The sequence below is a fragment of the Pleuronectes platessa genome, chromosome 14 (genome assembly GCF_947347685.1).
Source record: "Pleuronectes platessa chromosome 14, fPlePla1.1, whole genome shotgun sequence".
Taxonomy (NCBI): domain Eukaryota; kingdom Metazoa; phylum Chordata; class Actinopteri; order Pleuronectiformes; family Pleuronectidae; genus Pleuronectes; species Pleuronectes platessa.
This window is the reverse complement of record NC_070639.1, coordinates 1,136,165-1,197,112: the sequence shown is the minus strand read 5'-3', so window position 1 is coordinate 1,197,112 and position 60,948 is coordinate 1,136,165. Positions and strand designations below refer to the sequence as shown.

The following is a 60,948-nucleotide window of genomic DNA, read 5'->3' as shown; positions in this document are numbered from 1 at the left end:
CGCTAGCCCCGTTATGAAAGTTTGTTATAACCGTATGTGATCATACACACATGGCGTAAGTGCTCTAACCAGCCACCGTCAGCCGGACAACGCCGCTGGCTTAACACACTTGTCACATTAATCATAGGGTCGTAGTTGTGATTTAGGTTTATTGTGATTTAGGGAATGAAACAGGAAGTTTGAGGTCCGAAATGCGTTAGCGGACCAATCACAGCCAAGGGCTATCCGTGGGATCTCCGCCATGCCGACGTGTAGTTAGAAAAATCAGAGCTGCACGAAAAGCTCTCCGAGGAGCCCCGGAGAGGCCCGGAGAGGGCGTTCCACGGCAAAGAAGGCGGTCCTATCTGTCCATGTCCGTCAAAACGGAGAAGCATAAATTGGCCTTCACCTCTGAACGGAACCAGTTGCTTGTCCACGGTGACTTCGGACGCTGGGTTATAGAGGCACGGCAGCCGAGCCACCCAAGCGTCCCAGACCTCTCACACGGCCGCCAATTTGTCCGTGGCTCGTCTCATCTCGCGGTCATCAAAGCGCAGCAGTCTGGAGAACGTGTGGAAGAGTTTTAGTGGCATCACGGCACGAAATATCGCCCGGCCGCTCTCAGCGTCCCACAGGCTGGCGGTGGCCTCGCCCCGGGACCTGTACACGCCCGCTAAGATCAGCAGCCCTACGTAGGCGTGCAGGTCGGTCTCTTCCATTCCTTTCCATTTGTCGCGGTATTCCGATTCGTCATCTCCAGGATGATGTTCTCTCCCGTCGGCGTGATGAACAGGCAGAACATAGAGGCTAGGTCACTGGTGCAGGAAGTTGCGTGCATCCTGGGTACAGCCGCAGCATACGAGGAGGCAGAAGAGGAGGAGGAGGAGCAGCGACCATGTTATTTCGTCATTTCTTGAAGGGAAGGTCTCTTTTTCCACGAGTCCGGTGGTGGCTGTGGTGTCGCCGTCTTGTCCTTCTTCTTCCGAGGTTGACGAATCTGCAGAAGCATCACCAACTGGGTTGTAGTGTTCATCGCCGTCGCTTCTGTCTGCTTCTCCATCTACTTGTCCGTGCGCTTCTGTCTGGCTCTTTCGCGTCCTCTTCGGGTTCAGAGGATCGTTGCTGGGAGAATAGCTGTTGGAAAACCTGTTCTCTGGTGAAACGCTCCTGATGTGACATTGTGCCATGGTCAGGGAGGGTGGCAAACGGAAAATGGCACACCGGCTTCTCTGTGGGTCTTATGTACCCCTCTAGATTACAATTGGAATCAGTTGTGGGTCTTAATGACTGGTACGTCCGAAAACTCTGGCAGCTGACAGTATGAGACCCAACTAATTAAGAAGATACTTAGAAACATTACACCCCAGTCACATGCATATGTTATTTTTGTTTGAGCTTTATCATCTTTGTAACAAAGTGATTATAATTTAATATTTTTTCTCTATTTTTTAAAAAGTACAGACTGATGGAGGAATGTAGTGATAAATATCACCAAAAGTACTTCAATTTAGTTGAATTTTAGCAAAGTTATTGCACTAATCTTTGAAGAAAGTGGCAAATGTCACAAAAGTGAAACACATCAGAAATTCCTGAAAGTAATGTGAATTTAATGTTCATGTGTATTTTATGTAACTACACATCTGAAACTTGGCCCATTTTGTCATAATTCTGTTGGGGCACGGGAGCGGGTGGGGCATGAAAAATATTCTAGCTCCAAAGGGGGGCATGACAGAAAAAGTTTGAGAACCACTGAATTAACCCATGTATGATCACAAATTATGTTCGTGTTTAGCAGGATGAGGCTTAGTTTAAGTCCCAATAAATTGGGGTCCCGACCCCCAGGGGGGCGCCAGGAAACGGAAAAGGTGGTACAATGTAACAATAAAAATTAAATTATTAAATTAAATATGTATTTTAGATGTTATTAATCACTGCATATAGAAAGCTATGTGTCCTTGGATCTCAATCTTTTTTTTCTTTAAATGCCGATCTTTTAATAAAAAAACAAAACACACACCGCTCAAACCTTTTCTACATTGAAGGTATTGAAAACAAAGCACAGAGCATGTCTGCAAGTGGAGAATGACATTCGTCTTGCACTGACAGCCATAAAACCTTGGATAGATAAACTGTGTAGGAGCCACCAAGCCCACACAGAGAGAAACATACTTAAATGACGAGCACGGTTTATTTATTTACATGTTTACGGTTAATATTACTGTACAGAAATGACAAGGAATGTTTGTACAGATATAAGATAAGATAGATTATTAGTTATTCAAAAAAAGAAGGGAAATATATTAACAAGCTGTATTTTAGATATTTGCCATTCTATTGCACAAAAAGGTTTGCAGCTGGAAAAGTTTGGGAACGCATGCACTAAGCAACATATATGTGCATCTTAATGTCTTCTTACTCTAATCTTTTCTGCTTCTTTAATTACTCATATTTAACGACTGCTGCCACCTAGTGGATATAACATGCAGTAGCATCTGATCACAAATGTAATGAATTAGATGGATAATGTAAGTTTTTCAAGATTTTATCCAATGCAGTTATCCAAATTGAGCAATTAACTGGTCGATCCCTCTGTTAGACGGGATCGACCAGTTTTAGAACAAACACATGATTACAGTAAAAAGTCAAGTACCATTTGTGACAATGGGTAGTTAAACTTATCTGCAGTAAACACACAATTAGTTTGAATACAAATGTACAAAACAAGAGAAACCACTGCTTTTTATTAATAATAAGTAGGACACTTTTGAGGTACTCTCTAAAGTATATAGAACAGATTCACAAACAATACCAGTAATAACAGCTGAAATGAGCTACAGTCTCCAATTTATAATTTCTCAGTAAAAAATGCAACTGTGTGAGAACCATTTTCAAAAAGATTATACTCTAACTGATAAAAGACAACGTTAATATAAATTTATTTGAAAAAGATGTTTCAGAATCACAGTGTTCAACAGCTGCTCTGTAAAGTGTCAGCAATACCACAGTAAAATAAATTAAAAGCTTTTTTAATTAATTCAAGAAATTTGAAAGAAATCAATATTTGCATTAACAACACTTCCAAAACACTCTACTTCAGTGTAAGATATTGGACACATTAACACAACATGAGCTAATGACCAAATCTTCCCCATATTATATCCGTCTCAAAATAACACTGTTTTGATCTTGACAGTGGGCTCTGATAAGGCTACAACCAGACAAAAATTAAACAAGAAAGGGAGAAGTGTGTAAATGTGAGTGAGTGACAGAGGCATTCCTATGCAATGTCCATTGAATAGAAGTTGGTGGACAGTAAAGCCTCTATTTCAGATCGAAGCTCAGGATAGCTGTTGTGAGTTGACGGCAGCTCCAAAGTTAGACCACAAGTATGTGCAATTGGCCGCTGGGCCAGCCCTTCCGACGAGGTGGATATGATTCTCAGAATTCTGAGATTAAAGTCAGAATTCTGAGAAAAAAGTCAGAATTCTGAGTTTAAAGTCAGAATTCTGAGTTTAATGTCAGTATTCTGAGATTAAAGTCAGAATTATGAGATTAAAGTCAGAATTCTGAGTTTAAAGTCAGAATTCTGAGAAAAAAGTCAGAACTCACTTGTTTTTTCCACAGTGGCCCTAATCCTCTTCCGTATAAAGGCATCGCCGTTCTGTCAGGAGCTGTGATCTTTTATCTACAATGACATATAAACATAACTGGGAAAGTAACACTGCTAAAATTATCCTGTGTCTGGAACTCGCGCATGTGTGCGTCACGGTGGCTCTGCAGAGGCAATCCAAAGAGCGCTCGGTTATCGAGTCTTCGAGTCTTCATTCCTGAACATTCTCGACTAGTTTGGCCTTATGACATACCCGGAAATCAGCCTTAAAAGACATGCTATACACAACCTTGCACGTAACTGTTAAAATTGCATTAAAAGCACGGTCGCGTGGTGTTATGCAGCAGGACATGGCAAATGAAGCCGTGGTCACAGTTCGTCTGGTCAGGTCATTCGAGCACAGAAACTTCAAACCAGTTGTTTTTCAAGGTGTCAGCTTGGACCAGACGGTGCAGGACTTCATACAGCTGGTCAGAGACGGTGAGTTAAATGGAGCAGGATGCATCGTATCATAACATACAATATTTACGTAATATTACATCCCAAACCTCTTCCAGATATTTTGACAAGACCAGGAATTCCTCCGCCTTTCCGGAGCTATGCCTATGGTATGTGACTTTATCTAATAATATTCCATATTTTCTCTGAACTTGTTATGCAGTTTTTAAGACCGTTTGTCGAAGCAACATATTGTGAGGTCTGCTTAGAGTGACTGAGGTCAACTGAAAATCAGGGGGGCCTGTCAGTTGCAGGCTGTCCTTGTTATTCTGAGAGGTAGATGTTGTAGCAATCAAAGTAAAAAAAAAATGCTTATCACAAGAAATAATTAAACTTGAATTAATAAATTGTTTCCTTGATTTACATTAACTAACAACCAAAAGGTATTGGGGTGATCAGAGGCAAATAATAAAAGGACACGTTGTGTACCAGAGATAATTGTTTTTTATCCTAGTCTAAATCTGATAGAGCTGTAATTTTATATTTTTACTTTATTGCATTGTGCTTTTCATTTGATTTATCTTTTACTGTATTTTCAGACACGATGAAGATAATCCACCAAGCCCATGGAGCAAAGGTATCTATCCATCACTCCATTGGACCTCAATAAGGGCCACTACGTTAACACTGCAAGCCTTGGTTCTCACTTCAGATTTTTTTTCTAGATCCAATTCTTTTATGTAGCTGTTCACACTATCTTTGAAATGTGGCCAGGATCAGACTCAAATGGGAACTGGTGATGACAGTGATGTGACTCTCATGCGCAGAAGTCCAACTAGACCTCACACGCAGCATGCTATTTAGGGAGGTAACCAAGGAGAAGAAGTTGGTAATAGACAGAGGGCACAGATGTGAGCGTTTACGGTTACATTTTTATCTTGATCTGCTTTCAAACACAGACCAGTTACGATACAACCCTTCAAGTCCTGCTTGAACAGACTTTTTCAAGGAGGAGGTCAGTTTAAACCGCACTGTCCTTCGACTGACTACCTCCTTCGCAGCTGTCTTCCATGTTTGTTTACGCCGGGCAACTCCTGCCAGCCCCTTCACCTGCACAAAATGATATGTTGAGTAACTTACAGGTCCAGTGTGTAAGGCTTAGGTGAAAGGGATCTATTGAGATACATGTTCACGTGTGCTTCATCTAAACTATACAAATTGTGGTTTTATTTACCCTAGAATGGGCCCTTTTATATATTGCTATACTTTATATTTACTTCGGGGGGGGTCCTCTCTATGGAGGCCGTCATGTTTCTTGTAGAAGCCCAGACTGGACAAACTAAACACCATTTGAGTTTGTATGAAAACTGAAGACTACCAAAGGTTCTCTTCCATGTTTGGAAGGGAGAATGATGTAAGGTTTTGACAGTGTTGGAAGATAATTACTAGTTTTCAGTAATAGTCCAACAGTCATATAGTGCTCCAGAGTATGACCATATAAAATCTACGACTAAAAAATGTCTTTGATCTGACCTTGCACCAAACATTTAGCTAGTGTGTGTCTGTATTTCATTGACTCATGTCGCTTCCTCTTCTCATCTCTGCGGAGTTTACACACACGGATCAGAGCTTAATCCGCAGTTGGTTTGTACCATGTCAGAATCTCTGTCTGAGTTTTCTCCATCCACACTCCTGCTGACCTGGCCTCACTTTACACTTAAACCATAAACATCAACACTCATCACAAGCTATCAGGATCTGAACAGTACTGACTACTTGTGATTATTTGATTCACTCCGGAGTTTATGACACACGCATTTGAAAAAATAGTCGAACACTTTGTTGCGCACGCTCTGCTACTTACAACACAAGAAGCGTACATCTGGAACATCAGGGTTTAAGTGACTGGAACGATCCAGATTCATAATGCAACACCATAGATTAATAACAAAATATATATCATTGTCGCTCTTCACTCATGACCTGACAGAGACGGGCAGACAGGCACACATACAATCCAAGGTAAAAGGCTGGAATACTAACCTAATTCAATACAAAGTTAACTGCTCATCTTAATCATGACAATCCTCTTCACTGAGCTGGGAACATGTATCCTGTGCCAAGTGTTGTATATTTATTTTTGAGTTTTTTTGTTAACATAGCCAGATAGTCAATTTCATTTACTGCTTGATGTATGTGGTTTATTTTATAAATGTTTTATTTAATTTGGAATTTGTATTTGTTATTCAAATGTCAGACTGAATATTATTTTACAAGTTCATCGCTCTTTGACAGGTTGAACTTGCATGATTACGCTCTTATATCAGTTGTTTAAAATGGTTTGAAAATGATCACAGTAATATCATTTATTGCTATAATTTCAAAAGGCGCAGTGAACATTTTTGGGTGCACCTAAATTATGCACTGGTTCACCTTAATTAAAAAGTTAGTCTGGAGCCCTGCGTAAAGAAAAGATTCTGCAAATCCATTTAGTGAGTTTCTTAACAGAAAATTGTATAATATCTAAAACCAAAGATTAACAAGATTTTTTCCGTTTCTTACTTACCAGCCAATAATACATAAGCCATCTATATTATGCATGTATCCCGAGCTCATACATACTGTTGATGGAGCTGCTGTCACAAGTTTAGTGATTGGGCAAGCCAAATGTCTAAAAATAGAGAATTCCAAAGTTGCCATTAAAGTGGAAATAAAATGTTGTCTTCTTTTGGCAGACTAATGAACTGGTGATGAGTTTAGATGACGATGAAAATCTCATTCTGCATGATGGCCAATCCCTTAGAACTGCTGATGTTGGTAAGATTTTGCTATTTTCATTGAGAAGATTATATAGTTTAATTCAATTTTATAAAATTAAGGATTGTACTTGTTCCATTTGTCATTTCAGCAAATGAAACAGAAGTGGCCTTTTTCAGGAAAGAAGACTACGATCTCTATAAAACAAATCCCCAAATTGCTTGGTGAACGCAGTATTTTACTGATTCGTTGAGGACATTCTTTGAAGACAGAAGTCAAAAGGTCGAGCATGCCAGGGCCAAAAGGAGAACAAAATAATGCCATCCTGTTAATTCTTTGAGAGGTTTACCTTGTGGAGTTGTTTTTAACATTGAAGCTTACATACCACACTGGCATAACTTTTTATTTCTACTCATTCTCTTATTGTAATTGTTACCACAAAAAGTATTTTTTGCTTTTATGCTGAATAAAGTTTTCTGATAGCTACAGTTATTTAAATGTTGCTTTATAATGGTGTGTGTGTGCGCAAGATACAGTCCTAAAACTTTACAAAACTTAACTTTTATCTCTCTCGTTTAGTTGAGGTTAAAGCAAAGGCAGCTGCAGTTTTCATTGTACCAAGCTGGAGTTTCTGTTTCCTCCTCCACTCTGACCTGCTCTCATTTTAACTAATAAACACTTGCTCACTAGTAATCAGGACCTAATCAGCACATACAGTAATTTAGTGTTTGTTTGATTCGCTCCAGAGTTTGAGACTGCATTTAAACGAAAAATTACTCGTCAACATTTTGTGCTCAGTACAACGAGACATGATGCTCACAGTCAAGACTTGTCACCTAAACCATCCCAGTAAATAATAATTAAAAATTAACTCTGAATGTGAACTAGTTCATTTTCATCTGCTGAACAGAACTTTGAACTAGTTATTTTAAAGTGTGAACTGGCACAACACTGCAAATAGCTACTGGAAAACAGTCAACATTGAAAAGCCCATGCTAATGTCAGGACCGCCTTTTCATTAGCATACGTTCACAGAATACATAAACAAATAAATGTGGAAATAAAATTCAAGACATTTAATAATTTAGTTCGGTATTTATTTATGCATCTATTTATTTAGGTATTTATATTTAAATCATGTTTCGTCTTCCATAGCTCCGACCTCGATCAGCCTGGTTTTCCTGAGACGCTTTAAGATTATTGATCCAATTCATAATTTACATTAAAACCAACAGCTTGGTTTTTCTCGCGTGACATATCTGCCCCCCCACAAACCTTTTAATTTAAATATATAAAAAAACAACTTGCAGCAAATTAGGTTTAGATTCCATTTAACAGTGGAGTTAAGGAGCCGAGTCATTATTAGGTTTTAATAATATCTTCTAACACTGTGTGTGTATGATCAAATCACTGCAATGAACGTGACTGTGCCATCAGACGCAGAGTGCGCACAGGAGATCACTCACAAGAAATGAACAAACTTTCCAAATAATATCCCAGAGTGGAGGAAAGGATCCACTGATGTGACAACCCCGGGGTGAATTCCTGTTTTACTTTCTGCTTCACCCCCATCTAATCCCGATGATATCACATACTGCCAAAGAACATCAAATTCACATTGGCATGTAAATATGGGAATGGGGTGAAAAAGGATGACTGTATGGGTACCAGGAAGCTTACTGTAAATGTTGTTGCCTTAACGTTAACACAGTTTGTGTAACTTTTAATATTTCAATTTTTTTCCTAAGCAACCATTTATTTGTAACAAAAAAAGCATTAGGTTTTGTACAAAAAAAAAACAACCTCTTAACAAGATTTACTATGATCCTGGTCAGCCTCCTGGTTTAAGCCCTGGTGATGCAGCTCCTTCGCAGAGTCGGGGAAAACAGTCAGCAGGGACCTAGGCAGTAACTACAAACTACCAGGCTGTTGCAAATGACACTGCCCATAAAAAAAACACCCATAAGTCTCTAGCAACTGTAAGGGATTTTATTTTTTTTTTACCACAATATGATCATGTTAATTTCCCCTTTGATTGATCATGATTGAATCTCATACAATGTAACCTTCATCATGCTGTATCCTGTACAACTCATCAGAAGATCCTGACCTTTGACTTTGTAACAACCCCAACCAGAGTGGGAGGAGTGAGCCAAATGTATAAAGACGAAGAACTGCTTCCCATCAGTGTGCTTATTACAAACTAACTTTTGTTGTTTATCAGAAATAATATTATTCAATCCACCTAATGCCTCATCAATCACATTCAACATAAATTTAAAAAGTAGGACAGTCCTGCTTCCTTCAAATCCGAACCATCTACAAAATAAATTGCTTTAGATCCTCAGGTGGAGCCCTGCTTGCTGTTTCAAAGTCAAGGTTGAAAACTAAAGGTGAACGTGCTTTTACCATCAGGGGCCCTCGGCTCTGGAACGGCCTACTTGAAGGAGATAAGGTTTGCAGAGTGACTTTTTTTACATCACTTCTTAAAACCCATTTTTATAGACCTGCTTTCATGTGATGTTGTTTTTTTACTATGTTTTTATTATTTTAATTTCACCTTTTATTTGACTTGTTTCTTTACATATTACTGCTTTTATGTGTATTATTTACATTTCTTGATTTGTTGTCGAAGCACTTATTTACTTTTGCCTAGAGAAATAAATTTGGCACACGTGTATCATGCCAAGACACACAAAATATCCTCTTTTCAATATTCGCCACATCCAACAAGAGGTTGACCATTTTGGATTGAACATTCAAATTTGGCATGATTTCTGGCTCTTTTCACACGTGCTTTACGTTTCTTCCTCTTCTTCTTCAGGATGATTTGGTATATATGAGCAAATATGTGTCTGAAAACGATAATTTGAGATACCGAATATTGATGTGTTGATTCTAAATATGCATGTATCAGGTGTCCAAACTGACACAGGCACAGAGTTGTATAATAAAGTTTATTATAGTTTAAGCAAATAATGGATCAGTGTATAATTAAGCATTTTTCAACATCAAATGAGACAAAGATTTTGGCTACCTGGCCACACAACATTTTCTCTCCAAGTTAATCATTAATGACATAGAGATCTCTATGAAATTATATATAATAAAATTAGAATCAGCATAAAACATTTTCATACGGGAAAGTAATGGTCAAACCACACCTCAGACCAGCCAGGTATAATTTCTAAATCGGAAAACCATCATCCTGTACACACAGGATGATGGTAGAGGCATAAAATCAAGCATTGGGTGAATTACCGTGGTTTATTGGATCAAATGCATAATATTGTTATGGGCTGAGGGATATATAAGTTTATTGAGGATGGCTTGGCCGATGTTGAAAAGAGGTTTCCGTTTAGAAAAGCTGAATTTGAGGACAGCTGCCACAAACATTGTGAGGGATGTGTCTGAAAACTGGAGGCAAACAAACTGACGTTCTTTCTGTAACAAGGTAAATCTGTAAACTAATTTTCCCCTATTCCAAATAACAGTTTAGTTTCGTAGGATCAAAGCAAGTATAAACTATCAACAGTCATCCTGCTGTTAATACACTAAGTACACAAATAAGAGTAACTCCCACAAGTAAAGAAATGTAGAGCAATGCAGACAGTCTGTGTTTCTGTGAGCACATTGCTACTACGTTTCAGGTTGGTTATGATATGTCTTTCATAAAGACACTTATCAGATTAGGCAAAAGATTTGTTTCGGTCACTGAGGAACCTTGTCCTCCTCAAATAGTTCAATGGGATCCTTTTTTTTTCTTCTTTTTTTTCTCTCCACAGAATCATCTAAGAATGGTGCTGTCATGTTTCAAATAATTGATTGATCATTGATGCTTTTCTACGGCATGATCTCTTATTTCCAATTAACTTATTATGGAGCAGGTTAGTGGTTCAGGATAAGTAACCATTGGGATTTACGAAGTAAATGGGGCTCGTAGAATTGAAAACCCTGAGCGAAACCTGTTACCCGGATAACTGTGAATCCTGCTTAGTCAAATGTACTTAGCTGGAAAGCTAAACTTTTACTTTTAAAATACTTATATTACTGCTATAATATCAAGGTTCAATTTCCCTAAACTTTCTGAGTCTGTCACATAAACCCCATTATTTAAACAGTAATTACATTTGTTTAAAGACCTTTAAAAAAAAAAAGAGAGACATTTTCTGTAGGTACAAAATAATTTACCAAGGACCACCTTGAGTCACCTCTAACTGATCCAAATGTTCTCTTAAAAATGTTTCTTGTTGTTTTGCAGATGGTAAATGGTTTTGTATTCATATAGCGCTTTTCTAGTCTTGATGACCACTCAAAGCTGTTTATAGTTCAATTTTACATTCACCCATTCACACACACATTCATACAGTGCATCTATTAGCAACACTTTGTTGTTCTATGAGGGGCAATTCGGGGTTCAGCATCTTGCCCAAGGACACTTCGGCATGCAGATGGGGAAGACTGGGGATCGAACTGCCGACCTTCAGGTTAGAGGATGACCACTCTAGCCCTCAGACACAACCACCCACTCAGGTGCTGTGATGAAGCTCCACGAGAAGGCAACTGGCCAGACCATGAATTTACAGTTAGCAGAACTGAGGTTCCAACATAAGAGAAAAAAGACATAGGCCTGCCTCATCCTGGTTTATTGCATGTGTTTTCTTGTCTTCCCGTGAGATGTCAACAGTCTCCCATCATGTAAGGCAAATCATTGTACCATTAGTATGTCTGCCCTATAACTACTGAATGGATTGTTGATGGTGGTTAATAAGTCGGTGAATGGTGTCCTGGGGGATTTCCTCCCAGACCTGGATCAGGGAATCAGTTAGTCCCTGAAAAGTCTGTGGTCTGCTAGTATCTCCCCCATGCTTCTGAGACTCTGCAGAGAGACTTGACATAACTTCTCGCGACTGCACGTATGGAGATGCCATCTTGGAGGTTTAGGTCTGTTATTAGTGAAGTCATTTAGTAGAAACCTTTTATGAGGGGCTGTGGCCTGGACTCAGGATGGGGGTAGGGTTTAAGCGAGATGTTTTTTATTTTTTATTTTTACAAAAAAATATATATTTGTTTGTATTGTTTTTAGTTTTTGTGGTTGTGAGCACCAATTTAAGTGTAATGACTGTGATGCCAATAGAGGTGAACTCAACATGTGTATTTTACAGTATACCTGAGGCAGAAACCGTTCCTCAGCATAACTTATGCAACTTTATCTTTGCTGACCCCTGCAAAGTGATCTGTGTGATGGATGAAAAGGTGATGGCATGCATGAAGCTTAGGGTAAGAGATGTGAAGTGAAGGAAGACAGGTACTGATTGAAAACATACCAAAAAAAGGCAGACAACAGAGCAGAGATTATTATTTATTTGCTCAATCTCATGTTGACAGTACACTGTAATTGAATCAAATAGTGTAATAAAGAGAAACGTAGCATGAGCTGTATAGACACACATATATATCCTGTACTGTCTACATGAATATGTACTGTATCATTCTAGAGGCAGTGCACACCAGCATCTTCGTTGTGTTGGCAGTTGTTAACACCAATTCCATTGTGTGGGCAGTCAAAGATATCAGACTCTGTTCCTAGGCATCGTAGCTCGTCCAACCAGATCTTACCGGACCCTACAGAATGAGAGCAATAAACAATTCTAATGATTATTTTTGTGTGCAATAATAACGCTTGGGACAATCAAGGAACTAAGCTCTACTACATGTCTTTATTAAACTTGTGTAAAAAGGTGAAGCTTGCCAACTGCCTATCCCATTAATAGAATATAAAGGGGACAATTATTTTTGGAAATATGGTTCTACATGGTTTTCATTGTCTCAACAATTGGTTGCTGGAGATCAAGGTGTTTTGTTTCAAATATGAGCCACTACTCCAACACTAAGCTATGAGCACTCAGATCATGGGGACGAGGGACCAGAAGACAATGAGACACTCACTACAACCAGGAATTTTAATACGGTTTCAGATTTGTTATCCCTGTTCATGCGATTACAAATCAACTCTAGTGGTCTACCTGTGAAGTTAACAAACACTTTAATTTTGTCAGAGAACCTGAAAACACAGTTCAGTCAGGTGGTATGGAATCTGTTCTTGGCTCTCATAAGGGAACAGAACAGAGTGGGCATCAATGTCAGAAATCACACTGGGGTTAAATAAGGCGCCTTGTTTGAGGTTTGCCAATAAACAAGTGGACGGAAATAAGCTGAGCCATCGGCTCATGTGGGCTGGCTTTGAAATCAGCTGCTGGAGCAGTCAGGGGAGCGGAGCTTGACTTTGTCGCCTGCCTGAACTAACACTATGCTCATCTTTATCCATCCATCCAGTACTTTGTGCAGTGTTTGCAAATACATTGATAAACATTGTCAGATACAGCAAATGAGCACAGAAGGCTCATTAGGCTTAAGTGTCTATAAAGGCACAATGGTACCAAACCTTTTTTTCCACTTCCTGCGCAGTCATGGGTGGCAGTTAAGTATTCTGCCTTTATTGTCCCAGCGATAGTTGTAAGTTACGTTTGATCTGCCAGCATTGTGAGGTGGTTTCACACGTTTTTATTTTTAAGTTGATGTTTTCATCGCTCTTGGAGTAATACTATAGTACCATCATACTGGACTCTATTGTGAGGGTAGCCAGCGTTCAGTCAGTACAGGAGTTGCAGCCAAAGTGGAAAGAACTATTTATGTGAACAACAGGTGGCGCAATGCTATACACACCACAGTCCAAGAACTTGAATGCAGCCCAGACATTGAACTGATAGCGCTGAGTCTGTGTCCGTATTAGTTGCCCAGGGAGTTTTTTCAGGCCACCGTTATTGCTGTTTATATCCCTCCTACACCTGATCAAATTGGGCCTCTGACATTATCAACTCAGTGACCACGAGACTCCAGACCCCGCACCCTTAAAATCTGGGGATTTAAACCATGTTACCCTGACAACATCTCTGCCCACTTTCAAGCAGATGGTGGACTTTAAGACCAGGGGAAACAAAACATACTGTGTGCAGATGTCAAGGAAGCATACAGCTCCAGTCTACCTCAAGCACCTCCACATACCTGCACTCCAGCTGCAAACAATGATCACCAGAACTGTGCGGAGGTGGTCTCAGGAAGCTTAACAAACTGTACACTGCTGTTTTGAGATGACAGACTGGGATGCTTTATGTAATAAACATGGGCAGGACATAGACAGACTCACAGACAGTTTTACAGATTATCTTAATTTTTGATTGGATACTTTAAAGGGCCCATATTGTGAAAAATACATATTGACTTGAAGGGGGTCAGTAGGTTCAGTCACGCCACAGACTTTTTCACTCAATCCCTTCTAAGAAATATGTTCTCGAAACGTCTCGTACTTCCTCCCCCTTATGAGTAATATGAGGGATCACCCTTGTCTCTCAACCCCACCCAGCCAGTACTGTTCGAGACCAGCAGTTACGCTTTATTTCTTCTGACATGCCGTGTAAAGTCTACGTTACTCCGTAGTGAAACTCCATTTTGAAACTCCCTACTGTAACTTAGGACATTACTCCTACATTGGCCGACTGTCCCGCTAAAACTTGAACAAACATCAGGACGTTGTAACTTACTGCTCAGAAATGTTCTATTGTAACCAACTGTAAATATGTGGCTGTTCTTCTATAGCTGCAAACATACGACGTGTCTTTCAGCTGGGAAAACAGCCTGTTCTGTCTGCAGCTCCAGAGAGCGGTAGAAGAGAGGACATGGAGATAAACATTGCAGCAGTTTTTTCTACTTTAAACCACTGATATATCATCTTAGGACTACCAATATCCGAAATTAAATCCTAGAAAGGTGTACAAAATGGGCCATTTAATACTCTGTATGTTATTCCCTCACAATAGACGCTGGGTGAGTAAAAAAGATGACTTGGGCTTAGAAGGAGACCTGCACCTCACCAATGAGTGAAATGTTTGTCGATATGACTTCGCCCTCCCTCCAGACCTTTTTATGAATCACCCCCCTCAGTGACCTCTACTCAAACATCTATATCCATTCCCTGCTCCCCACAACCCTACCCCAACCCTCCTCACATCTCTCCCGCTCAACACCATTTACATCAAAACAGGAGATGATCCGCTCAGAGGTCAAGCCATCACTGGACACGCTGCAGTTCACCTACCAGCCCCATATTGGAGTGAAAGACGCCATCATATCTCTGCTTCACTGAGCTTATGCTCATCTGGAAAGTGCTGGGAGCACTGGGAGTCTTTTAAAAAAAACTTTTCTGGCTCTATTCGGACTGCTTTTCTCAGCCACAAGCTACTGGGTGTGCAGGTGGATGCTTCATTAATGGCCTCAGGGGCCCTTTCTCCCAGGGAACGGGAGGCTGAGTTTGGTGTACAGGTTTTTTGAGTGGTTTGGATGAAACCCCACAAATACAAACAATAAGGATATGGTGGTGGACTTTAGGAAGTGAAGGACCTATCTGAGCCTTGTTATCGTTGAGGAGTACCTGGTGTCCGCATAGACAATAAGCTGGACTAATCTAGAAACAAAGACACGCTGTTCAACCATAAATATTTCAGGCCCATAACTCCTCAGGCTCTTTACATTTTCTGCATGTGGATAAACAAGCCGCCAGTCTTCATGGATAGGTGTTTGTCCGCTGTTCGCAATACATGTTTTCTGTAAAGATTAATTTTCAAATTTGACTGAAGATATTTTGACACTTCAGTATTTGTGTTTTTACAAGCCAAGTAGGTATTTTTCCAAGTAATAGAGGTTTCAGTAGCAAATACCTTTCATTACCATGTCTTAGTTCAGGCACATCATGTCAACAGCAAATTCAACAGAACAAAAGGGAGAAATAGTAGTTACTATGACACACAAAGACATAGAACCACATGTATGCAGACAAATTTATGGTTGGTCTTTTAGATAAGTTTATACATCTGTTCCTCTTATATGGAACAGAGGACATACCGCCTTTGTAGCAGCAGACCTTACCTGGGCTGGCAGTGTAGGTGGAAATGGCAGATTGGAAGCCCAGCATCTTACAGATCACCTTGCCATCCACCGCGTCAAAGCTGTCGTCACACACGGTTCCCCAGAGCCCATTGTACCTCACCTCCACTCGCCCTCGGTACCTCCCGGGAACAAGACGCACATTCACTGCAACAGCAAAAAGCTCCAGATGTTAAGGATTTAATAGTGCGATGGGGTCAATTTGCTTTTGCAATTTCTTCTTTGGAGCATATTTGGCTTTTTCTTTCATTTCCAATATTATGAGACATATTACGCCCCTCTCCACAATTTGTTTTAAAGGTATGAAAAACTCTAATATCATGTGGTCAAAATATTAAAAATACGAAGAAGATGAAGCTCCACAATCCCCTTTTTGACCCTGTGTGAAGAGCCCTGTGAAGAGCTTAGGAGCCACTGCCCCCACATCACCTCTCTTCCATTTGGAGAGTGGAAGGTTGTTTTTGATATATGTGCATCAGCGAAGGCTGCAGCAGGATTAAAATCCCCATCTGTCTGTGTATTTGTACAAAATTTGTCAAAACACGGTGGACAATATTACTGTGGAGAATATCTCTAGATGCCCATGTGATATTTTCATGGACAGACATTTAACAATAACTCATGATGTAAAACAAAATTCCGTGAGACCTTCCATCTATCACCATCAGACACACATTTAGAGACATTGGAGACTTATTTAAGATACCTTCAAAGGTATATTCAGTGAGTTTAGTTATTAGTTGTATTGATATCTATGCTGATTGCTGCTCCTGTCGTCCCCATGCCAGTACTGTGCAGACTTACACTCTGGTGGGTTTCCTTGATCTCCCTGGTCTCCTTTGGTCCCTGGTGGTCCGGAAGGACCTGTAAAGGAAAATGCACTTGATAGTGATTGTGTGTCATACTGTTTGCATATTTTTGTAGAACTCTTGAAAATACCCCTGTGCTATTTTTTATTTCATTATTATTTTTAACTTTACCTCTTTTAACCCTAACTGTCTATCATTTTTCAGAACTTTAACTTTCCTTGAGCTCCATTTAGACCACTAGCTCCTCTACTAGGAATGAAATGCTGGACATCATTGATGTGAGCTGCTAAACCTTGCATGTCCAATAGATAATCGTGAATTGAATAAATCTACAGTTTGAAAACACAGTATTATTAATTGTATTATTATTATTTATATTGGTCTTATCATTATCATAAATCTCTACATGGAACTTGTGATGTGTTCTCTTTCCTCCTGCTTGTTACTGTAATTTGATTTCAGTGGATTTAAAGTTAATTTTAATTTCCTTTAAGTTCCTTGTTCTGTCAGACTTGAAAAACATCCACTCTGCTTTACAATTATAGGTTCCAATCAGGATTTTAAAGACCACAAGATTATTAAAACAAAGAAATGTACCTTAATCTTATTATAATGTGGGTATTCAAATAAGATTATTAATAAAAGTATGACAGATAAAAACACTTATTACTGAACAAATAATTGATAACATATAAAAAAAGAAGCCTGGATTCAAAAATAATTTATGCCATTTAAAATGACATGACTAGTTAACATATTTTATGATGGCTTAATGAACTGTAATAGTCTGTATAAGCATTATAGATTTTACACACTATGCACCTGACCTTGAGGTCCCGGTGGACCAACAAGTCCAAGATCTCCTTTTTCTCCTTTGTACCCAGGAACACCAGAAACTCCCGAAGATCCTGTAGGTACAAAAAAAAATCCGCATAAATGATTTTGGTATCTCACACAAAGGATATTATTATTTGTGCCCATAGAAGTATCTATGGGCACAAATAAACACACATTTGGGTGTACACTATGGGCGTGTAACAAACGATAGAAAACAGCCCTCCCTCAAATTTCTGTTTGTAGTTTCTTCCTGTTAAGAGTATTTCCACTCCACAATAACCAAGTGTTTGTTTATCGAAGGAGGTGTTGAATTACCCCGATTTCCAATCTTCTTTTAACTAAATTGATTTTAATTCAATTTAACTTTATTGAAAAAAAAAATTGTACCTTTTTGGCCAGAGTTCCCTGTTTCACCACGACTGCCTGAAATAGTATGAGAGGACAACAGTTACTAAAGTATATGTGACAGATATCATAATACAATTAGAAATTACTACTACTTCCTAAGATAGAAAGGTCTCTAAAATAGAAAATCCACAAAATACTAAAAGGTTACATTTTCTTTCAATAACAGAAACTCTTGGTACTCTATGAATGGAGACCCCACACTTTTTTCACTGACAAGGAAACAAATTAATAGGCTATGAGAAATTAAAACTGTTTCTTAAGAATTTCTTTGTTGTCAGGTCCGCAACTTATATCTAATCCCTTACCTGGGGACCCAGGTTCTCCCTTTTCTCCCTTTGCACCTGGACCTTGATTTCCTGGGGCCCCTTGGAGCCCAGGTTTTTACACACACACACACACACACACACACACAAACACAAACAGAGAGAAAGAGTGAGTGATGATTATGAACAATACTAGCTGTGCAAAGGATGTTTTTCAGATGAAATAGCAGTGTATATGCAATATAATATTAGTGATGAGCATCATGAGGAAAATGAGGAAGAGACACTGAACTGTTTCACAAGTTAAATCTGCTGATCCATTTTTTCCTTCCAGGAAGCGTTATATTGCTTTATGTTCCACTTTCAACAAGCCTGCAACATGATGTGAAACCAGGGAAGGTCATGGTCCGCTCACAGTAAAGAACATTTGGTATTACTGTAGTGTGTTTGTTATGTGTATATAAATCATTTGTGTTTACACAGCGAATGGAATGTGGTGACATGAGTGATCAGCGGTCAAGCCACATTGAGGATGCATTTCGGTGCGTTCAGACCTGTACTTACTATGCTTATAATAAATCTTACATAAACAAAACAATGGATTAATGGCAGCAGCTGTGCTGTATATTGACACACTGAAAGGAATGGAATTCATAACATTTGATACTTATAGATACATTTTTATTTGACAGCTTTGAAATATAATAATAATCATAATAATAATAATGATAATAATAATGCTCATTTAATTTTGTAGTACTTATTTAAACAAGGTTACAAAGTGCCTCGCACAAAGGTCCATGGCAAAATTAAGATTCGATTGGAATAAAAGATATTCCGTTCGGTCTAATTTAAGAGCCAAATCATAACATAATAAGGTTGAAACCTTAAGTCTATAGAGAAACCCAACAGTTTCAACAATGAGCAAGCACTTTGGAGACTGTGGAGAGAAAAAACTTCCTTAGTAACCTGGAGAAACCTCTGGCAGAACCAGATTCAAGCAATCGAGTAAATTTGGATCAGATGACTCACAAGGGTTATGGTCAAGAAGACCTGTGGAAAGATTTTATTAGAATTTTGAGGCACTATGTTCATTTAAAATACGTGAGCTTTTAGTGGTTTAGATGTTTTTTAGGGCAACGTGGAACAGGGAAATTTTTAACACAGTGGCCTCAAAACTAGTTAATTTCCCTGCGGTAATGGGATACTGAAGCCCCCCCTACCCCCCCACAAATAATCTTGGTATGACACACTTATTAACAAGAAAATTAAACAGAAGGGGAAGCTTACCAGTGGGTCCAGGAGGTCCAGTGAGTCCAACTGGCCCTGAAACAGTGAAGTGATTTTGAGTTGGAGCTTAGAGATTTGAATACAAAGCTGCCATTCTTTTCCCAAAGAAGACAGATATTTATAGGGCTCCTACATCCGTGAGTCCAACTTTGATGTCAAACTTGGTCTGCCATTTATCTTTGTCAGCTCTGGTAAGCACTAAAGTCCCCATCAGCATCTTGATTGGTGGGAAGTGGGCACTTTTTATGCTGAAGCAACATTTTGATTCAACCTCCTTTTTTTGTGAATCATACTTTGTACAGCTCTAAGAATAACAAACACACATTATTACACAAATGGTCCTCATAAAACCCACCAGTTTGCCCAGCGACTCCTGTCTCTCCAGGTTGTCCAATAGGTCCCCTGACACCTTTTGGTCCTGGAGGGCCAGCAACACCAATGTCACCTGGACAGAATCATTCAGTTATGTAAGTTATTGATGGACTCCAGCTTCTGCTACTCAGTACTATCAGTGAAGTATGAAGACTTATGCACACTGGCAGGAGTAATGTATGCTCTATACCAGTAAGAAGTCAGCCTACATACAAGTCCACAGACTAAGTAAGTTGATTTGAGGACGCATGTGAATAATACTTATATTTCAATCGCTGTCAATCAAGTATAGTGGGTCCTCATAAACAAAACATGGAATTTAGCAAGCATACAAAATAACACATACAAATTTAAATAAAAAAAATATAATATAATATAAACCAGGTGAACAAACTAAAATGTCAGAAATACCAAATCTACTTCTAAGCTAAAACAGAATGTAAGTATAATCAAAAACAAGAACAAAGTAGTGTTGGACAGTGTTTTTGTAAAACCAAAGGCCTTCCCTTCGGCCTATATGTGTAGTCAAAAGCTTGAAACCACATGTTCCATCGTTCTGGAAAAAGCCAGAACACAGGGAACTCAGTCTCCCAGGATTCCTCAACTTCACACAGAGGTGTGTAAAGCCACACGGGTCACTCCTATTGGTCACTCTGGACCCCATGACCTGTGAGGTCCCGGGGAAATATAAGGCCCCCTCCTCTTTCTCTTTCTTCAATCCGTCTGAGGGCGGAAGGCTGCCAGCCTCTCTTCCTGCATTGCAGAGAGGAGAAGCATGATTTTTCGCATCTTCTCTTCGCATCCAACTCTACGAGAGGAGCGCAAAGGTGCAGCTTCCAGCTCATCTCATCAAGGAAACCTCCTCGCAAATCAAGCTCTAAAAATTCTAGTAGCGACTCAATGTCCTGCAGGAAAACTTCAACCAGCATCTGAGCTGCACAGTTCCACAGAACCGCGAAGGCAGAAACCATACGGCCAGCCAGAATACTTCACAGAACTGCGAACTGAACTGCAACTTCCTTTTTCCCTTTTCCTCGGATGGATTATACAACTGGGTTTAACAATTATACTAGAATAAGCAAGACTCTTTATTCGATTCTGTGTGGTGTTTATAAATTTGATTTGTGTTGTGATACTTTGGCTGTAAGTTAATCGAAAGTAATTGCTAGGCTCCTCAGAGTCTTTCCTTGCATTTCATTCTACACCCTTTGTCTAACTTAGCACCAACACAGACACACGCATATCTCTTCACTTAGTAACCTCCTCCCTCGATACCTGTCGGTAAACCACTTCAGCTTTCTTAATTGATAACTTTATCGTTTAAATTAATAATTGTATTATTTTCGATATAATTTTTTTATTATTTTAATAATCATATTTTATGATTATTAATAATTAGCCAAGCTCAAGTCTACCTATTATTGCACAACAGTAGATTTAAGGTCAACAAGCAAAGATGTCCACGAATGTTCTACACATGCCAGTAAAGACAGATAGACAGACAGACATACAGAGATGTCTAAAATAATAGTCAGATGAAAAGCTATTAGCAATATCTTTGCTATCCGACCTTTCACGATAGGTGAATAATAGATGTGTATTATACATTTAAGAATCACTGCTCCTTTGATGTGCTCACAAGCGATTAGTTAGTCCTCCTTCACTAGGCCTAAAATATACTGTTACTTTTAAAGTGGTGCTGGGCATTGTGTGCAGTCTATGGTGCAGACGAGTGAAGTAAGAAAACTTTGTGTTCATCCTACCTGGTTTTTCTTTCAATGATGTTAAACTGTTTGAATGATTTTCTGAGCTGATGTTGTGTTTTCATCCTTTCAATTTCAGAGGTCTGTTAAGCAATTGCAACAACCTCATAGAAAAACCCCAAAGTACAGGCTATGCGGTGATGCCCCTGAAACATTCCAGCACATAGTAGCAGAGTGTAAGCTAGATACTGGGACAGCACACACTGAGAGGCATTACCAAGTGGCTTGGATAGTGTAGAGTGATATCTGTGTGACCAAAGGACAGTAAAAACCTATTACATTAAAGTTCAAGTATACATCAAACATACATTAAAGTACAAGTAATACAAAGAAAATACAATTATTAATGTAAAATAAAAATATATAAAAATAATAAAACAAAACAAAATATAAGAAATACGATAAGAAAAAGAAAATCAGCTGCGACAAAACACACTCAACTCGAGGAGAAAGCCTGTGAGAAGTGTATTTTTAATAGTGATTTAAATTGTGTTAGAGACGGGGCAGATCTAATGGGAAGTTGTAGGTTGTTCCACAGGTTTGGGGCTGCCACTGCGAATGCGCGATCTCCTCTTGTTACTAGCAGTGGTGTATAAAGTATTTGAAAACCATACTTGAGTAAAAGTACAGATATCTTACCTGTGAAAGTGACTTCGGTAATAGTAAAAGTCACCCGTAAGAAAATGACTTGAGTAAAAGTCTTAAAGTAGCTCATATTAAATGCACTTAAGTATCAAAAGTATCTGGTGTTGAAATGTACTTAAGTATCAAAAGTAAAAGTACAAGTACCAAACTTAAACATGCTAAGTGTTTTTTATGGTAGCCCTATACAGACACAAGCAACCCAAAATTATTCTCATCAGGATTTATTTCAACTAACTGAAAAATTATAACAAAAATATACATATAAGGTATATTTGTAAACATTCAAACCCCAGATGCTGAGGTTCAAATAGTATTGGACTAGTGCATCTGATCTTCTAGGGACAATAAAGAACCAACACAACAGAATAAACAAGGGCCTCTTAAGTCTTCCTAAGATCAATAATAGACCACAGTATAACCACTAAAAAATTGTTAACTGTAAATATCACTAAACTTGGACCTTTCACTTTCTAATCAGCAGCATGAATGATACACAATGCCCCTTATGATAGCTCAGCAAAAGGAAACAAGTTCTAGGCAAACAAAATAAGATAGTTTCTCTTTCGTTAACTAACTGCAGAGTGCTAGTACAGAGAAGAACAGGCCAAATTTCAGACCGAATAATAAAGACTGAACTGAAACGAGCTCCTGCATGAGCACCTGGATAATTCTAAAGCAGGGGTCTCAAACTTGCGGCCCGCGGGCCAATTGCGGCCCTCGAGACGATATTTTGTGGCCCCCGCCTTAATATGAAAGTTTGATGTTAGTGTGGCCCGCGAGTTTTATATTGTTAGCTTCTGTGTGGGACAATGTTATGATGCTCTGGTTTCCTACAGTGTGCCTGTCCAGTGAATGCACCATGCATGTGATTGACATGGGGGGCGGGGTCGTGTGTGTGTGTGTGTGTGTGTGAGAGTGAGTGCGAGAGAGAGCCGGGAGAGAAAAGAGCGGCTTTGGATGTGCGGAGAGCAGGAGGGTGAAATTCATAGTTTTCCTCTTTCGCGCAGGTCATGATGTATCCAGTGCTTCATTTGGAGAATGGAGAAAACGAACGGAACACACACACACACAATTTGTTAAATTGGCTCCTTTACGCACACGCTGCGCTGTGAGGTTTTGGGAGCTTCTTTACGCAGACGGATTATTCTAATCCGCAGCAGTTTATAACATGGCATTGAGCTAATATCTACATTTTACAGTCTGGGCTGCTTTACATTATTATAAACACCCGATATGTGTGGATGAATTTTAATGATCTAAATTCCCACATCCTCTGGTGGTGACAATTACGCACTGAGCCACAGACTGTATATGACGATGTGCATAATTATTTTGGTTCATCTTAGAAGTCTGCATTTGTTATTATTTTATGAAATTGTGATGCTGTTGTTAAGAAAGCTTTATAAATAACTTATTAGATTATCTTGTTTTTGCGTGGCCACAAATTAGTAATTCATCCACCGATGTCAACAGGGGCTCCGTAATTTTCTAGTGATTACATTGTATTGTTATATTTTATTTTAATCATTTCTTAAAAAACCTTTTTAATATTCATATTTTTTTCGATACGAGAGGTACCGGATCTGCTCAAATAAGTCCCGGAACGCAGGTAAGCCGGCATAAAGTAAGCACAAAAATGTATAGAAAAAGGTGATGATGTGACTGAAGGCAGCGAAAGACCGACAGTGGCCGGCAGCATTTGAACCCCGTGGTCACACTATGACGCTGCCTCATATAGTCCTCTCCTCTCCCTCTTTCGGCTCTCCACTGTGCGCGCACCGGAGCGCGTCAAAGCGCAGATCCACAGCTCATCCCGGATCCCCGTGCTTTGAACAGAGAAGCGTGTACAGTAGCAGCCGCTACAGCTGTGTCTGCCTGTGACTGGGGTGTGGGGACGAAGTCTGATGGGAACGCATTACCCCCCCACCCCACCCCATAATCTACACACCTGTTGTTACCGGAAAAAGCGGAAATGACGTGCATTTGCGGAAATGACGTCTCTGTGCGTCGTTGGCTAAACACTTGACTGAAACTTTAGTGCGTGAGCGACAGCAAGTTGAATGAATATATATCTTGTCACACAGCCCCAATCATGTCTTTTTCAAAGCCTGCAGTGAAGAGAAAGGTTGGTGAAGAGCACAGACAATTTCAGGAAAAGTGGGAGATGCAATATTTCTTTGTTGAGCACATGAGCACCCCGACGTGTCTTATTTGTACAGAAAAAGTTGCGGTGCACAAGGAATACAACCTCAAACGTCATTACTCAACTAGACATGCTGAGGAGTATGGAAAATACCAGGGAGATGAGAGAGCCAACCGGGTGGCCAATCTTAAAACATGTCTACTGAGGCAACAAAATCTCTTCAAGAAATCAACCAAAGAGAATAATGCAGCAGTCGAAGTAAGCTACGTGGTTAGTGAGATGATCGCTAAGGCAGGAAAGCCATTCACAGAAGGCGAGTTTATCAAAAAGTGCATCTTACAGGCTGCAAGTATAGTCTGTCCGGAAAATAAATGTCAGTTTAGCAACATCAGCCTTTCTGCTAACACTGTGGCAGAGCGCATTTCTGACCTGTCAAGTGACATTTATGATCAACTGCGCGAGAAAGCCAAATTTTTCAATGCATACTCAGTCGCTCTTGACGAGAGTACAGACATCACTGACACTGCCCAGCTTGCAATATATGTCTGTGGTGTTGATGACAATTTTGAAGTGATGGAGGAGTTGCTCACAGTAATTCCAATGCATGGCGACACCACCGCTAAGGAGATATTTTGCCAGCTGTGTAATGCCATTGTGAATGCCGGTTTGCCATGGAAGAAGTTTGTTGGAATAACAACCGACGGAGCGCCATCAATGACAGGGAAGAAAAATGGACTGGTGGCACTTGTTCAAAGAAAACTAGAAGAGGAGGGTGTGGAGGAGGCCATTGCTTTGCACTGCATCATCCATCAGCAGGCCCTTTGCAGCAAATACCTGAAGTTTGACAATGTGATGTCTGTTGTTGTGAAATGCATCAACCAAATCAGATCCAGGGGCTTAAAGCACCGGATGTTCCGTACTTTTTTAGAGGAAATGGAGTCAGAATATGAGGATGTGCTCTACTTCACCGCGGTACGTTGGCTCAGCAGGGGAAACGTCTTGAAGAGACTTTTTGAGTTGAAAGCAGAAGTGAAAGCCTTCATGGAGAATGATGGGGTGGCTGTTCCTGTGCTAAGTGATCCCAAATGGCTCATGGACTTAGCTTTTCTTGTTGACATCACGCATGAGCTGAATGTACTGAACAAGAAGTTACAAGGCCAGGGGAAGCTCGTCAGTGCTGCCTATGACAACGTGAGGGCATTCTCCACAAAACTTGTGTTATGGAAAGCCCAGCTCTCTCAGACAAACCTTTGCCATTTCCCAGCATGCAAGGCACTCCTGAATGCAGGCACACCATTCAGTGGTGAGAAGTACGTTGATGCCATTTTGAGGCTACAGGAGGAATTTGATCACAGATTTGCAGACTTCAAGATGCACAGAGCCACTTTTCAAATTTTTGCGGATCCCTTCTCCTTTGATGTGCAAGATGCCCCTCCTGTGCTTCAAATGGAGCTCATTGACCTGCAGTGCAACTCTGACCTCAGAGCCAAGTTCAGGGAGGTGAGTGGAAAAGAAGACAAGCTTGGGCAATTTTTGCGAGAATTGAACCCCAGCTTCCCTGAGCTTTCCCGAATGTTCAAGCGGACCATGTGCCTTTTTGGGAGCACATATTTGTGTGAAAAGCTCTTCTCCACCTTGAATTTCAATAAGTCCAAGTACAGATCCAGACTTACTGATGATCATCTTCAAGCCATACTGAGGGTCTCAACTGCTTCCTCCCTCAAGCCAAATGTGCCTCAGCTATGTGAGAGGAAGCGCTGCCAGGTCTCTGGCAGCAAGAAATAGGCAAGAGAAGCCATGTTCAGAAGAACCGTTCATGTTCTTCAATATTCTATTCATGTTCAGAAGAACCCATTGAAGTTAAGTAACTGTTAGTAATGACATTTGAGAAGTTTGGATTTTTTTAGCAAAGTTTTTTTTTGCGGAATACCTGATGCGGTCCAGCCTCACCCAGATACTGCCTCCAGCGGCCCCCAGGTAATTTGAGTTTGAGACCCCTGTTCTAAAGGGAATAAATGGATGGGGAATGTGCTCGCATTGATCACATCCCTGCCCATTGTACACACATCGCTACTCCCCATTGGATGGTTTAGTGAGGTCCTCAGAATGGCCCCTCCAGAGTCGGTCATGACCATGGCGGAATGCCAAGAAGACGATCAAACTGGCCACTAGAGGAAGTACAACTTGTAACAAGGTTTCCTCCGGACGATTAGGGTCTTGCGCTGGACTACCCCCCCCCCCCCCCCCCCCCCGGTAGTCCGGTTGACGGCTTATCTCCCGTCCCGCCCTCAGATAATCCATCGCGAGGCACCGTCAGTTCTCGCGCAAACATGCACAGTCCAATCCAATATCATGATGAGAGATTGACAATTATATTCAGATTTTAATTTGTAAAGAGTAACGAGGTGTTCAATGTCAATGTAACGGAGTAAAAGTAAATCTTTTTTCTTTTAAATGTAGTGGAGTAAAAGTAGAAGTCCTGATGAATAAAAATACTCGAGGAAAGTATAGATCCTCAAAAAAACTACTTAAGTACTGTAACGAAGTACTTTTACTCTGTTACTTTACACCACTGGTTACTAGTATTGTCTGAGGTTTGTCAAGGTGCAGATGAGTGGCTGATCTCAGTTCCCTAACTGGAATTGTGCATAATGAGAAGTTCTGGTAAATAAGACGGTGCCAGTCTGTTAAGAGACTTAAAAGTTAAAGTAAGATTTTAAAAACGATCCTGTGACAGACAGGAAGCCAGTGTAGGAGGCGCAACATGGGTGTAATATGGTCTCCCTTTTTTGTCCTAGTCAGCAGGCGGTGAAGCAGCATTTTGGACTAGCTGCAGGCGTTTAATGGATGATTTGTCTAAGCCTACATACAGGGAAATACAGTAATACAGACGGGAGGTTATGAACGCATGTATAATTCTCTCTAGGTACTTTTGTGGTAGGTAGGCCTTTACCTTTGCAATTTGTGGAAGTTGAAAAAAGCTAGCTCTGACTACTGAGGAGATTTGTTTATCAAAATTAAAAGCCCTGTCAAAAAGAACAGCAAGGTTCTTTACAGTTGAGCGAGTATAAGAAGCCAACGGCCCAAGATTCAGTATATTATATATGTGAATGTCGTCAGCAAAGCAGTGAAAGGAGACATAATGTTTTTCAAAGATTGATGCTAGGGGCAGCATATATAGAGAGAAAAGAGCAGGGCCTAGAATGGATCCTTGAGGTACCCAACATGTAAGTGGGGACTTCCCAGAGGAGTATTCACCCAGGTGGACAGAGAAACTCCTATCTGTTAGGTAAGACTCAAACCACCTGAGTGCTGTACCTTTAATCCCTAAAAAGTCTTTCCAGGCTTGACATTAGGATTGTGTGATCAACCGTGTCAAAAGCGGCCGTCAGGTCTAGGAGCACTAGGATAACAGAATCTCCTGAATAAACAGTTAAAATCAAATCGTTAAAAACTCTTAAAGAGCTGTTTCGGTACTGTGATGCGGTTTAAAACCTGACTGGAATTTTTCATACACATTATTGTTGATGAGAAATGCCTGCAACTTGGTAAGAACTACCTTCTCTAGGATTTTGGATAGGTTTGGCAGCTTAGAAATGGGCCTGAAATTAGAGAGAACAGAGGGATCAAGTTTGTCTTTCTTTAACAAGTGCTGTACAACAGCATGTTTAAAGGAAGCTGGGACAGTACCAGAGAGAAGACAGGTGTTAATGACCTAATACACGGACCAACAGTGGGGGATGCTGTCGGAAGGGCAATTTGTGGGTCGCAGATGGTGAACCACCTCGGATAGAAAGGGTATTGATATGGGCTTGAATTTACCAAAGACAGCTGGGGGCATGGTAGGTGGTTGATGGTCAGTTGACATAGTTGAGGATCATGTAAGAAGCGAACATTTTTCCACAAAAAATTTAAGAAAGGAATCACAGAGGACAGGTGTAGGCAGAATAGGAGTACGATTACCGGGGTTTATGATATTATTAAAAATAACCTGAGGACTGTGAAAGTTATTGGAGACCATGTTAGATATAAACTTAGTTTTTGCTGATTTTACCGCTTGCTGGTAATCAGATAGATGGCTCTGTCAGATTTCATATGATACTCTAAGTTTGTCCTTTTTCCACCTTCGCTCTGCTTGCTGACATGCTCGTCTGAAACCGCCGGTTAAGTCGTTCAGCCATGGCTCTGAAATAATTTTTGTGCGTTTCGTCCTCAAAGGAGCAACAGAGTCCAGAGTGCTTGTGCAGGTTGAATTAAAAAGACAGATACGCTCATCAGAACTGAGAACACCACTACAACCCAAGTTGGAGAGCACAGAGTCTTTAAAAGTAGCAGAGAAGTGCATGGGAAATTTACTATTAATTATATGGCGGCAGTGTGCATGAGTAGCTGGCTTGGCTATAGAGCAGGGGGCAGTAATCGTAAATAAAACGGCAGATGTTCAGATATACAAGTATCACAGATTTCCTTCACATGAACATGTAGGCCATAAGACAACACAAGGTCTAATGTTTTTTCATTTGTGGGTCCAGACAATGACTGTGTGTGATTAAAGCAATTTATAAGATTTAAGAATTCTTTAGCCATAGGTTTAGTTTCACAGCATATATATACATTAAAATCTCCACAAATTAAAAAGTGGTGATAATCCATCGTAATACACTGAAAGATGGATTGAAATACAGTAGCTACCCCTCCGTCTTTACCAGTGGTCCTGGGAGAGCTGAAAAATAATACAGGTACCCAAGTCCTGATGGGACATACCACTTAAGGTGGTTTTGGACAACAAAATCAGTTGTAAGTTTGTACAAAGATAATTTTAGTCTAATGTTGTTTTCAGATCAAAGATTGGAACAAGCCATAACAGATATCTTAAATGGATCAATAATAGGGTGCATTTGAGAGAAACATAGCCACATCTATAACTTTACTCTCACAGGGTGTTCCTTTTAATTCATCAGTGTTCTCCCAGTTACTCAGTGATAACAGCACCAGGCACAACCAGCTTCTAATTTTTTTCTAATTTTATCTCAAGCTTTTACTTTAGCTATGGAGTTCCATAAGGTGGACTCACCTTTGAGGCCCATTTCTCCAGGTCCCCCTGGATTTCCTGGCAGTCCATCTGTTCCTGGAGAACCTGGAGGTCCTGAGGATAACAAAAAATATATTGTTAGGGTTGATTCAAACATGAAAGTATTTCCTATTTGTAACCAATCCTTCCAGCAAAAATCCACAGAGGGCACCAACTAGAAAATGTTCTATTTGTGTTATTTATGAGCCACATAGTTAATGTTGATCACATTGTGATGACTTCAATTATACACTGGCATACCTGGTTTGAGATTGATGGTTGTCATTTTGGCCTCCAAGTTGCTGGTGCTTATGTTGAGCAGATTCAGGTCAGCCCTTAGCATGTCCAGCTGACCATCTTCTCCACACAGACTGTTCAACTGTTGTCAAAGCAACAACAGAAATATGACCTAAATGTTAAATCATTGCTATAAATCATGATCCCAATGAATGAATGAAAATGTGTTATGAACAGGGGCGCTTATCAAGGTGGTACAAGGGGTGGACCCCTTTATCCTGGGAATAACAGAGAGTTCATTATTTACCCAACATTAAGCATCAAAGATTAAAGGAAAAAATGTGTAGAATTTCTCAGGATCTTTCTGAACTGGAATATAATTCTCATATCTAAATAACAAACCGTAGTGTTTTTATTATGTTAGAATGGGCAAAGACTACCATGTTACTATAGTTGCCCAAAAAGGGCAAACCGGTTAGAGACAGCGTTTCGGGTTTGTATATTGATGCAGCAGTACTATATTTATTCAACAGACAAATAACAACGTGCCCATAAAATAACCTGGAATTCATTCTTATCCCAACCTTGTCCTGAACAGTGAATATAGAGTACACTGGTACTATACAAAAGGGTTCCACGATTTAATAATGTGAAACTGAAAAATTCCTTTGTGCAACAGTCAATCTGAAATATTGAACTTAATCTCCCATCCTCTTTGTTTCATATTGTTAAATGTGATGCCTTTTGTATTAACATTTTGTGATTTCAATGTTATGTTAAATTTATCTGTCCTAATTTTTGTTACTAGTGATGCTGGAAATGGAGCTGCTATATGACGCAAAACTAATTTCAGATGGGTTTTGACAATAGAAGTATCATCATCATCATCATCATCATCAGAAGAAGAATTCAGACTGGGAGGTTTGTATTAAAAGTTTGTTGAAAGTTTGTTCACAGAAATTACGTTAAAAGGAAAATCATACTAATACCTTCAAAAAACCAGGAAGCATAAACTGAAACAGAACAGGACATGTTACAATAACAAGGATAAACACTTGTATTCCTTCCCAAATGGAAATCCCTGATGAGTGATAAAGGGCATCATTTTCTGTTTTCCTTCTGCTAACGCCAATATTTCTCTATATTTCTATGGCTAATCGCTGATCTATAGTTAATCATTCACATACAGTATATCACTCCATACTCTCTGGTGATCTACTGACAGATTTTTCCTCTGCGTTTTTCTGCTTGAGCCCACACTTGCAGGCTAACAGGCTAGTCTATAAGCGATGGCTTCTCTCCCTCCCTCTTGCTCCACTGCTCTGCCCTGCTCCGAGCGTCCAACAGGGGTGGCCACTAGCCTTGACACCATAGCCGGTTGCCTATGGCGCAAAAGGTCGAGAGGGTGCCACAAGAGGCTTTTTTATGTTTTCTTGAAACAAAAAGTAGTTTCTTTGTTACTGTGGTAGTGGGGTGGGATCAGCGCCGGCTGCAGGAGTGAGAGATTGAGGATTTGGTTTGGAGAACGGTGCCAGGGAGGGGGTCAGATGTTAACAGGTGTTCCTTGACTTATATGTATATAAGATATTAAATTGTTGAAAACTCTTCGCTTCAGAAGGCTATGAAAAAAGAATGCTAGATTGTAAAGGATGTAAACGGATAAAAGTTCTGTATTTATATAGCGCTTTTCTAGTGTTGATGACCACACAAATCGCTTTCTATTTAGAGTTTATTGCCACTCCCCCATTAACACACATTCTACACACATTCTAAATCTACACATACATCTAAGAGCTTTCTCTGTTCTGAAACCAAGAATCACTAGTGAAGTTGTGTTGGCTCAAAGTAAGAGAGTTTGGTACCCCCAATACATGCACATAGATGTGGATGCACTAATTGTAAGTTGATTTGGATAAAAGTGTCTGCCAAATGACATGTAATGTAATGCACAATCCACACAGAATTAGTGCAGACACAAGTAAGGAGACATCTAGACAGATTAGTTTTTACTTGTGGCATAAAAACTATCATATAGCCATACATTACATTACATTTCATTTAGCTGACGTGCATTCAACCATGAGGGTACAAACCAAGAACAACAAGAATCAAGAAAGTACAATTTTATTGAAGAAGGCCAAACTACAAAGTACTATAGCTAAGTGCTACTAAATCGCTACTTTTTTATATTACGATTGGGGAGCTGGTTTCACCATTTAGGAGCCAGGGCAGCAAACAGTTGGGATTTTGTTGAGTGTTTAGATCGCAATGAGGGAGCCACAAGCGGATTGGCAGATGCAAAGCGGAGTGGACAGGCTGGGGTGTAAGGTTTGACCATGTCCTGAATGTATACTGGACCCCGATCCATTCACACCATGGTACGCAAGTACAAATATTTTGAAACGGATGCATGGAGCCACTGGTAACCAGTGACGGGAGCGTGAGTGAATTTAGGTAGGTGAAAGACCAGTCGAGGGTTGCATTCTTGATGAGCTGCAGAGGTCGGATGGCACTAGCAGGTAGACCAGCCAGGAGGGAGTTACAATAGCCTAGGCGTGAGATGACCAGAGCCTCGACCAGAACCTGCGCCGCCTTCTGAGTGAGAAGGGGTCGTATTCTCCTGATGTTGTGCAGCATGTATCTACAAGAAGGTGTTGTTGCAGTAATGTTGGCAGTAAGGGAGAGTTGACTGTCGAGTGTCACACCAAGGTTCCTGGCGGTCTGGTTGGGGGCTAACACGGAGTTGTCAAACCTAATAGTCAGGTTGTGGGTGAGAGAGCCTTTCCCTGGAGGAAAAAGTATTTTAGTCTTATAAAGGCTGGACATCCACTGAGAGATGTCAGTCAGACAGGCAGATATCCGTGCTGTTACCTGTGTTTCAGATTGCGGAAAAGAGAGGATTGGTTGTCATCAGCATAGCTGTGGTAGGAAACCCCATGTGAGTGGATGACAGAGCCGAGAGAGTTGGTGTACAGAGAGAAGAGGAGGGGACCAAGGACGGAACCTTGAGGGACCCCAGTAGTGAGAGGACAAGGTTCAGAGACAGATCCTCTCCAAGTTATCTGGTAAATGCCGTCGTTGAGGTAGGATGAAAGCAGGGAGAGAGGAGAGCCTGAGACAACAAGGTCCTGAAGGGAGGAAATAAGGATCTGGTGGTTCACTGCGTAAAATGCAGCAGAAAGGTCTAGAAGGATAAGGACAGAGAGGCTGCTCTAGCAGTGTGAAGTTGCTCAGAGACAGCAAGGATGGCAGTCTCAGTTGAGTGGCCTGCCTTGAAACCAGACTGGTGAGGGTCAAGAAGGTTGTTATGGTGGAGATAGGAGGAGAGTTGATTAAAGATGGCTCGCTCAAGGTTTTGGCAAGAAAGGGAAGAAGAGAGACAGGTCTGTAGTTGTTTACTTCAAACGGATTGAGGGTAGGTTTCTTCAGGAGAACTATTGTCTCATTCAGGGTGTTAGGGAAACAGCCAGTTGACAGGGAACTGTTGATAAAATGGGTGAGAAAAGGAAGGTCGTCAGGACTGAAGAATGTGAAATGGGATGGGGTCAAGGGGTCAAGTGATTGGGCGGGCAGAAGTTACCAAGGTAAGAACTTGGTAACCTCCAATTCGTGGCTGTCAAACCCTGTCAATCAAAGGGTAGCTGTGATTAGTCACGAAAAATCACCATTTCTAAATGCCCGAAAAATCTGCATTTTGTATATTATATGTATATTGTTGTTGGAACAGAAAGATAAAAGACAGAAGCCAGATATATACAATTAAAAATATTTGTTTCTATTTATGACTCGTCCAAAGGATAATTATTAAGATTGAAATATAAAATAAAATCAAACTAAAACGTACCACACCATAATTAAATCTGTCTTTCACTTTGTTTTGCCTCTAAGCAAATATAGGATGATTTTATGTAGATTTTTTTATCAAACTCAAAGATTTATCCTAAACTATTGAGGCATCTCAGCCTTTGCTCTTTCTTTCTTTTTTTGTGGCAAATATAGGATGTTGAATAAAACTGTTCCTTTCTTTTTTAAATCAAACAATAAAACAAAACCTTTACACAATTAATGTGAAATCTGAATCTGAGCCCATCTGTAGATTCAGTTTTGAGCCAGTTCACACTTATTCTCTTCTATTCAAAACTAATAGAAGAGAATAAAAACAACCCCAGGTTTCTCTTCAGCACTGTAGCCAGGCTGACAGAGAGTCACACCTCCACCGAACCCAGTATTCCTCGATCCCTAAATAGCAATATCTTTATGATCTTTTTTAATGATAAAATTCAAACTATTAGAAATAAAATCAACCATCTCCTGCCCTCAATTGGCACTAATACCCTCCCAACAACAGAGATCTCAGAAACGGCTGACAATCCTACCAATTACTTAGACAGCTTCTCTCTGATCACCTGTGATCAGTTTACCAAAATAATCTCAGGTTCTAAACCAACAACCTGTATCTTAGATCCCATTCCTACAAAATTACTTAAAGAAATTCTGCCCTTAATTGATAATTCGTTACCTAACATTATCAATCTGTCATTATCATCAGGTTATGTACCACAGTCTTTTAAAATAGCTGTCATCAAACCCCTACTCAAAAAACCCACCCTAGACCCAGGGGTTTTAGCCAATTACAGGCCAATATCTAATCTCCCTTTCATGTCTAAAATCTAAGAAAAAGTTGTAGCCAATCAGCTGTGTGAGTTTCTCCAGGAAAATAATATATATGAAGACTTTCAGTCGGGGTTTAGAGCCAATCACAGTACAGAGACAGCCTTGGCAAAAGTCACTAATGACCTTTTAATAGCCTCAGATCAGGGACTTGTGTCGGTCCTCGTTCTGTTAGATCTCAGTGCAGCATTCGACACAATTGACCATCAAATTTTATTACAAAGACTCAAACAGTTAATTAACATTAATGGAACCGCCCTTAACTGGTTTAAATCGTATTTTTCTGATCGCTCCCAATTCGTGCCCTGTGGAACCCCATGGTGTTCCACAGGGCTCTGTGCTCGGCCCAATTTTATTCTCATTATATATGCTTCCACTAGGAAACATTATCAGGACACACTCGGTAAATTTCCACTGCTATGCGGATGACACCCAGTTATATTTGTCAATAAAACCTGAACAAAGTAATCAATTAACTAAACTTCGAACATGTCTCAAGGACATAAAAACCTGGATGACCCGCAATTTTCTCTTATTAAACTCAGACAAAACAGAGGTTATAATACTTGGCCCCAAACACCTTAGAGATACATTATCTAATGATATAGCTGCGCTAGACGACATTGCCCTTGCTTCCAATGAAACAGTCAGGAACTTGGGAGTGATCTTTGATCCTGATTTATCCTTATTATACTATTGTAATTCATTATTATCAGGCTCCAGCAGTAAGTCGTTAAAGACTCTACAGCTTGTCCAAAATGCCGCAGCACGTGTCCTGACGAGAACAAAGAGAAGAGAGCACATTTCTCCAGTATTAGCATCGCTACACTGGCTTCCAGTTAAATCTAGAATAGAATTTAAAATTCTCCTCCTCACCTTCAAGGCCCTTAATAATATAGCGCCTTTTTACCTTAAAGAGCTGTTAGTACCTTATAAACCCACTAGAGCACTCTGCTCCCAGAATTCAAGCCTACTTTTTGTCCCTAAAGTCTCTAAAAGTAGAGTAGGAGCCAGAGCTTTTAGCCATCAAGCCCCTCGGCTGTGGAATAATCTACCACTTTCAGTTCGGGAGGCAGACACCATCTTTTCGTTTAAGAGTAGGCTCAACACCTTCCTTTTTGATAAAGCTTATAGTTAGAGCTAATTAGTGTGCCAGAACGTTACTTGTTCTATTTTATTACACATGACACACGGAGCTTCTCTTTCCAGCTTCTCCTTCCTCTTCTCCATCCCTATCCCCCTTCCCCGGAATCCCTTTGCTTTATCACCCGCAGATCCAGGGCCTCTGTGGCCACACCATGGATTGCGGTTTGTGAATCGCGGTATTGGATCCAGTGTGGCGGATTCTGAGTCATGTGGGCTGATCGTGGTGCTGGTGGCGGACCCTGTGTCGTGTTGGCATTGGGCACGGGCGGTGGACCAGGACCGCGGTGGTGGCTTGTGATGGGTCCTGGTGGGCGGCGTTGGACGGTGACTGAGGACAGGAGTGGCGTCTGGTCTGGATGGTGGATCGTGGTCTGGATGGTTGATGACCATGGACTGTGATTGCAGCGGGACTGCTTGGCATATCATGTTGGGGTTGTCCTTCGGGATGTCTACCCTCATCAAATGCTGCTAGAGACTTTGATTATTGATGATGTTCTCCTACACGTGGCATCTATTGCACTTCTGTTCGTCCTGGGAGAGGGATCCCTCACATGTGGATCTCTCTGAGGTTTCTACGTATTTTTACCCTGTTAAAAGGGTTTTTAGTAGTTTTTCCTTACTCTTGCTGAGGGTTAAGGACAGAGGATGTCACACCCTATTAAAGCCCTATGAGACGAATTGTAATTTGTGAATATGGGCTATACAAATAAAATTTGATTGATTGATTGATTGAAAAGAGTTCAGTTCATGCAGATGAAAATGAACTAGTTCACGTTCATAGTTCATCTTTTTTTGGGATGATTTATGTGACAAAAGTACGGCCATATGTTTGTTTATGAATCAATGGTGTCACTCTGCTTATTATAACACTGAGTACTGACTTAGAGCGTCACATCTCGTGTTGTACTGAGCACAAAATGTTGACGAGTCATTTTCATGATGTTTAAATGCAGCCTCATAAACTCTGGCGGGAATCAAACATACGCTAAGTTACTTAATGTACTGATCGGGTCCTGATAACTAGTGATGAGTGTTTGCTAGTTCAAGTGAGAGCGGAGTGGAGGAGGACACAGGAACTCCAGCTTGGTTTAAAACAACTGCAGCTTCCGCTCTGATCATGACGAAGCTGCGCTGATCACTGTGTAGCTGAGACCGGAGAAACTCTGTATTTCACTGTTTTTCTATAAAGTCATTTATCGGCTGCTTAATGCGAAACGAGCTTTGATCTCACTGCATTTGTCTCTCTGAGCAAATGAGTCGAGGAGGAGGGTATGGGTACATGGAGCGGGTCATTCTGAGCATGCGTTAAAAAAATCAACGCTCTAATTCCACAAATTAATCATCCCGCGCTCACATGTTAATTTTAACAGCCCTAATATTTAGAAATAATTGCAAAGCAGATTTGTAAAAAGAGTATTAAAATACAAAATAAAGATCCAACAGAAATATTCTAATAACAATAATAATGACTGCTTGACCTAACACCCCACCACAGTGGCAATAGTTGTTGTATTATAAGAAGATTCCAGAGGGCCTGGAAAGGAAACTCAGAGGCCAGGAATGAAGCCTGTGGGTCAGTGAACTCATCTCTGATCCTCCAAACAGAGCAGCTATCAGTTTCCCTGACCTAAAAGGCATGTTTCTAATTATTAAATATCTAAAATGCTGCCTTAGCATTTTAAACATGGCATAATACCGTAGTGTCCTCCTGGTACTGCATTAACATTTTTAATGCAGTATGCCTACGTCGGTCAGCACTATGTGCTCCTTCAGACTCAATCTTTTAAGTCTCTGAAGACAAGAAAGGAAAAACATAGATAAGGCTTTATTATTAGCATGATATAATGTTGATAATGCTGGTTAACAACTACCATTAAACAAGAAGAAGAATCCTCCCTCCTCTTATTTTCCCACATAAAACCACAGTGCAGCAGTTCAGGTGCAGTGTGGATGGTAACCCCCCTAGCTAAAAAAAATGAAGGTAAAGGTTCAGGCATTCCAGGCCTGATGGGCAGAAGACTATGGCTTTGTCTTTTGTTAAATATTCCCATATCAGATAGAAGTGTTTCATCGAAGAAATGTCATGGCGCAGCAAAGAGCTTGGTTAAAATATGCCGTTATATTTAGCTTTGCAGCGTAGACGTGAACGACATACCATGCTCTGCAAACACAGGCATGACGCGTATGTAGATAGCAATGACATTAGGTTGTGCTCCCACAATGATTTGGTTCTGTTCCTACCTTCTTTGGCCCCCCGCCCCCCACCAGTGCACACACACTTCTGTGGCTTGCTCCATTTCATTAAACTATTAATTATTTCATAATCTCAATAACTTAAATATAATAGGCAACTTACCTCAATTCTTTCTTAAATTGTCGATGCTGGGGCATTGAAACCATTTTGAGAGACCTTGCAGTGGAGAAGTGGCTGTCCAGTTCCACCACAATTTTGCAAGGTCATGTATAATGCTAGGGAATTGTTTAGCATTGTGTTTTGCAGTTATTTTTGTAGGCAAATGAGCGCGATTCTCAATACTGTAAAGCCATCATGTGATGACGTGTCAAGTCACGCCTGAAGTATGATTACCTCAGTCAGTCGGAATAGCGTTTAATGGTTTAATACAGAAACATTTTATAATATAGACTTTCGTTGAATTTGTGTCAACTACTGTGATCGCAAGAAAGCCATTTTATGGTCCTTAATTTTTACTTGTGCATGTAATTATCCAGTGAATGTCGATTGAGGCAACACTGGCCACTGTTCAACAAAGGTACACAGGCTAACTTACCATTTGAACAAGCAGATGTATCACAAACTGAACATTATTCTTTAATCAGCATTTAATGCTCACAGGACCTGGTTTTGCAGGGCCCATAGATGGCCTCTTAGGGTCTTGGTTTCCTGACTGTTGTTCTGGATGAGAGTTTTAAAGTCTTCATGCTGATCCCTATCCGGAGCAATGTGATTGTCTGTCAACTTTTCCATCCTAGCCCCTGACAGTGAAGACTCCAATATGAAAACTGGGACAGAGAGAGAACAAATAGTCAGTAACATTCAGTTCACCTGTACAGAGAATATATAGAATTATATCCTAATGAATATTATTTGAATACACTTGTACCTTTATAAAGGAGAAAGGCATTGAGGGCAGTCTGCAAGATCAGGTAAACGACAACCACATTAAAACACCACTGTCTTCTGGGCCTAGCTGGCTTCAGATCTGAAACACAAACATTGAACCTTTGAAACAATAGAATTAAATCTGTGTCATGCAGAAAACTTGCATCTCGGTAAAGTGAATTCAGGAAACAGAAAATAGCCTGGTTCACCCTGATGATACAAATGCTTTTATAAATTTGAAAAGCTCTGGGCATGAAACGTTTGGACAAGCAGTGGAAAAGGCCAGCTCTCATTTACAATAAAGAGCTGTGTCTATAATGACCTACATTTCTTTCTGTTGGCATTCGACCAAACTGCCTTTGACTGAATGGTAAACTACTGTCCACTCTGAAGGGTTCAGAGGTCCCTGTGTGTGAAAGTAAGTACATAGCTGTACAGATATGGACTGAAAAAGCTGTATCATACAGACGCATCTGTGTGTTGTTAAGAACATCATGGTATGCTGCAGCCGAATTAATACTTCACTTCCTGCCTCTGCCTGAATAATTATGAGGATTGTTGCTTAGCTGCATTGTGAATATGTGAAAGGCAAACTCTAGCTAAACTCCAGACCCAATTTTCAAGACTTTACCCACATGTAATGTCTGTAAACGGCTTATGAGTGAATGAACATGGAATATGGAACTGGCATTCCTTAACTTGATCCATTAACTTTTGAAATATTGCAGGTGCTCTGGCCGTGACGCAACATTCTTCGGCAGCCTGTAAGGAGTGTTGGTCTCTCCTACCGGCATTTTGAGGACTTTACCCCTTTCGCTGTCATCCACTTGGCCTGTACAATCCAGTTTGGTACACTTCGTCTGCTTATCTTGCCTTCCTTCTGGTAGGGATCTGATTTTGAGTGGCCAAGATGCAGTCGCGTAGCTCTGCGCTCCAAACTCATTCAAATTCGTCTCTGAGAGCATCGTCCAAAAATGTCCCAAACTGTTAGCTTCCTTAAACTAGCCATATACTCGCTTATGGGGTCATCTGGTCTCTGTTTCCTCATGTTAAACTGCTATGAAATTTGCCTTTGGCACAAAGTGTGTGCACCTTAATTAATTTAGGACCGGCAACTTTTTATCGGACGGCCACAATGGCTCTCACAAGTCCATCAGGAGGGTGTGGTTCTCTGCCCACAACAGTCAGGAAAACAGCTTTTGACTTTGTATCACCTTAAGTCAACCCATTTGCCATGAAGAAATTTACTAACCTTTCAAATAGGTTTCAAATATTTCTAAATTTTTTTCAAAGTACAAATCTTCACTGTTTACGAATGCTGCTGCCAGTTTTAACCCCGATTCACTCTAAGGAAGATCCCATCTTCATTGCCAAATGTGTGTTGTCTCGAACTAGAGGATTAATGGGATCAGCTTCATATTAGGGCAGTGTAATCAAATCACCTTCAAGATGAAAAGTTGTTCAATTTGTGAGGTTTCCTTGAATGACGTGTCGGTGGCGTGACAAAGTTTGATGTTTCATCTTAAAACTGGAAGTTCTTGAAACTTGACTATATATTTTCCATTCTGCACCAAACTTCCAAATCCAGCTGAAAATTGGTACAAAGAATGTGAACGCTTTCTGTTTTCGTTGAATGCTGTTGCCATGACCACACAGCGCATGATGATGCTTGCATTTTTGGCAGGCTAAACATGCATGAGAACTCAAGAAACTGGGCAAAAACTCATTGGAAATAAGAAAAATCTATATGGGCCTTCTGTATACATTTTTAAGTCTCAACTGTGCAATTTTCCTCTGTCTGTACATTATGAAAGGCTCATGTAAAATATATTCACTGTAAATATCCTCACACTTGTGATAGAAATTCTACTCATAAGGGCAATGATTGATATTGATGTTTTCGAAAGATAACAAATGTTGCCTGAGAAGTCAGGGTTGCACTCATGACTGTTATGTGACATCCTCACTGACGAGGTCACCAAACAAAGATTTAACAGAACAGAGGATTTGTGTTTGTAAACTACTCAAGGGATCTTGAAAAACAGATGCTACATTCCAAAGGTCTGGGAAAGATTAGGTGACAGGATATGGGTCACCTATTGCTTAACATGAAAGAGGTTGATCAATAACATTTATCTCCTCTCTAGGAGGGGCTTGGAGATGTATAAAGTGTTGCTTTTCCTGTATGTCATTGCTCATTGTATGAAATCCATTCCATGGTCTTGTACATTGATGCCCATCTGCAGATGTAGAATAAACTTCCAGAAAGACATTGTAATGACTTGTGCTTGACTATTGAGAAATTCCCATGACACACTGCATATATTGATTCCTGTCTCTACACTGTAAATACTAGTTTAATTACATTGATACGTTTCTATATTTCTAATGTTTTTTTACTCTTGCTGCTATAACACTGCAAATCAACCCATTGTGGCAGTAACAAAAGACTTCTTAATCTTAATTCCATCCACAAAACTAAATTCACCTCAGACATGGCCGAACTGTGGACATGAACCTGCTGGCCATTCCTCATGAATGCTTTGAATAACCTGTTGCAGTTCTGTGTCTGGAGAGGCTGTTAGCTAGTACCACTGCTTTCCTGGAGTGTTTCCAGTGTTCCCCCTCAGCTTGTAGGTGAACTGCACCAATACGATCTTTTGAGGCATCAGTGGACAATTTTATCCTCCTTGTGTGGTCATAAAATGTCAACATGGGTGCAGTGGTCAGTGTGATCTTTAGTTTTTGCCACTCACGCTCATGTTTGGCTGTCCATTTAAACTCACAGTCATTGTATAGGAGCCTAGGGATGCATGACGTTTTTGTAGTCAGGTTGAGAATGAATTTAACTATGAAGTTGACCAGCCTCATGAACACGAACGTGTTATAAACTTCTGCAGCCTGTGGTGGCCCTGCTATTGTTAGCAGCAATGCTACCTTCCTAGCATCTGGCTTTGTCTCAAGTCCCAATGCTACAATGTAATGGTAGAATTTCGGTTTGAAGGTGTGCCATTTCTGGTCGATATTCCCCATTAGTTTCAAGCTGTTGCTGGATTTAATCAATGTATCTTTTAAAAGCAGCTTAAATAAACTTAATTTAGGTGTAGTATTATACCTTTAACTTAAATAGCATTGATAATTACACCACATTTGGCATTCTTTCCTTGACAGAATATTATCTACAGGAAATCATATGGAGCTCATCGCTGTCAAAAAAACAAAGAGCAATATAGAAGGCCAGTGCCCTGCATGGCAACATAAACCAAGTTTCCACTCAAAGTCTAGTTGTCCTGCTCTGGGTTGGACTTAGTAGTAATGCTTTTAGTTTTAAGCCTACAGTTACATTATTACAGTTATATTATACAAATATAGAAATAATTCAAATTTTTAGAATTAGTTTTGCAATTCCTTGTGAATCATATCATAAAAAGTACATTTATTGATATGATTATGAAAAACAGTAATGCATTACTATTATTTATTGGCTGTAAATCTGTTTTTGTCTTCTTATTTATTATGAGTTTTGGAATGGTTAAATTTAAATTAAATTTTTTAATTTTTTATTCAATCGGTCAATTTATTCACAGATTAATATTTAACAGTGTAAAAAGTGTTATTTCTTGGTGGCAGCATTCAAACTCAGCTTTTAGCCTTATTTTTAAATTGTCTTTTATTTAATTTGGTCCCGGTTTTGCCATTAGTCTCGGACTTTCTGTCTTTTCTCTTCCCACAGTCAAAAACATGCAGATTAGTGTGAATGTGAAAGAGAATGGTTGTTTGTCTCTGTATGTTGGTCCTGCGATACAATGGTGACCTGTTCAGGGCGTAGCCTGCCTCTCGCCCAATGGACCAAAAGGGATTTAGATGGTTTAGATAATCTGTTTGATCATCTGTATTTAAATAGCGCTTAGTGTCGATGACCACTCAAATCACTTTACAGTACAGTTTTAGCCATTCACCGAGTCTCACACATTCATACAATGCATCTATGGGCACTTTTTCTGAGAACATCACAGTCATCATGGGCAATTTGGGGCCCAGCATTTTGCTCGATGACACTTTGATCTCACCCTACACACTGCCCTATCCCACCTGGACCTGAGGGACACATATGTGAGAATGCTGTACATTGACTACAGTTCAGCATTCAATACCATCATGCCCCTGAAGCTCGTCACCTATGCCTGGTATGGCAGCTGCACCGCTCTGAACTGTAAGCCAAGCACATTACCAGGAAGGAGCTGCCATCCATTGAGGACCTCTACACCTAGTGGCGTAGGAAGAGGGCCAACCGGCCAATTAAAGACCCCTCTCAACCCAGCCATAAACTGTTCTGCCTGCTGCCATTTGGCCGACGGTACTGCAACATCTGTGCCTGAACAACCAGGCCATAAAACTTTAAACTACTCAAATCTGGTATAATTCCTCCAAACTCTGCACCTTACAATATTTGCACTACTTTTTTAGATGTATATCATTATTTTAATACTTTAGTTGTATTTATTTGATAAAAAAATTATATTCTATTTTTTAATATTTTTGCTTTTGTAATTGCTTTTGTAATTTTTTCAGCATGGCTAGAAGGGAGCCTGTGACCCAAGCACTTCATTGCCAGTGACTGTTAAATGTTATTGTTGTGCACATGACAATAAAATCTTGAGTCTCTGGCATGCAGAAGGGGAAGACGGGGATCCAAACAAAGCCACAGATTGTTCTATTGAGATTGTATTCAAGGATTTGAAATTTAATTTAATGCCATGTTATTAAGATATATTATAAATATATAATATAAAATATACATGTTATTACTAATTAATACATGATTTTCACCCCAAACAAGATAAAATGATTCATTCAACGCCTGTAAATGCTCTATCTCAACTGAAAATGTTCAGAAGTTACAACCTCTCCCAGCCTATATGATGAATCATAACTGCACTTCACAGAGGTAATATGAGAATTGTTTTATACACATAGTAACAGCAGTAGCTGGATGTAATAATATTGTGGTTGTCAAGTTTCTCCCAAAAGTCTGAGTAAACTATATACCTTGATTACTTTCTGCCTCAGTACTCACCGACTGGCTGGAAACTGGAGAGATCACTTCTGCTCTGTGTCATGTCAAACAGCGGGTTATTCTGAGTGTATGAAACTCGATCCATTGTCTTGCCTGCTGATGTCTCTCTCTGTCTGACTCAAGAGTGACCTTCACTTTCCAGTTCAGAAGCCCTTACAACACTCTGTACACAGGAAAACACAATTCTAACCAGATTGCAACAGAGAGAAAGATCTGGAAACAGATTGCTGTAGGGGAAGGAACTGTTGAGAATTTTTAGCTGAGGTGGCCAAAATTCAGCAGCAAAACACCCTACAGTGTAGTGGTCAGTAACGATGATAACCTTATAATAACTTTAGTTATTTATTAGTTTTGAAGACTTTTGAACAGACTTAGAACGCTTTTTAACAGAAGAAAATCAAAGAGAGCACACAGTCATTATAAAAACAACAAAGTAAATAAATAGAACATACAGTCAAGATCAAAAATATATATCTAGAATAACCACCCTGCAGTTGTATGCCTCCGCCAATCAGTCCAGTTTCAGACCACATCATTTTTTACCATGACCTTTATCTTTGACCTCTTGAAATCTAATCATTTAATCGTTGAGTCCACGAGCCACTGATCAAAATACAAAATATAACAGCCCCCCACAATAACCCAATGGAGGGATAGAATTCAAGATATGTACAGGATGGAACACTTGACTGCTCTATTACAACGGAAAACAGAGGTATTCATTAAAAACTGGTCCCCCATTGCTCTACACTTCCCTTTGATATGATAAGCAGAATATATAGATATATTTCTTTTCTTTTCTCTTTGTTTTTTCTTTTAAGCAATTGACATTTGCAGGCCATCCTCTTTCTCTTTCGGAATGCTGTCTTAATGTAATGTCATGTGTGATATACTGTGTTTGTGGACAATGTTAATGTGTACCTGGGCGGCTGTGGCTGAGGGGTAGAGTGGTCGTCCTCCAACCTGAAGGTTGGCAGTTCGATCCCAAGTCTGAACCATCTGCATGCCGAAGTGTCCTTGGGCAAGATGCTGAACCCTGAATGGCCCCCAATAGAATCACAAAGTGCTGCGAATAGATGCACTGTATGAATGTGTGTGTGAATGGGTGAATGTAAAACCTTACTGTAAAGCGCTTTGATTGGCCATCAAGACTGGAAAAGCGCTATATAAATACAAAACCATTAACCATTTACCATTAACTAAAGTCTGATATGCCTGGATCCCAAGACATCCATGGACAGTTCAATCAATCAATCAATCAAATTTAATTTGTATAGCCCATATTCACAAATTACAATTCGTCTCATAGGGCTTTAACAGGGTGTGCATTAAGCAGCCGATAAATGACTTTATAGAAAAACAGTGAAATACAGAGTTTCTCCGGTCTCAGCTACTCAGTGATCAGCGCTGCTTCGTCATGATCAGAGCAGAAGCTGCAGTTGTTTTAAACCAAGCTGGAGTTCCTGTGTTCTCCTCCACTCCGCTCTCACTTGAACTAGCAAACACTCATCACTAGTTATCAGGACCCGATCAGTACATTAAGTAACTTAGCGTATGTTTGATTCCCTCCAGAGTTTATGAGGCTGCATTTAAACATCATGAAAATGACTCGTCAACATTTTGTGCTCAGTACAACACGAGATGTGACGCTCTAAGTCAGTACTCAGTGTTATAATAAGCAGAGTGACACCATTGATTCATAAACAAACATATGGCCGTACTTTTGTCACATAAATCATACCAAAAAAAGATGAACTATGAACGTGAACTAGTTCATTTTCATCTGCATGAACTGAACTCTTTTCAATCAATCAATCAATCAAATTTTATTTGTATAGCCCATATTCACAAATTACAATTCGTCTCATAGGGCTTTAATAGGGTGTGACATCCTCTGTCCTTAACCCTCAGCAAGAGTAAGGAAAAACTACTAAAAACCCTTTTAACAGGGTAAAAATACGTAGAAACCTCAGAGAGAGCCACATGTGAGGGATCCCTCTCCCAGGACGAACAGAAGTGCAATAGATGCCACGTGTAGGAGAACATCATCAATAATCAAAGTCTCTAGCAGCATTTGATGAGGGTAGACATCCCGAAGGACAACCCCAACATGATATGCCAAGCAGTCCCGCTGCAATCACAGTCCATGGTCATCAACCATCCAGACCACGATCCACCATCCAGACCAGACGCCACTCCTGTCCTCAGTCACCGTCCACCGCCGCCCACCAGGACCCATCACGAGCCACCACCGCGGTCCTGGTCCACCGCCCGTGCCCAATGCCAACACGACACAGGGTCCGCCACCAGCACCACGATCAGCCCACATGACTCAGAATCCGCCACACTGGATCCAATACCACGATCCACAAACCGCAATCTATGGTGTGGCCACAGAGGCCCTGGATCTGCGGGTGATAAAGCAAAGGGATTCCAGGGAAGGGGGATAGGGATGGAGAAGAGGAAGGAGAAGCTGGAAAGAGAAGCTCCGTGTGTCATGTGTAATAAAATAGAACAAGTAACGTTCTGGCACACTAATTAGCTCTAACTATAAGCTTTATCAAAAAGGAAGGTTTTGAGCCTACTCTTAAACGAAAAGATGGTGTCTGCCTCCCGAACTGAAAGTGGTAGATTATTCCACAGCCGAGGGGCTTGATGGCTAAAAGCTCTGGCTCCTACTCTACTTTTAGAGACTTTAGGGACGAAAAAGTAGGCTTGAATTCTGGGAGCGGAGTGCTCTAGTGGGTTTATAAGGTACTAACAGCTCTTTAAGGTAAAAAGGCGCTATATTATTAAGGGCCTTGAAGGTGAGGAGGAGAATTTTAAATTCTATTCTAGATTTAACTGGAAGCCAGTGTAGCGATGCTAATACTGGAGAAATGTGCTCTCTTCTCTTTGTTCTCGTCAGGACACGTGCTGCGGCATTTTGGACAAGCTATAGAGTCTTTAACGACTTACTGCTGGAGCCTGATAATAATGAATTACAATAGTATAATAAGGATAAATCAGGATCAAAGATCACTCCCAAGTTCCTGACTGTTTCATTGGAAGCAAGGGCAATGTCGTCTAGCGCAGCTATATCATTAGATAATGTATCTCTAAGGTCTTTGGGGCCAAGTATTATAACCTCTGTTTTGTCTGAGTTTAATAAGAGAAAATTGCGGGTCATCCAGGTTTTTATGTCCTTGAGACATGCTTGAAGTTTAGTTAATTGATTACTTTGTTCAGGTTTTATTGACAAGTATAACTGGATGTCATCCGCATAGCAGTGGAAATTTACCGAATGTGTCCTGATAATGTTTCCAAGTGGAAGCATATATAATGAGAATAAAATTGGGCCGAGCACAGAGCCCTGTGGAACACCATGGTTAACTTTGGTGCGCACAAATGACTCATCATTAATTTGCACGAATTGGGAGCGATCAGAAAAATACGATTTAAACCAGTTAAGGGCGGTTCCATTAATCGTTAATTAACTGTTTGAGTCTTTGTAATAGAATTTGATGGTCAATTGTGTTGAATGCTGCACTGAGATCCAACAGAACGAGGACAGACACAAGTCCCTGATCTGAGGCTATTAAAAGGTCATTAGTGACTTTTGCCAAGGCTGTCTCTGTACTGTGATTGGCTCTAAACCCCGACATAAAGTCTTCATATATATTATTTTCCTGGAGAAACTCACACAGCTGATTGGCTACCACTTTTTCTAAGATTTTAAACATTAAGGGGAGATTAGATATTTGTCTGTAATTGGCTAAAACCTCGGGGTCTAGGGTGGGTTTTTTGAGAAGGGGTTTGATTACTGCTATTTTAAAAGACTGTGGTACATAACCTGATGATAATGACAGATTGATTGTGTTAAGTAACGAACTATCAATTAGGGGCAGAATTTCTTTAAGTAATTTTGTAGGAATGGGATCTAAGATACAGGTTGTTGGTTTAGAACCTGAGATTATTTTGGTAAACTGATCACAGGTGATCAGAGAGAAGCTGTCTCAGTAATGGGTAGGATTCTCAGCCGTTTCTGAGATCTCTGTAGTTGGGAGGGTATTAGTGCCAATTGAGGGCATGAGATGGTTGATTTTATTTCTAATAGTTAGAATTTTATCATTAAAAAAGGTCATAAAGATATTGCTATTTAGGGATCGAGGAATACTGGGTTCGGTGGAGGTGTGAATCTCTGTCAGCCTGGCTACAGTGCAGAAGAGAAACCTGGGGTTGTTTTTATTCTCTTCTATTAGTTTTGAATAGTAGGCGGCTCTTGCTTTGTGGAGAGCCTTTTTATATTCTTTAACACTATTTTTCCAGTCTATGAGGTTTCAACATGGTTGCTGGAGCGCCACTTCCTTTCTAGTTTTCTTGATAATTGTTTTAACTCATTTGTCTGGGAATTATACCACGGAGCTAATTTACTATGTTTGACATTTTTCTTTTTGAGGGGCTTTTGAATCTAATGTTAATCGTAATGAGTCTGCAGAGCTATCGACGAGGTGGTCGATCTCAATGGAACTCGGGTTTTTAAAGAATTTGTTCTTTATATCTACGGATAATACGGGTTTAAATGTAATTGGAATTATTTCCTTAAATTTAGCTACAGCACTATCAGGTAGACATCTAGAAAATGAGTTTTTTATTAGTGGCATATATTCAGTTATTGAAAAATCGAAGGTTATTAAATTATGGTCTGATAGAACTGGATTGCGCGGAAGTACTGTTAAATGTTCAATTCCGACACCGTACGATAATACAAGGTCAAGTGTGTGGTTACAACAATGAGTAGGTTGGTGTACACACTGACTGAAACCAATTGAGTCTAGTATTGAACTAAATGCTACGCTAAGGCTATCTTTCTTATTGTCAACATGAATATTAAAGTCACCAACAATAATAATTTTATCGGTCTTTAGGACTAAGTTTGATAAAAACTCAGGGAATTCCGTTAAAAATATTCAGTATAAGCCCTGGGAGCACGGTAAACAACAGCAAATATGATTGGCTGTTGGTGTTTCCTGGATTGGCGTGGAAGACTAAGAACCAGACATTCAAATGATTTGTAGCTGAGTTTAGGTTTAGGATTAATTGATAGACTGGAGTTAAAAATATCAGCAACTCCACCTCCTCGTCCAAATTCTCTGGTTCTCTAAGGTGTTCCTAAGATGTTGCATTCACAGGACCAAAAACTTGATCTTTAGCCTCCAAAGTTTAACCAGTTCATTATTGAGTTGAAATTAGGTTTATACCACATTTGAAGACATTCCCTCAAGGCATTCTTGAGATATCATATTAACAACAATGGGACAGAGGGATTGACTAACAAATCTAAACCAAAAAGCCTCAGGCCACTAGTTATCACTTGCACACCACGACCTAGAAATTTGACCTGTGATGATGCATTAAAGAGACAAAAAATGTGGTCATAGTGACATGACCACATGTCAACAAATGTCACTAAATTGTAAGCAGGTCATCCTTGATGCAATGAAATTCCCTTTGGTCATTCCTGATATATTGCCTTCACAAAGCTTTATTTTTGTCATGGTGGTGAAGTGGCGAATAAATCTAGTTATCTGAATCTAGATTTCCCAAAATATAGAAATCAATCATTGATTCTTGAGAGGAAGGACAAAAGAGAATCCAATATTGAAAAAATAAAACCTTAAGTTCAGACAAATTAAACTACATATTATATATGCATCTGCCATGTACCAAGCTACTGAGCTATGTTTCGATACAACCCCTCAACTTCTCAGTTTTTTAACAAAAAGTGCTTTTTGCCTTGCCATCACTAACTTTGTTTCAACTCAATCAGAAACCAAGAACATAAATAGATTGTCACTAACATTATGCTAGGCCTATAAAAACGATAATAAAAAAATTCACCAAGGCTGACAGAGCCCTCAGGAAAAATTTCTTTCCATATTTATATTTTTTTATATTATAAAGATCTCATATGTTTTTTTATTGGACTGTATAAACAGCTATCAAAAACATGTTTAAGATTTAAAAACACATTCTCATATTAGGTGACGGACTACATTTTCACATATGACCAACAATTCCTAAGAAAATATGAAATATTCAGAAATATTGTCAAAATATTCATCTGACGGAGGTGACATAGACCTACGGAGTGGACCCATATCTGATGCAGAGAGAAGTGGGCAAGGGCCCAATTGTTCAACTTTATCTGTACCGTTTGAATCTGGCAATTAAGTTTATTTTATTCATCTGTCAGAATCTCCAGATTTCTGAATTGATGATTAGACATAGGCTGAGTTTTAGCATTTTAGCGAGTCCTGTCCATAAACAGTCTATGGTCGTGTTACATCTCTTCTCTCATCTCCTGGAGCGAGGCCACGTGCGCACACAGACACACACAGACACACAGACACACACACACAGACACACACACACACACACACACACACACAAACACACACAGGAGATATGTTTTGTTATGGTGCTCCTTTCAGGTGTCAAAAAACCAAACACTACTCAGAGGACAACCAAGACAAAGTCTCCATGTGTTCACAGTTTGTCCATTTAGTCATGCAATCTGGCTGATGTTGTGTTTTACATATTTCAAATAAATGATTTCAGCATCATCTGTTCAAAGCTTCCTTACTGGAAGACATTACCTGCATGTGTGCTTCGGCGCAGGTTTAAAAATGTTTGGTGGCACTAGTCTGTACGTGCCAGGCTGCAACCCTAATTAATATTTTTAATTCTAATTCAAATGTTAGACTGTGTATATTTAAGAATTTAAAGTTCATTGCCCTTTGTAGGGTTATTATTATTATTATTATCATGCTATGAAATTATCATTATATCAGTGGTATGAAATGGTTTCAAAATTATGACAATTATATAATGTATCACAATAATTTCTGGAACAAAATATCGTGACAGCTCTATCTTAATATTTTTAACAATGCACCAAGTTAGAGGTTTTCTTGTACACTTTACAACTTTAGTTTTCACATAGACCACAGCTAGAATTTTTTATTCTGTCAAGTTCTTTAAAACTTAAAAAAACCTCTCAATTCTAACTCTTCTTTGTGAAAAGATGCCCTGCCCAAATTTCGAACACGAGCGGATGCAACCATAATCCACAATCCTGATCCACTACCGCCATCAAGATCCACCATCAGCTGCCACCTCGATCATGGTCCACCCCCACTATCAGATGCCAACACGATACAGGATCCCCCATTGTCATCACGATCAGCCAGCATTATACATGATCTGCCAATATAATCTGACAGGGGTGACAAACATTTTTGAATTTGAATTGATCAATAACAGCAATCAATACAAACAATGTAACGTTGTTTATGAACATTTTATTCAAATTTGTTCTTCAACTAATTGTGTTTTGCTTGTCAGTGGTTATACGTGCAGAATTATAAAAGACGTTTTGGACTGTTTTCAGGTGGGGCTTTTGACTTTGGATTCCTTTGGCCTCAGCGTTTTGTATGACAGACCAAATTGCCTCATTGTTTTCAGCAACTGGTAATTTTTAAGAATCTTCTCTGACAATAGAAGGTTCTTTGAAAGTTGCAAAAAATCTGTGAAGTGGCTCTGCTCTTTGTTTTCCTTCACTGAATTCTTTCATTAGAGGACATTGTGGAATAGAACTGTTATCTTCACTGAGGGATAGCTGATATTTCTACCATACAGCATTCTCTCTTTCTGTGTTGATCCTTTCTGCAGAAAGCCCCTAATAAAATACACAAATACAAATGTTTCCTTCCTTAATTCGCTTTGTCATTCTCTTTCTCTCCGGTCTTAGAAATTCTTCTTTTCATTTTGGCTATGTACTGATTTCTCTCTCCGCTTTTTTGATACTCTCTGTTCCTCCTTCTACATTCCTCCCGTGACAGATGCTGCCTAACCCTGCTGGACTAAAACAGACAAAAAGAACACTCAATATTATTAACCATATATTCCTTTACTAGAGAGAGAGTGTGTCTATCTACCTTCACCATTATGTGTGTAGCCCCTATGTTCCCTCAACTAAACACTGATAGAGTTGATGACTATCAATTCACAAAAGCAATAAAAAAGCAGGAAATCCTGATACTCCATATTTAGCAAATTTTTATATTATTAGACAAACCAATAATATATTTCTATATTTGACTCAAATGACAAAAACAAAAAAAATATATATATTATGCCTTCACATTGAATGCGTGGTATTCTTTTATCCCTAATATTAAAAGAGCTGGTCTCGGTTAGGTCTCAACCTTATTATGTTATGATTTGGCTCTTAAATTGGACTGAACAAAATATCTTTTATTACAATAGATTTTCCATTTTCCCATGGAGTTTTGTGTGAGCACTTTGTAACCTCATTTAGATGAGTGCTATACAAATAAAGTTAGTATTATTTATATTATTATAATGTTATTATTATTATTATTATTATCTGATGGTGTCGTGGCATCGCGAGAGGACGTGTGGTAGAGGGGCGTTATATTCCTCTCCGGGAGTGGCTACCACGCCACAAGATGGCTGCCGGGAAAACTACATCCCACAGAATGCACTACTCAGACAGGTGCAAATGCCTCAGCCCTCTGATTAAAGCTGGAGCTCAGGTGTGGGAGAGAGAGAGAACAAAGGAGTGGGGACACACACCAAGCAGGCGGCATCGTATTTGGCACAAACTTAGTTCGGCTTCGGGGGAACTTTGATTTTGCAACTACAATTGGTAGGATTCAAGTTAGGAGCAACTTTATGAAGCCTATGTTTTGCCTTTGAAGACTTTTTGTTAGTGAATAAACCGGATTCTTCGTTTGAGGCACTTTTGCCTGCTCTGTCCTGTTGTGACGCACTGCCCTACACCCCGCTTATTTGTCAAACCTATCATGATACCACAGTGTTCGCAAAACAAATGTTGCACCCATTTTCTTTTCGGCTTGATGCTAGATGCTAAGAGAACCTAATTCAGGATAATAAAATGGTCTAAACTTTAAAAAAAAATACCCTCAGAAAATTGAAAGATGGTATTGAGGCTGCTCCTTTTTATGAAACAAGCTCTTTTTAATTCAAAAAAATATTTGCATCCTTTTTATTGCACATGAATGGTTGAACCCTTCTCTGTGGACATGCTGATTTAAATGTAGTGAGAATGACAGTAAGTGTCATAAATAATATATTATTAAAATAAGATCGAAGGGGATAATGGTGTTGAATATATTCTTGTATTAATCCCTGATTACGTCTACATTTGAAAATATTTCCATTTTTATAATTAATGGCAGTTTCAACTGCTGGACGTGTTTTGTCACTTCTCAAAAATTAGTGAAATATATATCTCGGAGTCAAACATTTCGAAGTAATCAAATCATAATCTTTGCAAAGGTGCAAGTAATCTGTGAATAGACGTGTATCAATATCAAGTGTACAGACTGGCTTAGAAGTTACAGACAAACTTGGAAGTTAAGACTCTGCAAGTTTGACTCGGAAGTACTAACTCCCAATTGGAACGGCATCGGCGGACTTGATGATGTCATCGTCTCTGCTCCTCCTGACAGTACTGTGGTTATTTTCACTGGAATATTTATTTATAATAAAACAAAATACCTGTTCAACACGACCCATACATCTTCTATATTGTATCAAATCTATATTTAATATTTAAAACAATTATTTGTCAGCATGCAGTGTCTAGTGCTGTATAAATTCGACAGTGTGATATATTTGCTCCATCCTCATACTATACTATACTATTTACTATACTTTAAGTTTACCGAATACAGGAGAGGATTGATACATTTGATAATATTGACATACATAAGGACATCAGCTACATTCCACTTACCTGCTTTTTGTCTTCTTGGTAGTCAAACATCAATCAATCAATCAATCACATTTTATTTGTATAGCCCATAACCACAAATCAGAATTTGTCTCATAGGGCTTTAACATTGTGAGACATCCTCTGTCCTCTCAACAAGAGTAAGGAAAAACGACTAAAAACCCTTTTAAAAGGGTAAAATATGCAGAAACCTCAGAGAGAGCCAAATGTGAGGGATCCCTCTCCCAGGATGGACAGAAGTGCAATAGATGCCACGTGTAGGAAAACATCATCAAGATTAAAGTTTTTAACAGCAATGATGAGCATAAACATTTTGAAGGATAACTTCAATACTATATATCAAGCAGTCCTGCTGCAATCATAGTATATGGTCAGCAGCCAGCAAGATTATGATCTACCATCGATATAAGATCCACTATAGTCCACAGTCATTGTCCACTGCCGCCAGTTAGGATCCATCAACAGCTGCCACCTCGGTCCTGGTCCACCACCATTATCTGACGCGAAATGCGACAAAGGATCCGCCATTCTCACACGATCAGCCGGCACGACATAGAATCCACCACACTGGATCCACCACCACGTCAGAGACCAGGATCCATAAATCGCAATCCATGAGGATTTGGCCACAGCTGCGGCCCTGGATCTGCGGAGGATAAGGCACAGGGACTCCGGGGAAGGGGTCAAGTCAGAAACAACATCCTAGAAATTTGTTTTAAGTGAGAAATAAAGGACAAATCAGGATCAAAGATCACTCCCAAGCTTCTGAGTGTTTCATTGGGAGCAAGGGCAATGTCGTCTAGCGCAGCTATATCATTAGATACTGTATCTCTAAGGTGTTTAGGGCCAAGTATTATAACCTCTGTTTTATCTGAGGTTAATAAGTGAAAATTGCGGGTCATCCAGGTTTTTATGTCCTTGAGACATGCTCGAAGTTTAGTTAATTGATTACTTTGTTCAGGTTTTATTGATAAGTATAACTGGGTGTCATCCGCATAGCATTGGAAATTTACCGAGTGTGTCCTGATAATGTTTCCTAGTGGAAGCATATATAATGAGAATAAAATTGGGCCAAGCCGAGAGCCCTGTGGAACACCATAGTTAAATTTGGTGCGCACAGATGACTCATCATTAATTTGCACGAATTGGGAGCGATCCGAAAATTAAGATTTAAACCAGTTTAGTGCGGTTCCTTTAGTGCTAATTAACTGTTCAAGTCTCTGTAATAAAATTTGATGGTCAATAATGTTAAATGCTGCACTGAGATCTAACAGAACGAGGACAGACACAAGTCCCTGATCTGAAGCTATTAGAAGGTCATTAGTGACTTTTGCCAAGGCTGTCTCTGTGCTGTGATTGGCTCTGAACCCAGACTGAAAGTCTTCATATATATTATTTTCCTGGAGAAACTCACATAGCTGATTGGCTACAACTTTTTCTAAGATTTTAGACATGAAGGGGAGATTAGATATTGGTCCGTAATTGGCTAAAACCTCTGGGTCTAGGGTTGTTTTTTTGAGAAGGGGTTTGATTACAGCTATTTTAAAGGACTGTGGTACATAACCTGATGATAATGAGAGATTAATTGTATAAAATAACGACCTATCAATTAGGGGCAGAATTTCTTTAAGTAATTTTGTAGGAATGGGATCTAAGATACAGGTTGTTGGTTTAGAATTAGATTATTTTGGTAAACTGATCATGGTTGTCAGAAAGAAGCTGTCTAAATAATGGGAAGGATTCTCAGCCGTTTCTGTGATCTCTGTTGTTGGGAGGGTATTAGTGCCAATTGAGGGCAGGAGATGGTTGATTTTATTTCTAATAGTTCGAATTTTATCATTAAAAAGATCATAAAGATATTGCTATTTAGGGATTTGAGGAATAATGGGTTCGGTGGAGGTGTGACCCTCTGTTAGCCAAGCTACAGTGCTCTATGGTCTGATAGAATTGGATTGCGCGGAAGTACTGTTAAATGTAGAATTCCGACACTGTATGATAATACAAGGTCAAGTTAGACTTGTTATTCCCCCAAAAGAATAACCAAGAGATGTGAATAGATGCACTGTATGAATGTGTGTGTGAATGGGTGAATGTAAAACTTCACTGTAAAGCGCTTTGAGTGGTCATCAAGACTAGAAAAGCGCTATATAAATACAAAACATTTACCATTTAGTTACAATAATGAGTATGTTGATGTACACACTGACTGAAACCAATTGAGTCTAGTATGGAAATAAATGCTACGTTAAGGCCATCTTAATTATTGTCAACATGAATATTAAAGTCACCAACATAATTATATTGGTCTTTAGGACTAGGTTTGATAAAAACTCAGGGAATTCCGTAAAAATTCAGTATAAGCCCCAGGAGCACAGTAAATATGATTGGCTTTTGGTGTTTCCTGGATTGGCGTGGAAGACTAAGAACAAGACATTCAAATGAGTTGTAGCTGAGTTTAGGTTTAGGATGAATTGACAGACTGGAGTTAAAAATGGCCGCAACTTCACCTCCTTGCCCAAATTCTCTGGGAACCTGTGAATTTATATGACTGGGGGGAGTAGATTCATTTAGACTGACATATTCATCAGGATGCAGCCATGTCTCAGTAAGGGACAAAAAATCTATGTTGTAATCTGAGGTTCAGAGGTTGTGTTTATTTGTATTAGATTATTGTGTGGAGTTCTCGCTCTGTTATTGTTTAATTCAAATAGTTTTATCGGACGGTGGGCAGACACAATCTCTATGGGGTTGTGTGACTGATCCAGAGGGAGCGCAGAGAAGTGTTTAGCACTGCAGCTCTGCTTCCTGGTCCCAACTCTGGGTTGTCATGTAATAGACTGGGTAATATTCCTAGATAAGAGAGCTGCTCCATCCCAAGTGGGATGAAACATCAAGAGGATTACAGAGGATTGTAGAGTTAGAAACGCAAACATAACTTTACATTAATGGCATAAGTACCTGTACCTCATCATTAGTTATTTACCAGGACAGTTTTTAAAAGAAAAGGATCTTCCCTAAATATGAAACTAAACATGTAGGCTGCAGTTTGACTGGAAAGATATGTGTGCTTGTAACAGACAATTGATAATTAAAAGACAGCTTGGTAAATAATACAAAGTCAAATCATGAATAAACTTTCAGGACCAAAGCCCCTCACAAACATATGCTAACCTAAATGAACATGTGACCATTCTTGTGCAACATTGTGGAGGAAATGATCACTATCATAAATTTCCCCCAAACCCGCTCGCTGGTCGTGGCCAGCCAACAATGAGTCTGGTTCTGTTTTCTTTCAGTTAATGAGGTAGTTTTTTTTCTCTCCACAGTCACCAAAGTGCTTGCTCATTGTGGGAACTGGTTGGTGTCTCAATATTTTTTAAGGCCCTGACCTTCTATGTGAAGTGCCTTGAGATAATGTATATTATGATTTGGCGCTATACCCAAAAATGTATTCAAAATTAGGCATTCCACTTTCCTCGAGGTGCCATCGATGGGTGCATGAAGATTTTTTTCCCCCTGCAGAGCCACAGAAGAGATTTCTCACCAACAGAAAGCTTTTGTAATGTTCTGTAATAGTGCAGGGCATCTGTAATGCCAAGGGAAATTTTCTTGATGTGTATATCAAGTGTGCTGATGTATGTGTCCATCTTCTTGAGGGCCCTGGGGGTCCGACCCGTTTGCCCCGTGATATGTGCGATCTTTTAGGCAGCAGGCGAATTCTTGGAAGAAGAGGTGGAAGGTCTGGGCCCAGAGGACAGCCCCTTGCAAAACAGAAACATGTGATAAGTGATATGTTAATTACTAGGAATGTTGATTGTAACAACCATTCACTAAATATACAGACATTAAACAAGCCCTGTTGGTTTTTAAAAATTTTAGCTGGTGTGTGTGTCTGACTGTGAAAATGTTTATGGAACTGCACTCTAATCAATAAAGATAAGACGGTGGGAGACAGGAGCAGTTTGGGCCAGATATATGGCCTTCACACAAATTACTTTAAATAACCGTTGCTGCTTGAAGTATAAAGGTATAGGACAGTTTTTGTCTAATGGTAATGCTTCGAGTATAATACCTTTGTGACGTTTTCCTCATTGCCGGTAGTCCTTGCAAAAATATGGCTGTTTGCTGTTCCGAATATTCACAGATTTTATCGAATTAAATTTTAAAAATACATATCGGGAATAAACACAGGTAAAGCTGTAACAGGTACAAGTACCTCGTGAGCACATACATTTTAAAACATTAACTGTAAAAACCCTTCCTATTAAAGTAGTTTTGAGGAGTGATTTAAAAGATGACAGTGACTTAAGTCATTTAAGTAACCCACAACTGCTGGCTCTCATTATTAGCCTTTGTAACAAGGTGGACTATGGGAGCAGTTAGGAGAGTCTGTGAAACGTAGGCAGCTGCTAGGCTCATGCAGTGCTTGTGTGGTCTATGTATAGACTTAATAGGAAAAAGTTAAGAATCAATCCTGAACTCAACAGTAAGCTGTAGCCGGGAAAGGATGGGATGGTATTTGGACTTAATAATCTTCATGTGGGAAAAGGCTGACTCGCATTAATAAGTGGAGCAGAATAATGCTGTGGTACTTTTCCTCTGTGAGTAAGTTCCAGAATTGTCCATGAGCCCTGGATTTAAGCTGAATGTCAGCTTGTAGTGTCAAAATCTCATCCTCCACTCCAGATGAGTTCAGGTGAAACAGTGTTGCAATTTCTGATGCGAGTGAATCAAACTCAGCCTCTTCTCGAAAAAGGATAGCACATGAATGTAGCAACGGGCTCCAGTAAAACAAAGTCTTTAAAGCGTCCGTCAAACTCTGACAGACACTTATCCATCTGCTTTATGTAGCGTGCACTATCAAGTTTCACACACGCCTTGCCTTGCATCTCACGCTCTGATGCGATGTTCTGGAAGTTTGCCAAATCATGGCTCTGCATCTTTGAGGTTAGAAGTTGCATTTTCAGGTGAAAATAATTAACTGACCTGATCATATTGATTAAGGTTGTGTATTTTCCTTGCAGCTCTTCACTAAGGTCATTCAACATGTTGGTCAGATCGGTTAAAAAGCATCATCCTCCCTGCACTTGGCAATAAATCCATTTGAGCGGCCAACCATCGCGGGCACTCCATCCGTGGTGATGGACACGAATTTGCACCCTGGGAGCTGGGTTTTCTTTTTGAAAGACTGAAAAATGTCCTCTCCTTGTGTGTGTTCTTTCATGGGCAGTACTGTTAACAGCTCCTCTTTTGCGGTCATATCGGGATACCATCCGAATAAAAATGCACAACTGGGCTCTGTCACTCACGTCTGTAGACTCGTCCAATTGCAGTGAGAAACAATCGCAGTCCGCGATATCCTTCCAAAGTTGCTGGGTTAAATCTTCGGCTATGGCTTCACTGCGCCATGTAACTGTACTTCTTGATAGCTGGAGAGCTTTGATTGAAGATTATGTTTCTGGTTTGTTTTTAAAGTCTCTGAGCAACGAGTCAGCGGCTTCAACGAATGCCTCTTTTACCATATCTCCGTCTTGGAAGGACTTCTTGTGCTTAACCATGAAGTGACTCAACCGGAATGATGCTTCAGTGGCTGCCTTCGCTTTTGTGGTCAGCTGTGAGAAAAATAATTGCTGTCTAGACAACTGGGATTTTAGTTCCTTCACCTTTCTCTTTCTCAGCTCGCTTTTCGGAGGGAAATTAGTGTAGTAGTTTTTGTGAACAGTCCGAAAATGCCGCTCCACATTTACATTCTTTGGAATAGCAATGGTAGACTGGCAGATGAGGCAAACGCATATCGAATATGACAAACCTCCGTCCATTCCGATTGAAAGTGGTAGGTTTTTTACTTCTTACTTGGTCTAGCTCCCCCACTCATTTTTATACCCTTTCTTAAATTTAGAAGAAATAAATCGGAGTCTAACTAGGCAGCTTGATAGCTTGCTAGACCCTGTGTCCGAATTCCCAGTGTACACACTTGTAAGTGTGGTTTTAAGGGCGGGTAGGTCAATAGGTGCGTTCGTAAATTAGCTCTGAGAGCTCCGGAGCATCCACGTGACTGTCTCTTGTCCAATCGTGCATGCGTAATGCATCTACCCACACTACCTTTGCGATCGACCGGTAGATCTCAAACGACGTATTCAGTGAAACCGTCAGGAATTTGGGGAGTTATCCTTGATCTAAATTTGTCCTTTGATTCTCATTGAAAATGTTGTCAAGGACTATCATTTTTACGTAACATTTCAAAAGTCAGGCACTTCCTGACTCAAAAGGATGCAGATAAATGAGTCCATGCCTTTGTTACGTCCAGACCTAATTACTGTAATTTCTTGTATGAGGCTCCACCACTAAGTCTTTTAAGAATCTGTAGCTAGTCCAAAATGCTGCAGCATATTTTCTGACAATTCTCCCCGGCTCTGAAGATGAAGCTTTGTCCCTTTGGATAACCTTGGTCTTACACTGCCCTCTAGTGACGAACGTTTGTAAATACAACTCAAACATCTTGATTTGACATCATTAAGCAGCAACATTTGCCCGGCACTGTGGCTAATCTATTTGCTGAAAAGTCACAATTCTGACCATGAAGTATGATGAACCTCTATTAAATATTCTGAGCACATTTGAGCTGTATATAGTAAACCAGCAAGCAGCAGTGCTTCAAAGTATAAAACATATAACATGTCACTTCCTGTCGCCAGCAGGTGGTGCTGTGATCATGGGTCGATATTAGCATATGACTGTTCAGGTCATGACTGTGATGGTGTAAAAGGGTTTGAGGCTGATTGGACAATGCAGAGAGGATTTATAATACAACTCCAAATCAGAAAAAGTTGGGACAGTAGGTTACATTTAAAATCATAACTGAGAACAGTGATTTATAAATTATCTTAGACCTGTACTACAACAAAAACAATACAGAAGCACATTATTTGATGTTTGACCTCATGAATTGTATTGTTTTTTCTAAAGAAAACCCTTTTTTCAATTTTGATTCTTGCAACCTATTTAAAAAAAGTCTTGACGGTAAAGCATTGCCACTTTGTAATGTTGTCATTACTTTTTAAAACACTTTAAAGACATTTAGGAACTCAAGAAACCAAGTGATGAAACATTTCAGGGGTCATTTTTTCCCATCCTTCCTGCAAACAAGTCTTAAGGTGTGCAACAGTACAGGGTTTCCATTGCCGCATTTTGCGTTGCAAGATGGGCCACATATTCTCTTTGGTGGCCAAGTTGGGACTGCATACAGTCCAGCACTCCCACCCTCTTCTTCCACAGCCATGCCTTTGTAATGTGGTTCTGAATTGTCTTGTTGCAATATGCATGGATGTCTCTGGAAAAGATGTCGTCTTGAAGGCAGCAGATGCTGCTCCAAAATCTCTATGTACTTTTTGGTATTAATGGTGCCATCACAGAAGTGTAAGTTACCTTTAACAAGGGCACTGATACAACCCCATACTATGACAGACCCTGGCTTTTGGACTTGTTGCT

The 60,948-nt window shown here is 39.8% G+C and overlaps 2 protein-coding genes across 2 annotated transcripts; one reads left to right on the top strand and one right to left on the bottom strand.

The window, feature by feature from the left end:
* The first annotated feature begins 3,788 nt into the window (after positions 1-3,788).
* c14h2orf76 (chromosome 14 C2orf76 homolog) lies at positions 3,789-7,276 on the top strand. Its single transcript, XM_053440403.1, has 5 exons — positions 3,789-4,069; positions 4,147-4,197; positions 4,627-4,664; positions 6,763-6,844; positions 6,936-7,276. Exons 1-5 carry the CDS (start codon positions 3,865-3,867, stop codon positions 7,010-7,012), a joined length of 453 nt encoding a protein of 150 aa, XP_053296378.1. The 5' UTR covers positions 3,789-3,864; the 3' UTR covers positions 7,013-7,276.
* Positions 7,277-12,133: 4,857 nt separating this feature from the next.
* On the bottom strand, positions 12,134-43,874 carry marco (macrophage receptor with collagenous structure). Its single transcript, XM_053439449.1, has 13 exons — positions 43,638-43,874; positions 38,562-38,660; positions 38,297-38,460; positions 29,647-29,764; positions 29,389-29,460; positions 19,747-19,836; positions 19,392-19,427; positions 18,144-18,203; positions 17,818-17,853; positions 17,421-17,501; positions 16,589-16,648; positions 15,767-15,931; positions 12,134-12,409 (listed from the first exon to the last, which is right to left on the bottom strand). Exons 1-13 carry the CDS (start codon positions 43,720-43,722, stop codon positions 12,279-12,281), a joined length of 1,197 nt encoding a protein of 398 aa, XP_053295424.1. The 5' UTR covers positions 43,723-43,874; the 3' UTR covers positions 12,134-12,278.
* Positions 43,875-60,948: the final 17,074 nt, after the last annotated feature.

Bases quoted from the DNA above. Each gene is read 5' to 3' on its own strand.
- marco (XM_053439449.1), bottom strand. From the start codon at position 43,722: ATGGATCGAGTTTCATACACTCAGAATAACCCGCTGTTTGACATGACA. The intron at 29,461-29,646 runs GTATGCCAGTGT...TGTTATCCTCAG, and splicing joins AACCATCAATCTCAAACCAG to GACCTCCAGGTTCTCCAGGA. The intron at 18,204-19,391 runs GTAAGCTTCCCC...CTGGGCTCCAAG, and splicing joins TGGACCTCCTGGACCCACTG to GGGCCCCAGGAAATCAAGGT.
- c14h2orf76 (XM_053440403.1), top strand. From the start codon at position 3,865: ATGCTATACACAACCTTGCACGTAACTGTTAAAATTGCATTAAAAGCA. The intron at 4,198-4,626 runs GTATGTGACTTT...CTGTATTTTCAG, and splicing joins TTTCCGGAGCTATGCCTATG to ACACGATGAAGATAATCCAC. The intron at 6,845-6,935 runs GTAAGATTTTGC...TTGTCATTTCAG, and splicing joins CCTTAGAACTGCTGATGTTG to CAAATGAAACAGAAGTGGCC.